General features: G+C 37.9%; 2 protein-coding genes across 2 annotated transcripts in view; both read right to left on the bottom strand.

Moving 5' to 3' along the window:
• The window catches only part of LOC121853802 (sterol regulatory element-binding protein cleavage-activating protein-like), a 34,152-nt gene extending 8,089 nt beyond the window's left edge, over window positions 1-26,063 (bottom strand). The window contains exons 1-13 of the mRNA XM_042348179.1: window positions 25,937-26,063; window positions 23,442-23,607; window positions 21,619-21,790; window positions 20,729-20,853; window positions 19,263-19,446; window positions 16,778-16,917; window positions 13,547-14,955; window positions 10,765-10,982; window positions 8,770-8,930; window positions 7,920-8,042; window positions 4,585-5,173; window positions 2,689-2,848; window positions 130-302 (exon numbers count right to left, since the gene is read on the bottom strand). Of these exons, the coding sequence (XP_042204113.1) occupies window positions 130-302; window positions 2,689-2,848; window positions 4,585-5,173; window positions 7,920-8,042; window positions 8,770-8,930; window positions 10,765-10,982; window positions 13,547-14,955; window positions 16,778-16,917; window positions 19,263-19,446; window positions 20,729-20,853; window positions 21,619-21,790; window positions 23,442-23,590 (3,603 nt within the window). The 5' untranslated portion in view covers window positions 23,591-23,607; window positions 25,937-26,063. The remainder of the gene's footprint in view (window positions 1-129; window positions 303-2,688; window positions 2,849-4,584; window positions 5,174-7,919; window positions 8,043-8,769; window positions 8,931-10,764; window positions 10,983-13,546; window positions 14,956-16,777; window positions 16,918-19,262; window positions 19,447-20,728; window positions 20,854-21,618; window positions 21,791-23,441; window positions 23,608-25,936) is intronic.
• Window positions 26,064-29,449: 3,386 nt separating this feature from the next.
• Window positions 29,450-61,826, bottom strand: LOC121853795 (integrator complex subunit 6-like). The gene is made up of 17 exons (XM_042348168.1): window positions 61,615-61,826; window positions 53,993-54,070; window positions 53,174-53,303; window positions 52,821-52,930; window positions 51,802-51,982; window positions 50,818-50,949; window positions 50,093-50,403; window positions 48,293-48,445; window positions 47,882-48,109; window positions 44,307-44,450; window positions 42,391-42,496; window positions 39,351-39,511; window positions 39,042-39,122; window positions 38,043-38,135; window positions 37,347-37,881; window positions 36,585-36,866; window positions 29,450-34,307 (listed from the first exon to the last, which is right to left on the bottom strand). Exons 1-17 carry the CDS (start codon window positions 61,729-61,731, stop codon window positions 34,099-34,101), a joined length of 3,051 nt encoding a protein of 1,016 aa, XP_042204102.1. The 5' UTR covers window positions 61,732-61,826; the 3' UTR covers window positions 29,450-34,098.
• Between the last annotated feature and the right edge of the window lie 10,263 nt (window positions 61,827-72,089).

Raw genomic sequence — 72,089 nt, 5'->3', positions numbered from 1 at the left:
ATATTATACATCAAATGAATAAGTAATTTTTCATATTTTCTATTTATAACTATTATAATACAGGTAAAAATAAATATTACAGTATATAAAGTATACTACATAATACTGTACAGTTATAAAATAACAAACCTTAAGTGTATGATCATGTGCACCAGTGATGAGTCTCGTGTGGTCACAGGTCATGACAGTGATGGGCTGCTGATGAGCACGCATACCAGCATATCTAACTAGTCTTATTGCCTCATCATATCCAAATGTCCATCCCCCATTACCATAATCTCTACTATTGCCTCGACTGTGACCTGAAAGTTTAAGGACAATATTCAAATGATATTCTTAAAAATTAATAACTCAAATAGTCCCAACTGATAATTTATTAAAATATTTAATTATTCAGATTCACCATTGCAATGCTAACTACAGAAGGAGTTTCTAATGAATGCATCTAGACCAATGAATCTTCAATTTACCTCTTACATTGTCATAACCTGTTAACTTTTCCGCTGAGGTAGGCTTACCACAAATTAAACTTTTGCTTACTGTCTCGAAGTTATTTCTATCTGATCCAAAACTGCATCTATAAAATCTGAGAGAAATTTTATCCACCTCAAAAGAAAGATTATTGTGTAATATCAATCATGTGGTGTTCTAAACTCTGGCAACAACTCATTTTAATTCACAGTGGCCACATTCTTTAAGGGTTTTTTGCCCTAATCTCAAGTGTAATTATTGTACGCTTCTTAGCCCCCCCCCCCCAATACTTAAAGGGACTCGCCCCTTTGTAGCTATGGGATAAAGTTTCACTATTTTTTTGTATTGTCCAGGCTTTTTTTTTTTGAAAGACAGACTAGTTGCTTGATTGAAATTGTGCAGGATACTCATATCCAGTACAGATACCCTTTGTTTAACAATTGTTCACCTAGCAATATAAATATTTTTACATCCTTTCTTATTCAACAATCGCCAATTTCCGGTTTAGCGATCTTCAACTCACTGGGAAAAATTCGGGAGAGAAGGAGGAAAACTGGGGATTCAGTGCTCCAAGTGCGCACCATTACAATACCCCTGTACTGTAATGTGACTTAGAATTAAAGAAATTGGTGTACTGTATACAGTAGCATATAGTACAGTACTTTATAGTACAGTATACAGTATGCAGTACTACAAAGCCATAAAACAAGAAAAATGAAGAGGATGGGTGTGTATGTGTGGGAAGTGAACGTATGTATTTAGGCAGTGAGCTGTAAATGTGGCCAGCCGCACTCTCCTTCCCCCTATGTGACATCACGGCATGCAGGCAGCAGCTACACACATCTCTTGAGGCAGCTTGGTAACTGTACCAGTAAATGTAAGGAATAAATAAAAACAATAATAATAAATAAAAAATAATAAAAAATACTGTGTTGGCATTTGGCAATCACTTTATGGGACATGAGACAGAGTATAGCTGAGAGATCCCCCACACCACTCCCCCTCCCTCTTCCCTGCTCTGAGCTAACTGCTGAGCAAATAAGAAATATTTATTATTTTTATGGTTTTAACCTTATATATATTTTTCTTTGTGTATTCTGTATGAATAATTATCTGATTGTAACAGGGAAAAAGAAAATGAAGAAAATTATGTATATCTACCCAACATTAAGAGTTGAACAGTAACATAGTTCACAGCTCAGCCTCACCAACTACTGGGCGTCGAGTCGGCAACTTGGCTACGCAATTACATGCCATCTCCACGAATAGTATTCCTCGTTATCCCTCGTTTAGGATATTATTTATCGTAATCCTTCGTTCAGGGATGATTTTGCCCAACAATCGGTTTTCAGGATGTTAAAAATTTAAAATAAAAAAATTGCTAAACCGAAAAATCACAAAGTGAACGATTGTTAAACAAGGGATACCTGTATCTGTAATATACCTGCACTTAAAAGCTGTAATAATATGTATACATTTATGTGAACAAAATGTGGGACTTATAACCCAAATTAAGATATAACGCAATGGCTTCAACACAACAACTACAATATGACAATGATCCTCTGTATTTACATATGAATAAAATAAATATCATTAAATTGGATAAATAAATGGCCTCTCCTAAAGCTATGAATTGTTTGTTTAGCAACTCAGTCCTCTTGACAGTACTGCAACTATTTCCTTTTTCTGGTAAATTCTGCAATACAATACCTGCTTGGCCCTAAGAGTGCCAGATTATCCATGTGCCAACCTACCAAGAGTGGAAATGTTCAGGGTTAGGAGTTCCAAATTTGAATGCTTTGAAATTACAGTAAATTTGAAATTCTTTCAACCATCATAAATTTTCTGAGCCAACTCAGTTGATCACAAGTCTGAATCCTAAAACTCCTGTCAGTTCCTGAACAACCAACAGCATCTGACTTGCTGCTATAAATGCTTAATAGACTAATGAATTACACATGTCTGAAAAATGTACAATTGCTATAACTATGTCTTTAGCTCAAGTAGCATTATATTTCCATTGATATAAATACTGATGACATAGCCCAGTGTTGTTATATTACAAGGTGCTTGGACAAATGTGGTGATCACCTGATTCTTAGCATTCATCAGTTAGTGGGTTATCCAACCATCTAGGCAGGATGTTAGTCCATTACTTCCACACATATAAACATTCAGTCAAGTTATTAAAAGAATAAAATAGTTTAACTTTACCTGGTTTAAATGTTTGAAATGTGTCAGATGTGTGCTGACAAAAACTAGTTGGCTCAAGCTGCAGCATATCAACAGCACCATTCAGTCTAGCAACCATGATACGGTTCCCTGACAGACGCATTGAAGTAACTCCTGCTCTAATACCTTCGTCATATATACACTGAAAAAAAGAAGATTGAGGTAAGAAATATATTTTCATAGCTGAGGGGAATATATGAGCAATCTATGATACCTCCACTGACCAGTTTGCCCTAAGTAAGGGGATAGCCATACTCCAGGAGCAAGTTACACAAACCCAGTCAGATCAGAGAGAGAGAGAGAGAGTGTGTAACTTCGCTAGGGTGGACAATTTGGGGGGAAGGAGTGTCCTGGATGAAAGGTTGTCCCCCTTAGAGCAAATTTTTCCAAAATGACCGCCATTTTAAACAAAAAACAACACCAACGTATCCAATTTCTAAGAAAGAAAAACATGTTTTTTAATTAAAATTCATTTAAAAAGTAAAATATACTGTACACCTACTTTTAGTTCACTGATAAGGTCTTAGACTTAACCTTCTCACCATCCTTACAGATACCAAACACTTTCTTAGGGGCCATGGCTATTGTTTAATTTGTCAATAGTAATGCAAAAAATATAAATGCTACTTCAGCCTACAGCTAATGTACTAAATATATAAAAAATTATAAAGAATGATACAAAAAAACACCAAAAAATACAGTCCCACATTTTATGGCAGGGAGAATTTAGGAAATTTTTTTTGGAAAGGAATTTTCTTCATGTCGCCATAGTTTTCTTAAAATAATATATACAGTACCAACGGTCATCAGGAGTGGACCGCACCAAATGTCGGGCCCGGCAAACTGTCTACTGGTCAGGAATCAAATGAGACATTGAGAATGTTGTCTCTAGTTGTTTCCAGGGTCATTTCATTCTCCCTAGAAGAGCAGAATGGACCGTTGTGGCAAGACCCTCCAAGTGGCATGTTTGAATATGTTGCAGCAGATTACTTCCATGTGGTGGCAATACCTATTTGGCATATGTTGACTGTAAGTCCAGATGGCCATCTGTGTCGTCATGCCCACAGATGGCAATGGCAGCTAATCTTGCCAGTGTCCTGTGGTCTGTCTTTGTGGACACTGGCGTGCCTGTTGTCATGAGAACCGATGGAAGACTGTAGTTCAAGTTATCTACATTACAGCACTTAATTGGCTCGGTGGGGGTGGAGCACTGGGTGACCTCGCCATGCAATTCTCGGGCCAATGAAAGTGCGGAAGCTGCAGTCCAAAAAATGAAGAAGTTAATACTGTTGACAACAATGAGGGGACACCTGGATGAGGACAACTTTGCCTGTGGATTGTGCGAGCTGAGGTAAGGTCACCAGCACAGGTTCTTTTTGCCACCCCATGAGGTCAGCAGTTTCTGCACATCATCGCTTGTTTGCTCCAAAGTGGCAATGTGCGGCTGATGAATGTGACTCCAGGGCCGACATGTGAAGGCGCGGCATGACACGACTCCACAGTGCAAGAGATTCCCTGGCTGCACTTCGGTGCCCATGTCGACATACAGGACCACAAGACTAGTGGTACAGTACTGTATATATACTTCTTGATCCATAACACAGAATGTGAAAGCAATAATGGATGGTTATGTCTGTGAGATATTACAAATGCACTGTGCATTGTTTAGAAGGTCAGTGTACAATACATGCAAACTATTAGCAAAACCTGTATACTGTATAAGAAAAAAAAAGAAAAATTATCTTAAATTAAAATACCTATGTATTTTCTTTGAAGCAACCAGAGTTCAAATATTTTTGAAAAGATAAGTAAGTCTGCTCATCACAAACCAATTTTTTTTGTGATCTGACATACAAGTAGAGTTAAGTAGCTACTTACCTTGAGTACACTGTTATAGAGATCCCATACTTCTATCCGCCCTGAACCACAGCCCACTATCACTAGTGCATCCTGACACTCAAGGCACCAAATAGGAGGAAGTTCCTCCTCTGTTGTACTCCCTCCTTCCCCATCTACAGATCCTTTAACAGCACTCCCACTGTGTCCAAAGAGAGCACCTACTGGAATGCTCCCTGCACTGAGGTTTCTACAATGTTTTTTTTGTTTGTAACCTGAAGAGGTTTCTGTGTAGGACGGCGACCTTATCATCATATTTTTGTTTACACTGCCAGTGGCCGAATGTTCAATGCAATCCGAAGTTTTTCTTCCCCGTCTCAGTCTATATTTTTCCTCATCTTTAAGTAATTTTTTGTGCTCTTCATAGTATTTTTCAAAATGACTAAAACAACCACTGCTGCGAGACTCTGCTGAACGGCTGTGAAAGTGGAGATCAATGGAAGGACTAAGATCTGGAAACACATGAAAGAGGTTCCCTGATGAACTGTTTTGCTGATGTCCCTTTGCAGAGTCTAACTGATCCACAGTCTCTGATTCATTATCCTTCTCTTCTTCATCTAGCCATGAATCACTGAAATAACATAAAATGTAACTAAATAAATATTGTACATGAAATTAAAAAAACACAAATCTTTCCTCAAGCAAAAAGGACTGACTGTATATGCTATTTGTAACATCCATTAGTTTCAGATAGAATGAAGTGTTCAATGGAAAATCAAGAGAAAAACAATAAAGTGAAAACCTGATGGGCTGCAAGGCTATGGCCTGATGTGTACAGTATTATTATATTCTTGTATGATCAGCCTCTTATGGTGTAAGTTTCTTCATAAATAATACAATCTATTAAATAATAGAAAAAAATACGATATATAATATGTAATATAACCTCAAAATAAAACAACAAGCAAACTCAAGTGTTGGTGGTGTGGCAGTACCAGAGCAGAACCCTACAGGCAACGTTAACAGGAGTTTAAATGCCACCACCAAACTCTCATCGCCACCTATTTTACGCCTCAACAATTCAAGGCAAATCCAGTGATGATGACCCTGCCACTCTGGAGATGGTGATGAAGCTGAAGTCGTTTTACAAATGTCTGCAGTTAATTTTGAAAGCTATAAAGCCAACTAGCCTTGAACCCCATTGTCTCCCAGAGCTTCCCACACCTCTGCTCTTTGGTGGAATATAGCATAATTAACTTCCTGGGCTTTCTTAAAATATTTATTTCATAATATAGATACAGTTTATGTGACATTATGAGACATTTTTTGAAGGTTACCCAAAGTCGTTCTAGAGTAAAGGTCTGGCGAGTACAGTACAATATAGCGATTTTAACACATGCTAAAGGGCATCGCTTATGCGGATTTCCTATAAGCGGACGTGTACCAGTACGATATATCTGCACAAAATGAGACCCCACTGTATATAGAAAACTATTGGGTGAAAGTTTCTGGCTGGGAAAGCATCCCCCTTATTTACATTAATTCTTATGGGGAAAATTGCCCTAAGATTCGTAAAGACCTTCAGGAATGCATCCCTTGCAATAATAACCAAGGTATTCCTGTATAGTTTTTCTAGTTACTTTTCCCTTTATAAACCCAATTTGGTTATCAGATAACTTACTGTCTATTCTTAATTTTATTCTACTTAAAATTATGTAAGTTGTGGCAAATAAGTAAATTGCAAATCAATAACTTACCACAATAATAACATTCTTGTGTCAAAGCACAGAAGATACCTACCGGTAACAATAGGAGATAAATATACTGTACACCCTGTAGAGTACAGTTGACATACACCCTAGTCTGCTCAGGTGTTACTTCATGAACATAATAAAACAATATCAATCATAGTTCAAACAGTGTTATTCTACATGAACAAGTTCAATGTGTGCTCAAACATTAATAGGATATTCTAAATTAATTAACTACATGAACCACTTACACATTTTTCTTCTTCAAAAGATACAAGACAACATCATCAATGATAGCAATTAAAGAAAAAGGGTACTTTTTGAGTCTCCTAATGTGCTACCTGGGTAATAGACCCATAACTATTGTCCTGCATGTAGGCTCTGACCATTAGTAGAGGTTGTAGCTTAAACATATGGAACTGAGTCAAAGAATAGAATTCTCCTACTGGCCTACCTATACTAACATTTACAACCAATTAGATTCCTTGAGGGGTTCTAATATATCCAAATAATGAATATTAAATGAGCATGCAATAAACCCTAACACGGGACTATTATGCGCAGGTCTGACTACTTGCAAGGCAGGATACCAATTGAACCCAAAACCACAATCCATGACTTAAAGCTGTTTTATTCAAATCTGTATCTCACTTGAGTAATCCAAACTTTGGGTTGGATACCTGCATCCAGCGAGAAAAAGTAAATAAAATAAAGTAAAAATATAATATAATAAAATTGGCCAAGCTATTCACCCTGGAATGTACAGGGTGTTGTGTTGATCAGTCACCATCACACCAACTGACCTCAAATTAGTTTGTAACCAGTGTAAAACATTTGCATCATTAAACAACAATGGAAAATTACTTTTATATTAATAACAATATTGTTGGCCTGAACAGCACCAGCTAATCACCTATTAAAATACTGTACTTATAAGAGGAGAGAAAAAGCAATTAGCACCCAACACAAGATGGAGGGAAGCAGGGAGGTGGTGGTTGAGGTTGGCAAAGTGAATTAAATAAATTGGGTGATCTTGAAATTCATCCAAAATGGTTGAACTTTAATGTAACAGCTAAAGGTGTAGATCCACCACACACACTAGTATACAGTAGTGTTACATCTCATTATTCTCCAGCTCCCTACTATCTATTAGGAAAACTTTTGCTTCTGCTCTCCCCCCACTATTGAGGTTTCCTGGTTCTTGAATCCTCCAGAACACATGGTGAACATATTATCTGAGTCACAAAAAGGAAGACATTTAGTCATAAAATATATGTCCCCTAACATTGTGATGCAAATATAACCAGTCACCAAGTGTAAACTCACGATCCACTAGGCTTTTACTGTCATTTGTTTATTTGAGTCGAGTGGTTACTGGGAATAATTTAAAATGTGACCCTCTGCATCACAAAATATCGCGGAGAAACAAAGTTGCTCATAACAGAATTTTCAAGAGTCTATTAACCTAAAACAAGGGTGACCAACAGTAAATTATTCCATACTGTACTGTACATTACCCCATGCTTCAAAAATATTTCCCATGTGAAAAAACATCCCGAGTCACACCAAGAAAGCATTGGGGGCATAATGCAGCCAAAAATTATTTGGGTCTCACTGATAGTTTACCTTGCATTTTTTCTGAAGAAGTTAATGTCTCCTGGCTGTGATCTTGGTGAACCAGACTCATAGTCAGAATGAAAGTCATCTGCAAGGTCTGGTGAACCCATTCGAAAGTCAGGTTTCTTGTGACTGGAAAAAAATTAAGGTATATATAGATATATATATACATAAAAAATTTTAAGTTCACTAGGTGTAATTCAAGATTATTTTATTTAAATCAACACTGCTAACTAAATTTCAGAATGACAAATAATTTTAACTTAAAAATGCAAAAATATTCAAGACAGCAACAAAATCGATGTTCACCCCACTGTAAACAAAGCCAAACTGATGCCTGGTGGGTGAGTCAAGCAGCTGATGGGTGCACAAAAAACTAGTTCCCTGTACTGCATATATAATCAATATGTTTACTAAATTTTAAAATGACTAATAATTTTAATATAAAAAATGAAAAAATATTAAAGAGCACAACTTTCTTGATATTTACTCCATTGGAAACGAATGTAAACATAGAACATATTACTGAATTGGCAGACTAGCCCATCAGCTGATGCTCACAACAAAACGTGTTTGTCGTAAGGATTTCGTTAATCAAAGTTTTGTTCGTTAACCAAATTGAAGATCCTTATGGGAGGTAATTTGTTAACCGAAATTTCGTTAATCGAACCGTTCGTTAACCGAGGGACCACTGTACTGTATATGTTAAATGAGATTTGTCAGTACAATGTATAGCGAGGACCCCCTGTACCCTGTCAAATGTCTTCACTAAGTCTACAAACACAAAGTAAAACTTTCTCTCCTTCCCTAAGTGTAGATAATTATCTTGTGATAAAAACAAAAAACATTACTAACTTACCTGTGTCTATTTATATTGGCAACACATTCCCCTGTACTAGGATCCCACACACGAATGATGCCCGCCAGACAGGAGGACACCAACAACACGCCATCGGTGCACATGCACTCCACATCATGAGGGTGGCCAGCAAGCACGAGAGGTAATGCATCTCCAATGATCTAGAGTCATATTGGATTAATTAGTAAATCTGTAATATTTCAAACCTGTACTGGGTACCTACAATGTACAGGATATTCATAATCTAGTGTGACAACATTCATTTAAACAACTTTTAATTAAGAGGAAATTAATAATAAGTGAGTCTGAATTTTTGCCAAGGATCAACCTTACTGGCATCAGGTTATATTATATAAACCTTTTCCAACATTCATAGGAAAGTGGCACAATTAGAGTCTACTTATCTTTATATCACCAAGGTAAATATTAAAGCTATTATCCCATAAAATAACATTTGAAACATCTATTGAAGAATTCAGCTCATTTGGCTATCAAAACAAAGTAGGATTTGCCTTGCTTTATATGTCAGTAAGAACATGTGAAATATTAGGGGCTCAGCCAAGCTTGTGGATTTGATCCCACTGGACTATACGGTACTCTAAAATCCCGTACAACCAGACAACAAGAGATAGGACTTCTCATGGCTTAACCACCACCCCTAAAATTGTGCGGTATCTCTGATGAACCAGCTGTCAAAAGCCGAGAGTTGTGAGTCTACGCTGCTATAATTTTAGCACATGCACTGTGTGACCAAAGCAGGCGATAAAACAGGCCCCAGGCTCAAATTACCTGTGTCCTGAGGCATCCTGATCCATGCTCACTATAAAATACGAGAAGTCCAGGGGTATGTAAAACGCTCTGGGGAACAACCACTGGATTTCGCAGACACATCGACGGGGTGATTAGCTGGACACTTAACTTGTACTGACAGTACGTTAGAGCTCACATTAGAATACTATGACACACAAATTAACTATACCTCGTCCATCATTGGCCGAGATTTTCATCCATTTGCACCAAATTTCTTGATACTTGATGACTGAGGATGAAAATGTTAAATCTCTACATTGCTTCTTAATACTTCATAGCAAATATTTACTTAAATCTTGTCACAATACAGCATTTAAGATAGGGAATGCCAAGTTAGTGGATGAAGTATTTAATAATCTGCTCATGGGCATGAGAAATGTTCTTGTTGATTAAGTGCCACAGTGCTGACATCTGTTGACATTTGAGAGTTGACGTCTGCTTACTTGTGTGTGTCGAGATGAGCGAAATTCCAGCCAAGTCCAGTGACTGTTACCCTGAGCATTTTACACTCCCCCCCTAGACCGCTCATATTTATATCAAGTTTTATCAGTTATATAAATGATTTGGGATACATCCAGCCATACAAACTGTAGTTCATTACCTACTGAACTAAATGTTTGGTATCATTTGTTTCTGCTTGCTTTATGTTTGGTACAAAACAAAGAAATAATGAAAAGATTTCATTCTGAAGCGAATTTCATCTTTGACTTAGACCTTTTATGATGAATATTTAAAAAAATAAACTTCCTCTCTGAAGTGCTAATGCCTTAAAATCATTTGTCTTTTAATAGTCCTCAAACTGAAGACTAGAAGTTTCTATTACCATGCATAACAATGCACTTGTGCAGTTCAGGTTTATCCATGCAGTTTAGACCTGCACACTTAAACCTGTGTGAAAAACTGAGCCTGTGTAGCAGGCCTAAGATAGAGAGACATGGTTAAGTGAGACATGCAGAACACCAGGCTGAGAGTGGAGGAAACAAAAAGCAGGGTAAGGTGGCAGAGGTGAATTTGAGAAGCTGACATCTAATCTTTGGAAATGGCTAAAGGAAGAAGGTATCAAATAAATGTTTCTATATGCTGAAAGAACAAGTAAATATCATAAGGGGTTTCTGTAACAATAAATATCAAAGACATCAAGTTAAAGCTTATGGATCATCAAATAAATAATAAAAACAAACTCACCTGTGATGTTTCATCTTTAGTCCCATCCTGACCCCACCAGGAGGCTCTCCATTCAGCATAATTACGAGAACAAATGCAATGATACAGTGCTACCATGGCATACACCAGGAAAAGCACAGCAGGAATCACCAGGACGGCTGTCAGCAACAGCTCTCCGGACGACGACGGTATGAAAGCCGATTCCTCTTGCCAATCTGTCTCCTCGGAATCTTCAGAGTCTATAGTAAGATATAATCTGCATGATAGCTGTGAGGTTATATACTACTTATAAAATACAATTTTCCCTGTTCAAGTTGTATATGGAAAAGTAAATCTAAATCAAACACTACTTGATTAAGCACCAGAAATTTTTAAAGATAACTTTGAGCAACAATCTCATCAGGAGAGTGAATGCAAATCCTAAGGAGAACTTTTTTTAGTGTTTACATGCATAGTGATAGTACTGATGTTTCATATTTGTAAATCTAAACAACTCTGTTGCCTTCATCTTTATATGATGGCTGTCAATGCTACAAAAATGAAATAACCAAGGCATATGGCATAGCTTGTTGAACAGCACAAGTCTGAGTCTGACCCATCCTGCTCTTTGCATAGTTCATCCTCAGTCTATATGACCAGGATTTCTGTATAGTGAATACATAAATAGATCTGTGCAATCTCAAGCTTAGAACTGGCAGTTCAGTAATACATGGCCTAAATACACAATGTTCTTTAGGGCTAAAAACAATTACAGGCATTCCTTGGTTTATAAAAGGGTTCTGTTCCTGAAAATCTTTAATTTTTAATTTTTCATAAACTGGAGTCCATATGTTGTTACCAAAAAGTCTTAAAACACCATAAAACATGTTATTAACTAAAAAAAATGGGTCCACACAATGATTATAAACCAATAATAAATATGGTTAGTGAAAAGAATTCAATAAAGTACAGTAGTAAGTTTATACCTGTACAGTACTTACAAGAAACCAAATGTGCAGTAGACGATATGATAAAGTCATTATCACGGAGGGTGATAAAGCTTTCTCTTATGAATCATATTATCCCACACATTCATGCTTAGTATACCGAGGGACAATACATTGGAGGATTCTGATACAGTGACCCCTCGTTTAACGAACACCTCGGTTAACGTAATTTCGATTAACGAACTGCCTTCCATAAGGATCTTCAATTCGGTTAACGAAAAAAAATTCGGTTAACGAAGTTCTTACGAACCAACCTCAACATGTTTTCGCTTGCACTGACCGGGCAACCAGCTTTAGTATCAGTCCGCCAATACATTAATCGGTTCTAGGGCTTAAATTCCTTACTATTTTAGTAAATATCAAGAAGTTTATACTATTCAAAAATTTTAAAAGTTTAATATTCAATTTTTTAGTCATTTTAACAATTATTGAACATAATTGAAGGTAAAGTGACTAGTTTAATGCGCGGCATCCAGCCTCTTAACACAGCAAACAGGAGTTAGTCTCTCTCTGTTTTCACTGGAGGTAACATCTTGCTTGAGACTCTCTTCAACTAAATGCTTTTTTTCTGTGTTTCCAAGCAAATTATTGGTCATTTTGAAATATATTTTACATATTGACAATATATAATGCAGTGCAGTGTTGATTTAAAGAAAATAATCTTGAATTACACTAAGAGAGCTAAAATTTTATGGGTGAAATGGCGCCATGGGGTGACTTCTCTTCCACCCCCATTCTAAATCCCATCATCATCATCATCATCATCATCATCCAGGAGCCTTCTACATACACACCTCAAAGTAAGTGAACTTTTCTACCATTTTTGTTGAATTTAGGAAATTTTCGGTGAGCTGGAACCAATTACCCAAAAACACAGTGAAACAATGGTTTCGGTTAACTAACTTTTCGGTTAACGAACGACCTTCTGGAACGGATTGAGTTCGTTAACGGAGGGGTCACTGTATTATCATTGTGAACCTCAGCCACCAAGACACTTTCCCTCAACTGTGACTTCTGTACTGTATTATAAAGAATATGTCATGATTATCTAATAATGATCTAACTTATTACGTCAAATAATGTAAAACATGATTCAGTAAAATGTTTTGTGAATTTATCAAACAAAACAGTGAAATCCTTTCCCAGTCCTTACTGAGAAATAGAAATATAACAGTTCAATTGCTGAACTGCTTGGGTGCTTGTTTGTGTTACGGGGCAATGGACTGACAACGACTCGCCGTCCAGTAGAGATAGGGACGAACTTTACACCCTCCACCTTGACTGTATCAAGAACTTTCATCTAGGACTGTACATAATTAGCATATGAAATCTAAAAATACAGATTAATTTTGTTTAAATGATTTGCCACATAGTACATGAGAGCAAATGGAGAGAAATTGGAAATTCAGGCAACTGGCTAAGTAACTGTGGTGGTGGTGGTGGTGAAGAGGCTACTTGTCCCCAGTGTGATTGAGGAGTAAGTTATGTGATGATTCTAGCAGTATGACAGCACACCGAAAGCTTATTTGCAGATTTAATAAAATTTCAAGTGTTAGAGACTAGTGTAATGGTGAAAAAAGTAAGCATACTGACCGTGAACAAAAAAATCATTATTAATTAATAATTAGGAAAATATTACAAAGATAGCAGAATAAATGTTTTTGTAATTTCAGATTTTTTTTTCATAAAATTAACCATGGGGCAAAATTTTCTCCATACAGTAACTTCAGAGTTTTGTAAACTGAACCTTCGAAAATCAGGGACTGCCCGTATGTTGGATTCACTAAAAAAGTATATACTGTACATAAATTACTCACCTTGAATCTGAGCATTGTCTGCTATCCAGGGAGCTGTGTTAGGATCACTGGGGTTGTGGACATTCAGAGCATCTTCTGGTTTTACTGGTAGAGACACCAGAATTGGTGGAAGTATACTGAGGTAATGTCCAGTCACACTGATGTTATAATAACTAAACAAGGTTGGCCAGTGTGTATGTGGCAGTTTACGCAAAAGAGATCTTGTGCGATGCTTCAGGAGTTTAATTTCATCATCTTTGGAAACAGTGGTATTTATGGCAGTTGATGGTTGAGTCGTTATGGCAGCTGAGTTAGGAGGTTGAGTCTGACCAACATTATGGGGAGGTGGTATAGATACCTCGGGTTGATATACATAACTGGAACGATTCGTCAAGGAGAATATAACAGAGGGTAAGTCCCTTGGTCTGTGTTGGTCACTCATTGGTTCAGAGAAATGCTCTATGAGTCCTGAACTGTAAATCATAAATGCAATCCACCCAACAAATACACACATGAACATCCTCTGAAACATTCGCTTTTTTGCAACAAAGTATGCTACACGTAATCTTTTAGGCATCATGTTTGAGTTCTGGGGTGTTGCTTGAGGGTGAGCAACTCGATCTCGCCCACTGCACTTAATGGACGATTCAGATGGTGCATTTCTGCGGTGAAGGTTAGGCACAGATGTCCCAGTCCTCTCAGAATTGCTGACAAGAATTCTGACATTTGGATTAGGGCTATGATGTTGATATCTGAACAGAGGATTTACAGAAAATGGTCCACTATTTGCTAATGATTGCTTTTTCTGTTCTTCTGAATCTTCATACCGACGGAGGTCAATAGACAGCACAGCAGTCAAAAAGATGAGCTGCATGTAGAGATCACACAGCAGCACAACACTGCCATAAATGCAGAATTCTTGAACAAGTGGAATGAAGAGGAAGAATGAGACTGTAACAATAGTGATTGTAGTCAAAAAATATTTGGTTATTGTCCACCCTTCCCGCGCTAAGCCTTGTGCAACACGAATTTTGATGTCCAAGTGTGAAGGAGTTGATAAAACTGATCTTATTAATGCCATACTGTTCTCAAAGCCAATCAAGCCAGCAAGGAATGGGTATACATACTTCCCTTTGCTGTGCAATGGTCTGAGACCAAAATATGCACAAAAGCCTACGGAGATGCAGAGTGAAGCTATCAATGTGGCCTGAATACTAATGGCCATACCCAACTTGCTCTTGAACATGTCCATCTTCAATATAGAAAAGTATATAGACCCAAATAAAAAACAGTAGAAAATCATTAGAAGAAATTCCCAGAGAGACATCCGTGAGGGGAAGTAGATATGAGTGATCTCCTCTCTTCCAGGTCGAACAGGTTGATGTACAGGGTAGCGAGTTGTTAACTCTTTTTCCAATCCACTAACAAATCTGCAAAATAACAAATTATATCATATTAAAAATAAGCATTTACATGCACAGTCAATCATTCAGTCTTAAATCATACAGGAGGGATTAATCCTGCAATCCAATTATGATGAGCATGGACTGGGTGCAGTTTGTACAGACCTTGGGGGAAAAAGAAGAAAAAAGAAGTTTTCAAGGATTTTTTGTTTTTCAAAAGCCTTATCTGAATGAATTATGGGTGAAACTGTACACTTATGAAGTACAGTAATCTCCCCATTAGTCAGAATCCCCGATCCCTGGAACTCTACAATAGCCAGAATGGAATAGGTACATTTTACTCAAAAAGGTCAACATAACTATGGCTATATTTGTTTAATGATCTTACATTACAGGCAACATTCAGTTAAATGATAACTATCTTTTGGGGATGTCTGAGATCCAAGACAGGTACCCCTTGTTTAGTGTTAATTAATTTAAACTTTAATTCAGTTCAATAATAAAAAACTGTTGACACCCTTTCTCACTTAAAGTAAGGTCAAAATTCGGTTTGATGACAGCTTGACTCACTGGGAGGGGAAAAAATTGGGGATGAAATGGCCTGTGAGATGGCTTGTTGCCATTGTTACATGTAATGAAACAATAGACGTTGTAGAAAAATCATTACAATACTCTAATGTGGCTTAGAAATAAAGAAAATTTAATATAAAACTATATATATATAAAACTATATATATATATATATATATATATATATATATATATATATATATATATATATATATATATATATATATATATATATATATATATATATATATATATATATATATATATATATAAAATAAAAATTAAGATCATGCGTGTATACTGTATGTGTGTGTAAATTGAACGTATTTATGCAAGCCGTGCTCCTTGACTCCCTACCTTAATGTTATATCATGGCATACACACAGCACAATGCAACAGAAGCCACACATCTCTGATTCAGCTGTTTGACTGCCTGGCTCAACTGTGTCATGTCACCCAGAAGATGGTTTGAATGTGGAAGGAGCTATTTTGTGTATATAAAAATGTGCTATTGTATTTTAAGATATATGCATCAATTTTATGTTTACCATAGCAATTGTTGTTCATTTTGACATATGCAATTTGAAATTTGTTCAAATTAGGTGAAAATTTTGCTCAGTAAGTCATTTAACTGTGAACCACATTGTTTATATATTAGGTTGGTGTTAATAAATCAACTTTAAACTGTTTCTAACAAACTCGTTTATTATTAATATTATTAGGAAGTAGCGTACTATTGTACTCCTTGTTGTTCGCCCTCCATGTTTTCTTGTTATCCCTTGTTTAGCATTTATTTCACTTGGTTTGGTTTTTCAGGAATACAACCCCATTGATATACAGTATGAGGGATACCTGTACATAACAATTGTTTATATAATACAGGAGCTCCTCTACTTAAGAACGTTCAACTTGCAAACCTTCAGAGATACAAACATCATCACTGAAGGGGGGTTACCTGCTAGAACAGGTGTTTAATATGGATGAGACTGGATTATTTTGAAGAAAATTCCAGATAGAACAAACATTACCTACGAGGAGAAGAGTGAGCCAGGTTTTAAGGCTGTATTAAAGGGTATAGCAGTACTAAATATCAATAATCTTTTCATTTTTTTACAATATGTTTGGTATCTACAAGAGTAAAGTTGGACTTACAAACAAGCCTTAGGAAAGTAACTCGTTCGTAAGTAGAGGAGCACCTGTATTCAGACAAACAAATACATAACTGGACTCAACATGATCACATTACAAGTTACATTATACACGAAATAATTCTACTTACTTTTCATTGTATCTCTTTAGTGCCAGAGTTACTGCATATGTGATGACACGCTGAGGATTCCTGCTACGCCGGAAGCCAATTTCACGAGAAGGTACTCCAAACAGAATATCTGCTACATTGGTCTGACCCTCATAACTTGCCTGAAAAACATTATGAATATCATGATCATTGATGCTAACACAGGTTTATTCATTATTTAAGCAAGCACCGATTAATTATATACTGTATACTGTACTATATTGAGTCCGACATATCCAAAAATGAGGAGTTTATCCTGATATACATTTATTAACAAAGCATGGACCACAGTATGGTCAACAAGTCTATGGGCTAACAACCTAAGGCTCCCAGGGTCCCTGACATTTGAGATTGTGACTAAATTCCAGAAATTAATCCATAAAATAGTCAAACTTTCATAAAATTACCCTCACTCTGTAAAAGGGAGCCTAGGGTATATATCTTGCTACTCACCATGAATGCTGAGCCTCTTTACAGTCATGCTATTGCCATTTAGCAATCATTTCACTAAGGACACGGGAGACAGGAGCACAATCACGGGCTAACTCCCGCTGACGTAGAAAATATTTATTCTCTTTATCTTTTCGACATTGTGATAATCTTTTCTTTTTTCACATTCTGTATGAACGATTGTGTGTGCATGTAACACACAGCTTGGCCTGATTGGGGGCTGTAGCTACAGGAAAAGTCTAAATTGGTGACCTGCCAAGTCCACACACAGACACACGTTCACTTCACGCATACACACCCATGCTCTTAATTTTTTTTATTTTATAGCTACATGCCAACTCCACACATATGTACACTAGTACTCCAACATTCACAAAGGATAAGTTCCTGGGACACCCATGAATGTAGAACTTTAAGAACAGCATTCTTTAATACCCTATCTTTAATATTATAGTGTACAATATCATAAATTAGGGACAAAAAATAAATAAAACCAGAAAAAAATTATTGATGCCCTCTACATACTACACAGGTATGTACAGTTACTTTATAAAGTTTTATTATGTGTTAATCAAAAGTAAATTAAATGAGAACCAAGTATATGTGGTGTGTTGCAGAGAAGGAAACTGGATTGCAATAGCGGCAACGCATCGTCTGCTGCCTGCCTCACAAGGCCTGTACTGTACCACCACCACCACTGCGTCAACACACACAGGAACACACGCCTGACATGCAATGCTGTGACTGTAACATACTGACTAACATGCCCTCTTTTCTTCCTGGGCGAGATATGTGTGGGCATCATCTTATAATATGCTATTACAGTATATGTATTTGACTCAAATTTAATTAAATGTACAATACAGGTATTGTTTAGTGAAGGAATGGGCAACTTAGTTTGACATTGACGAGTGTTATCCGCGCCCATGGAACCTAACCCCCTATTCCCATAAGCCTTTAGTAACGCCAACCGTGTATTTGCCAACCACAGGATTTTCAGGAACCCAACCCCTGTGGTTGGCAAGGGACCACTATACTGTATAAGAAAAAAATAAGTTGTTTTTTTAAATTCAGGGTGGTACCCCCCGACTTACGACCTACTCAACTTACGTCCACCCGCACTTACGACCTGCCTCAGTCGTACCAAAATTTGGTCAAATTATGTATTTTTGAGTCCCAAAGTCAGTACACAGACAAAATTTTCATCTGTAATTCACTTTAAAATGGCTGGCAAGCTTAAAAGTGAGAGTTTTGTGGTGCTGAGAAGAAAAAGAGACATCCATTTTCGATTTTCTATGTGTTATTGAAGCATTTCCGACTTACGACCATTTCGACTTACGACCTGGATGTCGGTCCCCTGTCGTAAGTCGGGGAGTACCTGTAAATGAGATAAATTTATACTAATACTATTACTTTGCTGCCACTCGGAATCGAGTATGACGATCATCCAGCTGTGATACAATGAAATGAGTGATTAAGGATGTCACCTTTGTTGGTGAGCTCTGAAGTGACTCGAGAGGCCGATATGGGATTGGCAGGGTCGTCCACAGATGTTGCACATACGGAGGGCTACATCTAGTGTGGAAGGGGCGGCGGCAGCATCTTTCTGGCGCAGGCGCTCGTCTGTCTTGGTTTGCAGTCGGGCTAACTTGAAAGTATTGACATCTTCTCGTGTGGTGCTCCTCCAAGCATTACAGTGTGGAGTGATCGTCTCCCAGATGAGGGGGTCGATCTGGCACTTTTTCAGGTTTGTCTCAAGACAATCCTTATACATTTTCTGTTGTCTGCTAGAATTACGTTTACCATTTGTTAGATGACAGCAAAGTAGCTGCTTTGGCAGTTTACTGTCGTTCATGCAGGTCACATGGCCAGTCCAATGTAGTTGTTTATGGATAATGGTAGCCTCGATGCTCCTACAGTTGGTGTCAGCAAGAATGCTGGCATTTATACACGAGTATATACAGTAACATATAACTTCATCAATCATACCAACCTTGTGTGATTAATATGAACTAACCATAAGCGAGTTAACAGTCAAGAGGACGTGAGGGTCCTGGAGAAAGGAGTACTGGTTCCGTGCCCACAGGTCAGCAGGAGACAGCATCAAACAGTTGTAATGAGGAAGGACCTGTCCAGCAGCTTGCATCTTCTTCACAACACCCTCAATAAGAAGACATTCTGTCCCTAAAGTAACACTTGTACTGAAACAGAAAGAATTACCATATATCTAGGCTTTACAGTACAGTATAACATCATGTAAGCATCATAACACACAAACCTATTAATAAACATATTCTAATGTTCAGTCCATGATATGTACTGTATGAGTTCTGACTCCAATTAGACTATGAATGTTGATACAGGATGAATGAGCTGTGTTTTTAAATGCAAGAATTAGCAGAAAATTAATAAGTTTGCTAAAAATAGTCATTGCTTATTTTTCAGATGCATTGTATATTAACAGGTTTGTTATAACAATAAGGAATAGTTCAACTACACCATTGCAAAAATACAGCATACAGTAAGAAGGGATGCCTTCAGACAGTTTTGAAACTGTTTACTGGTAAGCTATTACTGGCATAAATAATTAGTATGTATCAGACTTTTTATATCAATTTATTTGTTAGGTCTGGGTGCTAAGAAACACCAAACATATAAAAAAGCTATTAAGTGGTGCTTGAAGTCACCCAATGGATTGATTGATTGAGTGATCATGGCAATAACATCCCTGATGGCGTAACAGCTTAGATCATGTCTCGCTGAATTAAACTAAAGGCTAAGAAGGCTAAAAACAAATATGTAATGCATAAAAACAATTTAAATATTAATAGATAAAAATCAAATCTTCTGTCAAAGGCCAGCTTCCTCCATGAGGCAGAGGATGTCCCATCCACACTATCCACTCCCCCCTCCCCTGCACCGAAGTGGGACGGTACGACCCGTCTCCCCTCTGGCACACGGAGAGGCGCTTACGGTGAAGATCTCTAAGATTGGGGCACCCCACCAGGCTGTCATCACAATGGGGAGGGGCTCCCTCTCCATGAAAATCCATGAGTCTGCAGCATTTGGCCACAGCTAATAAATGGCATACCATTTGACAACACACGTGCACAACCTGACCACACTCATCGCTAATGTAGTCGCTACTTAGTAGCTGGCTTTCATTATGAGGCTTTATATTTCGTAATGACGACCTGACTGTTTTGAATTAGTTTCATACAGCACGTACAGGAAAGCCTCGAATAACGACCAGATAAGTGGGAGTGTGTGATATAAAAAAAGATATAATGCATTACTATAAAGTAAGCTAGTTATTTTATTCAAGAATTGATATATAAAATACAAAATAAAACAATATTTGACATAAGAGGTTCATTGTAGAGAACTATGCAGACACATGCTTTGAACATATAACTAGATAGGAACACATCACTTTGCCCATTCTTCTGTGTAGTAGAGGCATAAAAATTTATATCATCTCACTTGTGACTCAATTGGTAGTTGCTGATAGTCTGGGCAAGATGGAAGACGGAGGAGAGAGGACCACGGTAACCATCACTGACTGTTAAACCCTTCTGCCATGGAACCACGGCACTCTTAACTACAATCTGAAAGATGACAATGCCTTTATCAAGCATATCTATAATGTAGATTATAAGGGTAGTGAAGGAAAAAGCCACTGTCACAGAAAATTGTACTGATCAATTGTGAGAAGAATACATAATTTATTTTTCCCTATGGCTAATATCCAAAACAAATTATTTAGCAGAGAGAGACCCCTGTACATAGACCTCCAAATTATGGTGCAAGGTAATTGGAGAGACACTCTACACAGCTAGTTCACAAATACTGTATTGTTTATTCCATACGCAATATAGAGTATGACTTGCTCAGAATGTCAAAAAGGGTCATAATCTCTCCAGGGAAACTATCACAGACTGATGCTTTTAGTACTGTACTGTATACCAAATGAAAGAAGGACCAGACAAATGGCTGACCAGTGTTTGCTAAGGTAGTATGGACATATTGATAGAGTGCAGAGTGAATTATTGATACTGTAAGAAGACTGAAAAGGGAGATGGTGGGAGGGAGAGGTGGAGATGGAAGGATGAGGTGAAGGATGTACAGTACAGTACTGTATTTTAAATGAATGGGATAAACATACAGAAAACAACAATGCATGTGATTAGTAGAACATGACAACAAATGGTTTACCTGTAGCTATGTCATAGTAATATGTAATTAGAATGAATGGATGAAGGAGAAAAAAATCTGTTTCAACTCATGTTTCCAGCCACCCGAGAACATACCAGAAAAAAAATTGCTCCCAAAAATAAATGATAGTAAATTAATAGTACATTATTATATCTTACCTGTTGAATGTATGCACATGGTGGACCTTGATACCACAGTGGAGTGGGAGTTGGGGACGGATCTAGTCTTATCCCTCCCTCAGGAGCTGGGAGGGGAACACTATAGTTGAACAGAGATGTCACATACTCTTGTGGTAGGTATCCAGGTAGAGGTAAATGCCACAATGGTGTACTGCAAACATAAATTCCTCTGTCTGGAGTTTCAAAAATTCCATTGATATTACACAGTTTTCTACACATTAAAATCAGGACAGTTCAAGTCCAATATATGCTTAGTTGATGCCCTCATACCATGTTCCATTAATGAAGTGCACTAAACTCTCCACCATTTCACCCAGTAATTCATCTACTCCATAAATCTTACTGACCTTCAATTATTAATTTCTAGGGTCGCTAAAACCCCCACAAAATAATTCACTTTCATAATTATCAATGTTGAATGTTAATACTGAAAATATCACACAGCATTCAGTAAACTCATATAGAGTACAGGGTATTCCTTACTTCTCATTTCCAACCTCTTACTTAACTACATTGAAGGATCAAAGACAAAAGTCGTGTCGCCGTTTTGTCCGAAGATTAAATATAACTCGTAAACATTATGAGAGCCCCCTACCAAAAGGCAGAGCCCACCAAAAGTTTAGCCCTTCAGCATATGTTTTCGCCAAATTTCAAGACACGACTTTTGTCTTTCATTGTACCTGTACAGTAAAATGCATCTCTATACAATACTGTAAAAAAATAAAAAATACATAACCTGCTGCCCAGGCATTTACCCCCAGGCATAATTAGTAATACTGTACAGTACAGTATTGTTCTGTGTTGAAAAAGATCTTTATAATCTGAGGAAATACTTAAGATTTTGTATTACTGTATAAAAATTAGCTTAATCATGATGTTCACCACTTCGTGTTTAAATCAAGGCAGTTACACGAGCAACTGTACGTAGTTGTCTTTCCACCTGCATCCGACATACAGCCGTCAGTGTAAACAGGGATAGTCCCTCTGTGAGAAGAGGAATGTCTAAAAAACGAAAACAAAGCACACAGGGAATGAGTAAGTCCTTCCTTTCGTTAAAATACTGACAAACTTGAACTTAGGGAGAATCATGAGATATAAAGGTACTGTATAAGGTATAAAATATTTTAACTCATAATTTTAGGTAAATATACATAACTTTCCTTTTTGATTTTACTCAGTTACATACAGCACACACACACACACACACCATCCCACACACAAAAGTGCAAAAATAACTAAAATAAATACTTATCATAGGACATAAAATATTTTGTATGTTCCGATACTGTACTGTACAGCCTTCCACTGTGAAACTGTGTGGAGGACGGAGTGTCCGTGGCAGAGCACCGTTGCTAGGGATACTACTGGGTTGCTAGGCAAGCACCAGGGTCGAGTGCGACAGTTTGAACAATAACTTGTATCATTTTTGCTCTCAAGATGCTTTCATTAATGCTATTTATATGCTTTTGTTATTGATGTTTAGGTGTCTACAATTTTAAGTTTTAATGTTACAGTGTACTGTGCAGCTACAGCTACTTCTAGGGGTGAATCTAGTGATCTAAACAGTCTTTACAGGCTGTTACAGAGAGTCTACTGTACATTCTAGGCCTGGCACTCCAAATTTCAGGAAAAATAAACCTATCTGACAACCCCCAAGTCCCAAGCAAGCTGGACAAATGGTCCAATACCTGTATAGTAATCGTATATACGAATTACGGATAGCCTCCATGATTGGAAGCCATCCGTAACCCTGAAAGTGTCTCTATACAGTATATATGTTCTTGAAAAGATAAAAAACATACCACAAAATGAGGAAAGACGATATTGCTAGGAGAATAACTTTCTTGGGGTGAGTGGCAACAAGAAGTCCGTAGCGGTAGTAGCACTGAGCAACTAGATCAGGGAGGGCACCACCTGTCCCACCACCGCCACTGTCACCACCCTCAGCCATCTCACCAACACCTTATCCTTTAAACCAAATAAGTCAGTAATTACCTATTTCTTTAATAATGATTTCACTGAATTATATATATATATATATATATATATATATATATATATATATATATATATATATATATATATATATATATATATATATATATATATATATATATATATATATATATATATATATATATGAAATAACTGAGTGAAGAAAATGTGTACATAATAAATTCATGCACGAAAAGCTATGTTACTATTACCCGGGTAACAATAAAATAAAGTTTATAACTAGATATAAGACTTCTCTCGCCAACATTCAAATTAAAAGGCTAATAAATACTGTACATACAGTATACACTGTACTAGCAAATAAAAATTAAATAAAAAACTAACCTATCCTATTCTACTGTTATGAGTAGTAAACCCTTGACAACTCGGCATTCGATATCTCGGAATTTTGTATAATTCGGCACGTAGTATATGGTCTCAGAATTTATTGTAAAATAACTTGGGAAATAACGAGTTACATAAATATATTTGGCAAAATCTCGGCATATTTGGCCACGTGGGTAACACTCGCTGTGCTGCATTCCACGCTTGATCAGTCTGATGTTTGTTATTGTCGTGGTCATGTGCCGCTGGCTCACTCCACCCAGTACATGGAGGTGGGAATGGAGGGTGCTGTTGCACCCCCAATATTTTGGGTATAAAGTACGATACATTGCACCACAGAGTATCTTAGGCACCAGAATTAACATTCAGCACGCTCTGGTAACATTTGGTTCCTGTGGTACTAACCCAGTAACACCCAACAACCTACCCTATTCATGTCCGGCCAAGCCACAGTATGCAGAACGTCTCCACTATTATGGTAAATCCAATGTCAGAAAAACTGGGGATTCTGTGCTCCAAGTGCACATCATTACAATACTGTATAACCACCTGAAATTACAAGTTTAAAAATAACCATAACATAGGTCATAGCTTGGCCTGGAGTGGTAGGGGGAGGGTTAGGAGGATGTGGCTATAGTGACAAGTCTGGTGTTCCTTTTACAAATACAAACCTAATATAAAATAATGAAAAAAGAAGAAAAAAGAGAGGAATATTTTCACAGATGTAAAGTAATGGCCCACATGATAAGTAAGAAGGCTGGAGCAAACTCACAACTCCCTGCACCTCCTTTTCCAATACAGTATTCATAGGCTATACCACCTACCTTTCTGAGGCTACAGTAAACACCCATATGAATTATGAGATTGTATGAAATATGAAGGACATCTTCTCCCCAGCGAGAGAAAAAAACCCAGCACTTTTCCGTTATCTACCCCAATCAAAATTTAAACCTTTCCAAGTACAATTCCAGATTTCGAGTTAACAGACATAATGAGTCAAACACTGGGCAATGATGCAAAAAGCGTGTGTGGTAGACCATAGATGTGCACTCCAAAATTGACCAACGTGAACTGACAGTGACCGACACGTGTGATGTGTAAAGCACAGTACTGAGGATGGAATTTGCATCCCAGGCCTGCATGGCAACATGTGCATTATATATAGTATTCATAAATATCTCTAATAATCTGAAATTTTAACAAATGTTACAAAAATTTTAATATATAGACGGAAAGGTTCTGTTCCTGGACCCTATCTATATGCCGAATTTTCCATAAACCGAAAGTGACCCAGGAACTATATCCAACCTAAACTCCCTAAGATTCCCCGGATGAGCGAAACTAAATACAGCCTTGCTTCTCCTGCCCACGTCCTCTACCGAATCTTACCCAAGGTGGACACTGAAGCACCCAAAGAAAGTCTGAATGTTTGATAGGGTTACACGGGATAACATCTCTCACAGTTGTGTCCTGGGTTTGAATCCAGGAAACAACTGTGAGTAATATGTGTTACAGCTTGTATCACTAACACCACTGATGTAATAACCAACTCTTAAATTCAAAAATTAGTATTTAAACCCAGCTCCTAGGCTACTGTACAAATTAAAATGTTAGTTCATGGTAAAAGATCCACAAATTTATCACGTGCTATACATTAAGGATACCATCCACACATCACATAAACTAACAAACTAACATTTGTCCTTTATCTATCTGATCATGCCAAAATATTTTCACCCATGACACATGTATAGTTAACAATAATCATTTTACATCGCCCAGGAATAAAAATACACCCCTTTATTATATCTACCATTTAAAAGGAATTCAAAACCATCTGCTTGGTGATTCTTGCCTAAAGCAATGTGAAGCAAAGCAACCTATAGTAAGTGACGGCACAATTAAACAAAATAATCTACTAATTTCACTATATGTTTAAGACCTGTGTGATTCTTACAAATGCTTCATTGTTGGTATATGCAGCATCAAGTGAGAGTACTTCCTCTTGGACCACTATGAGAGGGTAGTAGCAGACGAGCTTTGTTTACGGGAGTAGATGGCGCCCCGGGCACTCACATGAACACCTCACTGCGTGTCTCCCCATTCATAAAAACTTGTTTCTTATTATTAATGGGGACTGTCAGCTTCTATATGGTGATTTGTGATGATTTGAAATAGTTATATAAAATACCCAAAATCATCTGATGGTTAATTATCTTTTTACTTTTATTAAATCCCAACATCTCGTTTTCTTAGCATTTGCCTGATGACAAGCTGCCCGTTTAAGTGTTAATCTCATAGCCAAGACTGTGTACGAGTTGGTCTTGGCATGAGTTGACACTGACGTATTTCGTGCTTCTCCAAGAAATGAAACATTAAAGATAAATTTAATACTCTTACAGGCGAAGATGAAATGGTACGCAGCAGCCACCTTCAATCTCTTCTGTAGACCATGTGGGAACGGGTAGAAATCCCCAAGATCTCAAACACACCATCATTGTCACTACCTATTAGAATAAGGGAGACCAGTCAAACTGTGGCAACTACTGCAGAGTTTTGCTGTTGTCTTAAACCGGCAAGATTCTCGCCCGAGTCCTCTTTAACGGAATTGTACTTTATGTGGAAAACTTCCTCCCAGTTTCGATGTGACTATCATCTCACGGCTCCACTGACATGATCTTTACAGCCCAGATACAGCATTAGTACAGAGAACATTACTGTGACCTGTACATGACCTTTTACTCAGTCAACAAGGAAGCCCATCACAATTCATTTCCATTGTCATCAAGTTATTGGAAGCTCCAACTTCTGACTCTTCAGGCTTCTACGCCCTTGACACTTCAGGCTTCTACGCCCTTAACTCATGAGACATAAAGGCAAGCATGAACTTAGCATGCTTCCCTGTTGGGCGCTGTAAACGCTTCTGCGCTTCACCTTACACAAGGATGTAGGGGAGTGCCCAATAAATGATAAAAAAAAAAAAAAATTCATTTCCATTGAGAGGCAACACCAAGAGGCTGCACCTGGGGCGTGCCAACGGTAAGGAGGCGTGTCGTGTGTCCCAACGGGATGAAGAAACTGCACTAGTTGAGACTGTATGTGATAAGGACCTAGGTGTGTATGTTGACAATGAGCTGAAGTTCTCGGGCCATTGTGAGAAGAATGTAAATCAGGCAAATAAATTATTGGGTCTTATAAGAAGGTCGTTCAGATATCTAGACGGTCCGTCTCTAGTAACGATCTTCAAGAGTGATTTATTTATTTATTTATTTATTTTTTTTATATATGGGATAGCCCACCCGGGCACAGGTCACTGACCCACAACGGGGCCTGGGGGGGCGAAAATGTAAGAATAATAATAATAATAATAATAATAATAATAATAATAATAATAATTCAGATAAGTAAAATTTATAATAAAAAATACAAAAATAAAAATAATATAATATTGATAATAATAATAATAATAATAACCATAAAGAAAAAAAAGATCAATAGTGAGAAACAATATATGTATGTTGTGTTGTCAATAGTAAGAGAAACAATTGAAACCCTGCAATTGTGTGTAAATGCGGCACAAAGTCATATCAGCAACCTGGTACTTGGTCACAATTTCTGTGAAGCCATATGGCAGCAGGGTCTACCATTAGGCAATACATTATGCTTCCAATATCTTCCCAGTTGATTGAAAATGTTCAAAGGAGGGCCACCAGACTGGTGCCTGCACTTCGGCACCTCAACTTCCCTGAGAGATTGGAGCGCCTGAACTTGCCTAGCTTATACTACAGACGGGCAAGGGGTGACCTAATTGAGGTATAGAAGCATCTCAAGGGGCACTACTCAGTCGAGTGTCCATATTTGGAGCTGGCGGACGCTCGCCCCACAAGGGGTCACAGCTCAAGATTGAAGAAGGCGCAGATCCAGAAAACTGTGAGGGCAAACTTTTAACTTTTCCGGAGTGAGAGTTGTGAACTCTTGGAACAATCTACCAGAAAGTGTTGTGACGGCACTGAGTGTGAGCTCTTTCAAGACAAGACTTGACCAACACTGGAGCAGGTTCAGGTACATTCAGGAGCCGGTGCATGCCCAGTACTTGCCAACAGTGCGTAACAGAGACGTGACCGATCGCCCGGGCGGCTAATGAGCCGATCAGTGGTGAAAAGGATAAAAGTAAAGTAGAGTGTCCTACATACAGGCATCCTCCCAATCCGAATAGGTTAAGTTCCTTAAAAACCATTTGAATATGGAATTTTTGGATTGCGAATAAAAGGGAAAAGTAAGGTTCAGTTCCCCAAGGGCGAGAAAACCCCAATATTATATGTAAAAAAATAATATCAGTTCACAAACAATATAAAACCATTATTGTATACCTAACAAATTAATTTTGTTAAAAAAAAACTGAAAATACACATTACTGTACTAGTACCTAACAAATAGCTAAACTAAATAAAATACAGCATACAGTTGGCACATTACCTTATGTGAGGGCTCACCACAAAGGGGTGAGAAGAGGTGTACTGAATAAAGGGCCTTCCTCTGGACCTCACCACTTTTTGTATACAGTACTGTAAATGAATATCACTTTCTGATACAGTAGTGAGAAAGGTGTAAGAAATGAATTTTCAAATAAGCAAATTTTCTTATAGTAAACATTCGTATGGTTAGCGATACCTGTAATGGCATCATCTGCAAACTTAACAATATGGCTCAATATATTTTCATCCAAGTAGACCACAAACAGGGTGTATCGTTGTTCAGAGCCTTTTTCCATTTTGAATGTACCGGTACTCCGTTTATGAACACCAATTGTTGCCTGACTTCAAGCTAGGCATACCTGTATTTGTGAAGTCATATGTCAAAATGTAATACACAATATTGAGGAAAAGGAAATAGAGGAAACATTATAATGGTTAGTAATCTGTTATGTTCCTTTAGTATGAATCTAGGACTATTAGTGTGTGTTACCTGGCATGCCAGGTGTATAGTTACCTGTACTACACTTTAAAATGAAGTAAAATCTCCAGTCACCAATACCTAGTGTATGGATTTGTGAAGAGGATAAAAGTTAAAGTATAGATTTACATTTAATTATTTCATTGGGTTGTAATTAAAACAAACTTATAAAGAATAATAGTTTTCTCATAAAATGTACTTGGAGAAAATATTACCGTAACTTACCTTAGCACGGTGTGGCTGTACAGATGTGCCTATAATGAACAAACCATTCTGGTCACCGATACAGTATGTACTGTGCTGTATAAACTTATTTAAATATCTAAATATTTTGTTGGTTTGAATTGAAAATAGGAATTTATGAAAAATATTAATACTGTAATTTTTAATGCACTCTATTTAGAGGAAATATTTCTGTGTATAGTATAAGTTACATAAACCTGGTGTAATTGTACCAATGGGATTAGTTACCCGGTAGTTGTTTGGCTTTCTAAGGGTGTCAAGTTAAAAAATAAAGAAAATAAAATTCTTCTAATTCATCAACAATGTACAGTATATACAAAAATATGTATAACATGGTAACATATGGCAAGGTATACTGTACCTGTAATTTAAACCTCACCATAACTTACAGGATGAACTACATAGTTGTGCCTTGGGAATTTTACCTTCCGAATATTCAACACAAACTTGGAAAATGGCCATAATATGGTAATAATAATGATGACATCAATGTACAGCACAATATCTGCTGTTGGTGGATAAAAAAAGACCAGCATCTTTTCGCCCAGTTCCTAACAAGTCAAAAATACCAGTTGTGAAAATGAGTACTGTACAGTATAGGCACTCCACAATATAGAAAGGTTCAGTTTACAATATAATGATCTGAAATTTTTTTTCCATAGCTTGATTATAAAAGAAAATTTGACATTTTTGTAATATTTTCTAAGTAATAATGAAAATGTGCTAGAATAATGAATTAAATATTTTTTACTAACAATATGCTCACTTATTTCACTTAATTCATGATTCTCTTAACACTCACAATGTTTTTAAGTCTACATACTGTACATACAATATAAGCTTTCAGTATGTCATTATTCTCCTACAATCATCAAATAATTTACTCATCAAACTCACTGGCGTGAACTAGGCTCGTCTCCACCAAGAGTCACTCAGTCAATTGCCTGATTGTCCAAGTTCTCGTCATTTGCTCCCAGGTGTTATATTGCATATGAAATAAAAGAAAATTATTCTGTATTCTTAAATTTCATACATTGTACGTACTAATTATGTAGCGTACAATATGGTGTAGAGCTATAAGATAACGTGTGGAATTTGGAGGTATAGGTATTGCTGCAACACATGACTGTAGCAGCAGCTGATTGACGGCAGTGTTCATGCCATGTAAGGAAAGTGACAGGAATTTGGGATGATACAATAATTCATCGAGGGTTGAACGTAAGATTTTTTCGTAGAGAATGTATTTACAATTACAGAATGGAAATCAATGCATTACTATAAAAATATATTCATCATACATGTTGGCTTAGCTTTTCCTACTGCTCACTTTGTTTAAAATCACATCCAATTTCTCACAAGTACAAATATAAAATTACTACAGTACTATGATGTAATACATGTACAGGTGCTCCTCTACTTGCAAACAACCAACTTACGAACTTTCAGACATATACGAACAAACCTTTCCAAATGTCTCATTGACTTTAAACCACAAATCCTAAGTATATCTGCTGTGTGGTTGATGGCAGTAGCTGTTTGGCATCACCCTTTGTTCCCGCCATGATCGTTAGTTTCTGCTGTTACCCCTTAACGTACCTGCAGCTCCCTAGTGTTATTTGTACAGTATTGTGTATGAACATTATTGACCCCCAACATGTCTCAAAAGCATAAGAATGGTGACAGTGGTGGTGGTGGTAGAAAGAAGCAGCACACTATTACGTTGGAAACTCACGTGAACATAATAAAATGTTGTGAGAGGCGAGAAAACGATAAATGTATTGCGTGATCTTGGGATGAATCGCTCAACTGTTGGGACAATATTAAAGGACAAGGAGCACATTATTCAACATGTGCCAGGTTCTGTGCCCATGCAGTCAATGGTTATCAGCAAGAGAAGAGGTGCAGTGACTGAAGAGATGGAAAACCAGCATCAATGTCACATCCCAGTAAGCCTTATCCTAATTCAATAGAAGGCCTCTCTCTTTGAAGATATAAAGGCTAAACACTGAGTGTGTTGCTGAAGAAACATTTACCGAGTCATGATTGGTTCCACCAGTTTAAGGCTCGTGCAAACATGCACAACATAAAAGTGAGCGGTGAGGAGGCCAGTGCTGACAAGGTAACACCCAAGGATTTTCTTAAGGTTCTGTGGGACATCATTGTTGAGGGGGGTTACCAGCCATAGTAGGTGTTTAGTGTGGATGAGACTGGAAATGCTGCTGGTGACTACAAACTGACACCATTGTTAATGTATCATTCAGAATAACTAAGGGTATTGAAAATGCTTCACTTCCTGTTATGTGGAAGGCTAACCTTAAGGGGTCTGAATGACCGAGGTCCTCTTCCAGGAATGATTTTTCCACCATTGTGTACCTGAAGTGGATAAGTACTGCAACAACAACAATAACAACCTGCCCTTCAGGATACTGTTCCATTATTCCTGGATGAATTCCATCAAGGTGGTATACTTGCCTCCCAATACCACCTCTATCCTGCAGCCTATGGACTGAAGTGTCATAGCCATTATTAAAGCATACCACCTGCAGAGAAATCTTAAAACAGGCTGTGAAGGTTACAGACGGAGAATGGAATGACACTGAAACAGTTCTGGAAGGACAATATCTACAAGGCATTCAAGAAAAGTGATGCCTCCTGATGTGAGATCAAGTCTTCTGACTTCCAACATGAATAGTGTGTGGAAGAATCTGCCCACAATTTCCCCATGACAAGATGATATATGAGGAAAAGAGAGCAACTGTGCAGACATATCTCGATAAGTTTTTCAAGAAAGTAGAAAAGGGACACAAGTACCAAGGGGCAATGGCATCTACATCTACAAGAACCAATGGTATCTACACCTACAGGAGGTTATACAACCTTTAAAGCCATTCCCAGACCTAGATGATCCTCCATCACCACCACTACTCTCTATTACGTCTGCAGAGCCGGATCAGCCACTCACCTCCATCCTTCAAGTAACTCCAACACCCTTGCAAACATCACTCCCAGCAAGCAAGGCAGCACCAGGAATAAAGAATGGAACCTTATAAATACCTCTATTTATTACTACAGTACACCTACATCTCAGCCCACACACTCAATAATTACTGTACTATCTACAAAACTAAAACAGTTTAAACTATTTCTACAATAAAATACTGTTAAAGGCTGGTAAGATATACTGTAGAGTTTTGTGCTGTATTTATTATTGGGATATATAGCTGTACCTGTACTGTATGGTACATCCTTTATTTATTTATTTTTTTTACAACATGTTCGGTATTTACAAGAGTAAAATAGGACTTACGAACAAATAAACTTACAAACATTGGACTTCCTAAAAAACCTCAGGAAGGTAATTGGTTCATACGTAGAGGAGCACCTATGGGAGTCAATGTATTGCTTGGGTAATGTAATTATTATAGATGACTTCGCATTACATACTGTTCACTTTGTTTCCACTATCATCCTGTTTCTCATAAGCACAGGTATAAAAATAATTACTGTATACTACTGTACTGCACATAGTTCATATCTTATGCTTATTATTGGCTTATAATCATTGTGTACACCAACAATTTTCATAAAAAAAATGTTTTGTAGCATTTGAAGATGTTTCTGGGATTTTTTTTTCCTTGGGAATGTATCTCAGCCTTTAAAATGGGAGTTTATAGGAAAATGTGCTTCAATTTACAAAAAAGCTATTTACAAAAGGTTTTACAGGAATGGAACCCTTTTGTAAATCAGGGGATGCCTGTATTATTACTTTTTTATGCTGGTATGAAGACAATTATTAATGGAGGTTCAACTGTATTTGCATATATAAAATATAAATATACACAATATTTACAAAACGATCATCACAAAGCAACTTTTCTTTTTCATGTCACATGACTTTCTGTACACATTCAACCAATCTCAAAGCAACTTTTCTTTTTCACGTCAAATAATTTTCTGTACACTGTCAACCACTTGTGAAACTAAACTTCTCAGATAAAAATTTATGTTACTACTTAGGGTCACTGAAAAGTCAGAAAATAAAACCCACAGCAGACAGGACATATTGAAATGATTCATTTATATAAAAAAGTCCCCAATTTATAACATTTCTGATACAGCTATTAATCAATGTATAATAATAAATTACATTATACAGTGCTGTATAGTATATAATTTTTGGGGGTAAAAATTTCACATCTATTAATGAACTTAATAAAATAACAATAAAGCTTTTATGAAAAGGATTAAAAGAACTCATTCATTTCTGAAAACTCAAATTCTTCCATCAAGGTCAGAGCCATCCCACCTGACTAATTCATCAGTATGACTCATTAAATAATTAGTTAATCACTTTGCCACACGAGCAACCATGATGACTAACTACAGGTATGTATATATGACAGAGAAAATAAGGGTAAAATAATCACGACTCAAATTATCACAAATGCAAATTCTACTGATCAGGTACACATTTTACTTGCCTTCAGCTTTGTAATGTTCACTTTCTTTACTTGTCCTTGCTTGTGGATTTTATAAAGGACTTCAGCTCATATATCTTTAGCTTGTTACATATTTCTTACTTTACCAAATTATATTCCTTCTACCATTGAAAGTACAATTGCATTGGAGTGTTTAATCCAATATAAAATCTATTATTTAAACAATTACAATTCCAGCAAGACCATTAAACAATCTGCCATTCACATCTAAACAATTCAACAAATTGCTGAGAAAAAATACTAGCGACTACTAACTTTCTATCTTTAGTAAATTCCTCCCCGATATATCACAAAATAATGTGCATATGACACATTAATTTCTTTAGACATTGTACTGTTTCATCATCTTTTATGCCTATCCCTACATTTAAAGTGGGGAAGAGCATATTACTATTATATTTTCATTAAAATAAGGTGAGCAGATCTATCTACTGTGACCATTGACTCTGACACTGGGACGGGTATTTGTCCCCTTCTCAGTATTCATCATGGAGTCCAAAAATTGTGATAACAACTTGACCAGGGAGTGACGCTTAAACCTACTGGCCTCATGTACCACGTCGTTCACCATTTTCAATCTTGACTCATAAGAGCCCTGCACAGTATTCAGCTGATCAAAGAGTTGTCTGAAGTCTGAAAAAGAAAAAAAAACTTTAATAGCCACCCCGGTACAGTTCATGGAAACAATATTCAATGTTGTAAAGTGTCCAATAAAATTACATCAAATTATTTCTCCTAATTTATATACAGTTTCACCTCTCTATGCCAAACTGCTCCTCAGATTCTGAATGAATTCAATATACATGTAGTATACCAAACCCTCTACTAAACCCCTCCTCAAATACTGTATTCAAATACAGTAAAATTCCCATAATTCAAAATAATAGGGGTTCTAGCCCTTACGAATTATGAGATTTTATGAAATATGTGTGTTTCCCGGGTGTGATTTAAAAAGTCTACCGTTGAGTTGGCAAATATTTATTACTTACAACCTCGATATTTATTCTTATGAAGTGATAAAGTGATTTGTACTGAAATATTTACAACTAAGTAGTGAAATATTTTTCAATTTATGAGAAGTTGGTGAAATGGCTACTCACAATACTGTACAGTCGCACATACCACACAAAAGCATGTTGTAATATAGGCCTAGCTTGGAAAAAAAGTGTTATTGAAATATAGTGCAGTAAAGCCATTGTCGTGCATATGCCGAGACCTACCTCATCTAAGTGGTAAGTGGAAATATTATTGCCAAAATTTCAGTTTTTATCACAGAAACTTCTAACTGATCTATTTCTCTTCCTTAGTACAGTAATAACCTGTCATAAAAAATACTTTAGAATAAAAAAAATAAAAAAATGTGTATAAACATTTCGACGACTGCGTGCCTAACTACCACTAATTTTTATTTTGTATTCTGTAACTATGTTACTTTTTACATTATATTTTTTCTGGTTACACCTTCATCTTCTTCATGATTTACTCTTTCTTGCCATGTGCATTTTATACCGACTGATACAATGATGTGGTGGGTACAGCATGAAGAGGAATCAACCGTAAACTCTCACATTTCACTTCTAGTTGTGAAAATGGCTTTTATTTATTATTTTATTTTATTTTTGAGGGTTTCACATGATTTCCCAGCCTCTTTTACATAGGTAGGCACCATTTGAATAAATATTTGACAATATCTCAGCCACGAATAGCGCTCGAGAAAAAAATATCTTCACATTTCAGGTCATTCTGTGGGCTCCAAACAGAGCGAGTGACAGGCAATTCCGAAAGTGTCAAGTTCCTGGTGATATATTTACATAGACAAACAGCTGACCGGCCAGCCAGCCAGGGAAGGAGCTATTTACGTAATAGAGAAAACACTTTTTGTACAATACTAACCAAGTGTTACTGTATTTTTTATGTACGTATTATGTACAATGTTTAGTGTTTATTAGTTTTGAGTTACCAAACTATATTTTCTATAACAAATTATCTGGACCGAAAACACAAAACTTTTACATATACATGTACTGTATATAGAACAAAGTTCAGTATTGGAGGAGTTTTGATTCATAAAAATAATATCCTCCCCCCCCCCCATAGAGCTATAGACAGTAGTAGAATCTCAATTATCAGATACCTACGGAGATTGAGAGATGCCGGATAAAGGGTTTTCCAGTTATATGAAACTCACTCTTAGGATCCCCCAATAAATCCTACAAAGTACAGTGAAAATTCCTCTCAGAAATATGTATTTCTTTAACACTTATTCCGCTCTACATAAACAACGTGGCTGAGAAATAAAGAAAATTTACTAAATTATAAAGTTATAACATAAGAAAAATAAAGAGCATCAGTGTGTGCGTGTTTGTGTGAGAAGTGCGTGGTCGTGCTCCCTTCCCGCTGTGATGTCACGGCATACACACAGCCAGCAAGGCAGTCACACATCTGTGAGTCAGCTGGTTGACTGCTTGAACTGACTCGTGTCGGCAGAGTATGGTTTTGTACATAAAATATGTGCAATTGTATGTATCGATTTTATTGTTTATCAGAGCAATAAATATGGCAGCTCATCCCTTACAATTCTGGCTGATTTTTTTTTTTTTTAATTTTGGTGCCTGTTAGTTGAATCTACCGTTTGCCTGGATTCTGGATAACTGGGATTCTAGTGTATATAGTAAAATACACCCATCCAACCATACCATTTTCAATGTTAGTGAAAGCTCTGGGGTAACTATGGAATACAGTACTTCAAAGATTCAAACCTGGTTTTTGGACACGCTGTTTTTGCAAAAAAAATCTGCAAAAACTGTATGCATTCTGGCATTTGATGTATGGCAACAGACGAGAAAATATAGAAGCGTCTACAAATATACTCCTTGCAGCATTTCCTACATGAAACCATTTCATCCTTACCTCTGCCTGGCTTTTTAACTAATTTGAAACAAGCCATTTTCAATTCCTTATTATAAGTCTTAGTAGCTTGTGTGTCTGCTGGGGTAATTGGTGTTGATGTTGCTCTTCTAGATTCACTGTTATTTACAATTCCATTCTTCTCTACACCATCATCATATATTATTTCTGGTGGTGGAGTGCGACTTGGTGCTGGTGGCAATATATCATAGTCCATTTCAAAGGCCTCTGAAACACTTTGGTTTACTTCCTCATCTCTCACTGAAGGAGGTGGTGGTGTCACATCTGAAATAATCAAATCGATAATTATTTTCACTGATCACTGCTTCCTGGTCATTTGATCAAGACAGGATATGAAAATGATGCATAAGGAGGCAGATGTCATAATTCCCGAACAATTTATAATTGAGGCAATAAAGAGGATCAAAATAACACTGACACTGTTGTGTTTATCCTGTTGTTTCATTACTCTGTTGAAAGGAAAGTATCGTAGTTCTAAAAGAACATTCATTAATACCATATAGGAGTTACTTTGGAGCAACACAAGGATATAATGCCATCACTTCTTGGTGTTCACACACACTTTTAGGATGTGAGCCCATATATAGCATATTGAGAAAAACTTGTTCCTATCCCAACCTGCCTGTATATAGCAGAGTAGTAAAATAGCTCTGTATATCTTAGACCAGAACTCATACACACCAAAATATGCACAGATTAATCTACTTCTCATAATTCACACCACAATCAAGGAAGTTGACTTACCTCCATTCAGCATAGGGTGAATATCAATAGGTAATGTGTTGGTTCTCTCCTCAGGTGGTGAAAGTGCTGCTGGTGAACCAGGAGGAGAGACACTCAGTCTACCAGGAGAGTATCCTGGCATTGGTGTTGCAGAATGATTTGTTGGCTGGAACACAGGTGGAGTGTCTGGCCGCTCTGGTCTAGATATTTCTTGTCGTATATCAGCTCGTTCTTCAACTCTCTGAGCTGCTGGAGAGTCAGGAGGACTAGGAGGTACACCAGGACTGGTAATGGGGGTAGTAGGTGAAGGACTTAGACTAGGACTAGGGCTTGGACAGGGACTCGTATTAGGGCTTGAACTAGGACTTTGGCTAGGACTTTTATTAATTCTTTGTATGGTAAAATCCAGGGGTAGAGGGCCACGTTTGCGCTTGTTTGGTCGACCAACTGTAGATTGGGACTCTGCTGGTCTCTTTGATCCACGATTACTAGTGTTAGCTCCACCACTTGTGCCCATAAGGTCTACATCTGCCTCGTCGACCATCATGGACATCTTCTGCGAATAAAGTAAATAAACAAAATCAAATTAAAATAAATGTGCATATATATATATGTGTGTGTGTGTGTGTGTGCATGTGTCATTGGCATAAATTCTTCTTAAAAAGTAATATACTGTACATTGTATCATACATAAAATGAATATAAGTTCCAACTAACCTTATCAATTTTGAATGGATTTCCAAACATGTGTTGTCTCACAGGTGTTGATTCTATTTCTCGTAATGGGGGAGTCATTTTCTTTAAGTAATCCTGGAATGAATGCAAATAATTATTAGATTAATTTCATCAGAATCATGAATATCTATCATCCACAAGTCCATCCTAACCAAACATGTAACAGATGTATACCATAGACTCGCAAACATTACAGTTGCAAACTAAGTCATTGGACCCTTGACAGGAGTGACTAGTGCTAAGCTAAAACGCAAGTCTAAACTGATAAGAAAATTCATAAAAAAAAAACTTAAATAAGTTGATCTTTCCTGATTTGACCTTAGACCAAGAAGGGAATGTTGCAAACCAACAGTTACCACTTAGACCCTTTGCTACAAGGATGCATGCTGTGGGGCAGCACTCACATCTGAAATAGAGTAATCTCCCCATTAGCCAGAATCCCTCATCCCTGGAACTCTCCAATAGCCTGAACTGAAATTGGCCCAGAAAAATTCTGAGATTGCATCATGTTCCAATGCATCCCCACATGCCAGGCACATGAGTGGCTTAGCTGCTTGGATTAGTGGTGATGTATGGTGACGTTGGGGGTGTTTGGGTGGTGTTGGGGGTGTGTGGGTGGTGTTGGGGGTGTGTGGGTGGTGTTGGGGGTGTGTGGGTGGTGTTGGGGGTGTGTGGGTGGTGTTGGGGGTGTGTGGGTGGTGTTGGGGGTGTGTGGGTGTGTGTGGGTGGTGTTGGGGGTGTGTGGGGTGGTGTTGGGGTGTGTGGTGGTGTGGTGTGGGTGGTGTTGTGGGTGGTGTTGGGGGTGTGTGGGTGGTGTTGGGGGTGTGTGGGTGGTGTTGGGGGTGAGTCAAGTTAGTGCTTAGCAAGGCACCAAACAGATGTACCTGTAAACCTCCATTAAAAATAAGCTTTTATGGTCTATATAATCTGAGCATCTATACGAGTAAAAATCTTATCAAAATAGTAATAAAGAACACTAACCTGGTAGTTGCCCATCTGACTGATAGGACGACAATGCAGTTGGTCACGGTCTCGGTCTGTTAACAGCAGCGTCAAGGATGACTGTGGAAAAGAAAAGCATTTTAGAATATGAAATCTAAGCTTATGAAGGTAAACATCTCTTTGTATTAATCCTCCCCAAGTGTAAAAAAAAAATATATTTTTCTTTTTGGGAAAGCATTATAAAAATTTATAATGTAGATATTACAGAATTAGGCAACCACTATGCAAGTGGGGAAAAACAGGGTGAGTAAACAAGGCACAAAAGTTGAAAATATTCAGCCACCATACCTGAAGGAAGTTTGCTCTCATCCGGGTCAACTGATCAAGAAGACAGGAGCGGGGAATATCAAATGGATTTCGGTACATTTGTGGATTCACTTCTCCTTCCCGAACTGCTAATACAAAGTTTGGGTAATCTGTGACTTGGTCACGAAGAGGTGCCAGCTTATCTGAAAAGTTAAAATCACATTAACTTCATATACGCATCTTAATTCTAGTAAGAATTTCAAATCTTTTATTATTCAAAGGACATCTATTTAAGAAGACAAAGAATTCAATAATATTATAACATAAGCAGGGTGAGCACCCATGTGGATACTATACAGTCATGGAAGTGATTCAATGCATTACAAACCAGTGCTATTTAGTCCTTGTTACACAGAGAACAAGTGCCATAACTTCTTGAACCATGAGATAGCAATCTGATAACATAACAGTTACAGATCTTTAGAACAAAGTGCAAGCCACTGAATATATGAATGATGCAATAAAATAATCCCCCACAAATTTTTTTACGGTTATTTTGAGATTCATTCTGGAAATGTGAGAAATGCCTTCAAAAGTATTTATAAAGTTTTACAAAGTTCCCACAGCCATTGCCTGCTCTTGAGAACTCCAGAAGTAATGAATATGATTGTTTCAGTGGCGATTACAAGATGAGAGAGGAAATAAGGGGTATTCACTGGCCTGACTCATTGTAAAATATGAATGTCAATACTATCTTGAATATCATAGACAGTAAAGTGAGCTATCGGATTGATAAATTCATAACATACCCAAGACCAAACCCACTGGCTTGAGGACAAATAGGAGACCAATAAATATGATGCAAACAGCAATAGACAAAGCTAAGAAAAATATAAATTTCAAGAAATGGGTTGTGACAAATGATGAGCAAGACAGAAGGATACGAACCAAGCCAAGTCAAAGTCTAGAAGAGCTGAAAACGAGTTTTGGAAGCAGATTGCAAATGAAGCAAAATCAAAACCAAAGGCCTTCTACCATTATGCAAAATTTAAATCAAAGACAATTGTGGGAGCATCAGATTTGAGACTTGAGGATGGTAATCATGCAGACTCAGATCAGGACAAGGCAGGGCAATAAATAATTTTTTTCTTAAGTATTCACAGAGAATGCACAATGCCTCTTTATGTTTGTGGATAAATGACTGAACACAGCACTAATGCACACCGACTACTCAGAAGACTGTATTACAAGCAGTGTCAAACCTTAAAAGTTCATAAGAATACCTGGCCTTGGCAGTGTGAACCCCGTGTTAAGAGAGTTGCTTGGTGAGCTTGTGAAGCCCCTTAAAATCCTATTCTGCATAAGCATGGATGAGCAAAAGGTCCCTAGCGACTAGAGAAAGACCTATGTGAGTCCAATATTAGAACAGGGTGATTGCCACGATATGAACAATTATAGGCTGGTGATTTTGACCAGCATAGTGTGTAAAGTACTGTACAAGAGAGCATTATATGTGATTCCATGATGGAACATCTACAACAAAATAACCTTGTGAAGCAATGCCTAGACACTCCTGCTCGACACAATTTACTTAAGGTGGTGGAAGGCTTTTGATAATGTACCTCAGAAAGTGTCTTCATGACTGCAAGTGTGTGGTGATCTGTTTAGTTCACACAACTGAATTAAGTAAAATGTCGCTGTCCTGACCTCTAATTCATTTACTTATTGATTTTAAAATCATAAACCAAGTTTTACTTTTATACCCTCAACCTACTGCCATCACTTGAGTTGGCAATTCATCTTCAACAATGTATAGTGTGCAAAATAGTGATGATGGCATGACCACAGAGCAAAACATGCCACTTTCACAACTGTTTGTACCTGTTTCAAACTTGCTTGACAAATAGTGATAGAGTAATCCCTAAATCGTCAGCTACAGGTTCACCAACCATCTGACTGCATTCCTCATCATAGAACTTCAGCTTGACTACCTAACTTGGTATGCCATGCCAAGCCAAACAGCAATGTCATAATTGTCATAATTTTCTAAGCATTAAATTATCTCCATATAAAGTTAGTTATGTTAACATCTTAATGGGTTCTGTACTTCTAGAATAACTTGAAGGATATCTTGGGGGAGCCATTGTAAGCGGTACAAATCACCAAATTAAGTCACCAAGTCAAATGGATATTCATAATTAACAAGCTCCAGGTGTGTTATGGTGAGCAAGATGTTTTGCCAGGAAACATTATACCTGTACACCATGTGGGAAAGACGACAAGCACACACTGGTGCTGTATATACAAATCTTAGCATGGCATAGAAAATTTGGGGCAATAAAAAGAACCATGGAACTGATAACTTGGTTCTTGCAAAAACAGTAAATGAAAACAACCTGTAATTCTCATCGTCCCCCATTACCACTACTTTATGGTAATTTACCATGCTTGTGTGGGCTAGCCGTCAATACTCGATGGCAGTCCCCAAAGATACACTAACTTCTCGTTGGGTTCTTATCTCTCCACACACCTGAACCATCTCACCAACCTCAATGCAATGCCATAAGTGCAGTAATTCTCTGTTGTTGTTGTTGTTGTTGTTATTGTTTTTTTTTACAAAATTACATTATACAATATCATGTAGGAGCAAAGCAAAAATCATTCAAAGTATTTAATACTTAAATCACAACAAAGGTTGCCTAGTAAGACACTTAGAGAGAGAGAGAGAGAGAGTGTGTAGTAGTCTCTTGTTCCTTTGCCATTTCTTAAGTAAAAACCAACACAATTTATTAAGTATTATTAAATGCTGGGGAAGGATTCCCTAATCCACCCCTACAAATGCAAAAACTGCATGCAACACACTGGCGTTAGTCACCGTCCCTCCTGTTTGAAGGTTAACAATCTTAACAATATGCATGGAAACCAATCTCTAGTGTAGAGATTTCCCGTAAGTTGCAGCGCTTAACAATACAGGGTTACACTCAACAGCAATGTAAATAGACTATCTGACATATAAGAAAGCTTACACTGAACATTAAATACCAATTGCCAAGAACACAAAATATTTATCCTTCTAACTGACCTTGAAGTGTGTGATTGGAGGTAAGGTGTTTGCATAATGGTCTACGAGGCTGCACTCTAATGCCCTCATGGACAACACAATTAGTTTGGGACAGTCTCTTCTCAACCTGTCAATAAAATACAGTATCAAAATAAGAATGGTAACTCAACTATATTGATCAAAAATAAGGAAAAGCAGAACAAAGGAGCATGAATTCTATACACCCAAGAATATTAATAATTAAATTTTAATATACACAATTAAATATAAAATTAATAATTAAGACATCACTGAAATAGCATATTCCCCATGACCTGTGATCCGACATTTACCTATAAATGTTTTGAGTGTTAAGTTGTACAGTAATGGAAAGCCTAAAGAAAACTGAAGATATTGTACTAATGTATAGTCCTCCAAAAAAGTATTGTTAGATTTTCCATTGCTACAATTTTAAACACTAGACAAAATGCTTTCATATGATCCCCAGTGCATCATCCTAAGTTAGTATGTCAGCTTGTCATATCAGCAACAGTTTAAGATGGGGGTAGGATTGGGGGAGAGTGTCATCCTTGTATGGCATACTACTGTAGATACTTCAATATAACAATAAATCCAAAAGGCTATATTAGTGTATGTATCATGTTGGGTGGAAGCAGGGCACATGTAAGCAAGCCACTGACTGATGATTACAAGAACACTGAAATATACATTAAATAGAAGTGTTTTGGAACATCATAACTGAGACTGAGACAGACCTCAAAATGGACACTACACCATAACATTGTTGTACTAATGAAGTCTCCTTCTTACTGAGTTTCACAATATGCCAACTCATGTTGTTCATGATGACTGATTTATGAAGAGTGACTCAGCAAATAGTACTTGATATCAGAGTGAACAGCTACAGCAATATATATAATACATAGGTCTCCATGGGATCTGCCAAGTTACTAATAAGTAAATGGCATTGGTTTAACACCGATATAAAGTTTAAAATTAAGGGACTTGCAGGCAACAGAACCCCACGTCCACCTAGAGCAAGACATTTGCGGTTAAGTTTCAGTGTGGCATCAGTTGTTTCAGGGAACCTACCCCATATTAATAATGTGGGTTCACTCTCCCCAGTTCGCCGCTCAATCTCAGCGTTACGTATACCCTCGTCATGATAGCGCCTATCACATCTGGTGATGTTTCCTTGATAATTCCTCGCCCCATTCGACGTAAGATCCAGTTGATGACTGGCATGGCATTGGAATTCGTTTACAACATCTACTCCGAGTCACGTAATATATGATCTGAAGCCTCGGAGGATTCGCATCATTCGAAAACGTATCTACTCATTCATGCTCAAAGAAAAGCAGATGTAGAACTACCAACAGTTCAGAAACAGGTCGAGTAACATTGCTCAGAAAGTTTTGAATCACATAGACCCCATGGCTTAGCATACACTGTACTTTTTGGGGGCACTAAACATGACATTTTGAACATCTGGCATCCGTATGAGCACCCAAGAGACATATGTCATTACAAGAAGCTGGAGACATTTTAAACAACTGTGCATTACCTTGGGTGAAAATGTGCAGGTTATTATTATAAGCCCTTGTGAATCAATTGGAATCAGTATGAACACCTGAGGGTCTTGAATTGTAAGTATCAGTGGTTATATTTTTCAGTGACAAAAAAGTGTGCCATATATGCTGTAAAATATGATAAGCAAGAGTACAAAGGGATAAACATGTGTACATTGGTGAAGCATTACTGATTTGCTGAGGAAGGAATTATTAGAAGGCATAAAGGAAATGTGAAACCCTTGATAAAGTTTGTTTTACTCAATAATAGATGAAAATTAATGCATATTTTAGAGTCTTCATCATCTTTGCCTGAGCCACCTCTTTTGGTAAGAAAAAAAGGAAATACATCAAAGTAAATTAAATTACCTCAAGACAGATGCGTTCATATTCTAGCTTGGCCTGGTTTTTTAGTCTCTTGAGCTGATTGGTAACTTGGAAGCTTAGGGAATTATCAAGGTTATCAGGAACGAGGTTAGGCGCCCCCATCCGTCCAAGAGCACGTTTCAGAGGCTGTTGAAAAACAATCTTAATTATTGAAGATCTTACCTTCACATGTAAAATAACGTTGCTAGCTCTGTCAAAAAATTTTATCAATAAAGAATGTACGATCTTCAAAAAATAGAGAAGCAAATACAATTCTGTTCTTAACAAAAAATATCACTGATGAATGAATTTCCATTTTATGACAAAGGGGAAGAAATGATCTGTTGAATCAATACCATAAATCACTGCCTGGCAGAGCATTTGCCAGCAGGACCTTAATGTTTAGCACCACGATGTACCCTCCTAAGTAAAATATTTTTTACAGCAAGTAACCTTCTCTCCAATCCAAACCTTGGTTTTAGATTCGTCCATGCTTGACCCAATCTGTGAGGCTTCAGGTTAGGTGTCAAAACAAACTGCATATTCACAGGGGGAGGCAGGAGTCAGCAGTGACCCACCGTCTCCCTCCCAGTAACTCAAATTGCACCACCTCACCTCACCACCTCACCCAACTCAGCACTCAACATCATTTCTGGTAAATAAAATTCAGTGTTTTGTTCATTTATTATCATGTTACATCATGAATGACTCATTGTATATGGTTAAAACCATCTGGCACAAACACATGATGACAAGGGACAAAGGCCAGGCACACACACACATATGAGCAATAATAAGGAGGTATCACCGACCGGCCTACCACAATGAGTACACCATACCCCCGTGACTCCCGAGCACACAGCAACAGCGACCTGGTAACAAGACATGACCCTGAACTCTCCAATAAAAGTGGGCCTACAGGGGAAGGGAGGGGTCAGTCTTAACTGCAAAGGGGCCAGCAACACTCGCTGTCCTGTCCCAACTGTCGCCCGCCCTGAGAGGTCAGCATGTTATATCACCAGCTGTACTGGAGAAGAAGACCAAGAATATTGCAAAAAAGTCTCAGCCCAGGCCATTGACGATGCACCAACTATTCATCATATCCACGCAAGTATTGGCTGTGTAGGTGGTGGAGTGGTGATCCTGAAATCCCCACGGTAGACAGTGTAAGTGCCCTATTAACGTTACGTTAGAACAAAAGAATAAACTGTGTCTATCTTGTAACAGCCTCCCATAAATCCCCCGTTGAACTAGTAAAATAAACCAGTAAAACACATTGGCTTTTATATACTACACTTGTACCGAGCCTGTGTTAATTTATATATATAATACAGTAATATCTCCATTGGCCGGAATCCCTCAAACCCAGAACTCTCCGATAGGCAGAAATTAAATTTTCTCTAAGAATTTTACGGAAAATTCCGGCTTTGGGAACGATTTTCCGAGGGGCACATATTCCGGAAAATTCTGAAAAAAAATCCGGGGATGGGGGAGTTTTTTCCGGGTTTGAAAGATGAAAATCAGGCACATTTTCTGGAAATTCCGAGAAAAACTTTCAGTTACCCGGAAAATTCCGGGGATGATGGTTTTTTTTAAGCTTCGAGAGATGATGTAATGGGCAATCTTTGGAACTTCCGAGAATATTTTTCCGTTTCCCAGAAAATTCCGGGGATGAAGGATTTTTTTCCCCGTCTTTGAGAGAGTCGTCTCATTCCCCGGAAATCTCTCATTCCTGGAAGTGCTCTGCACCAATCGTTCCGGATAACGGAGATATAAATAGCAGTTTTACAGCCTCAAGTCACGCTACCCTTTTCATCATTTGTGATTCTATTATTATAAATCCTTACTGTATCTACTGGATGAGTATGTCACACTAATTTATTATATTGTACAAGTAAAGTAAAAAACCACTCTAACAACTATAGACCTGCCTTGTGAAAACCAGATCTATTAATACAGTAAGTTCAAAATTGGGTTTATGACCTGTACTCATGCTTCAGAAATTCTCATTCCATAGATACTGTACTGTACTTGTTTACTTCACTGGAGAGAATATACAAAAGAGGAAATTAAAAAAGGTACGTAATTTGTGTGGAATGGTAATGCCAATCTCCAAAAAGACTTTGATACTATTAACATACTTTGCTGTGTAAATTAAATGCATTCATATTTGACAGGTAGAAAAAGTTGGTTAATGTGAATGGCAAAAAGTCAGAATCTGCTAAAATAATGTACGGGTGTGTTGCAAGGTGGTATACAAGGGCCTCTGCTCTTCTTATTGAATGTTAGTGAATTAAAAGTTGAAGTTAGTTATAAACTTTTGTTATATGCAAACCATTCTGTATCATTAGTATCAGGTAAGATGTTGTCTTCATCAAATTTATATTGAATAAGGAGTTAATTAATGTTAGTAACTGGTTGATAGATAAAGTGTCTCTCCATTTCTGTAAAACTGAATCCATTCAGTTTGGGTCTAAAGTTTAACTAAATAAATCTCCCAACTTGAATGTACAGCGTAATGGTTCAACTATCCAAGCGAAATCATCAGTAAAAATAACTTAGAGCAGTAATTGATCAGCCCATATAAGAACAAACAGCTCAAAGTTATTAAAAAAGTCTGCTCCAAAACAGAATTCTTGTCAAAGAAAACAAAATATCTAGATGGAGACAAAATTAAATTATTTTTGTCGGTTTTGGTACAGTGTACACTTGACTGTGCATGCTCAGCATGGTACAGCGGCTTAAATAAGAAAACTGAGTAAACTACAAATACTGTACATCAAAACAAACTCATCAGAATGGTACTGAAATTATTACCACATACACATTTGGAGTACTGTACAGTACTCTCATTTTAAGTTCTTACAGTAATTACCTGTTGAAACATGTGTTCATTTAAACTAGGTCATGTAGTGCTCCAAAGCATCAAATTATTTTACTCAGGTCACCATTATAAATGTATATAATATCAAAACAAGACAGTATACAGTAGAACCTAGATATAGAAGTGTGATAGGTAAAGTTTATTCAAGTAAATTGATGCAACAGAATTTAATAATTTACCTCTTGGTGCTCGGACTATTGTTGAAAACTGTAAAGTATTTCTTTTCAGCAAAGTATTAGAAAAAAAATATTATACATATAAATTTCTTACTTGGCAATTGTGTAATTACTCACTTGTTTTGAAATTGTTAATTTTTTGCCTTTCCAACTTTGGTCATGATACTCAATTATTTTTTTAGGACCAAAGTGTCTTTTGACTTCTTGTGTTATCCTCAAAACTCTATTACAGTACAGGTATTATATTGTATATTATTGTACATGTGATGAATTCCAATAAAATCAAAATTAGGTCTATGAAAAGAGACTACAAGTTGTGACATTACATCAGTTCACACTTTATTTCTCAATTTATGATCATATTTGCCTTGCGACCGGTGTTAAATATATTAACTGCATAGTGCAGTTTTCCTCCTACTTCAAAAATCTTCAAATTTTTCTCACCTCCCAAAATGCCTCTTGATCCACCCTATCAAATGGCTAGATTAAAAAATACAAAGGTAAAAACATTCACTTACATTGGCATAGTAAGGGGGCATCGTACGTAGATAATTATCAAACTGTATCCTCCATTCTTTGGTTGCTTTAAGACGATGTGTCTTGAATAGGTCATCCAACAGTGGTAGAAGAACTGGGTAGTTGTAAGGCATTACAAATAAGTTGACAGTCTGTAGGGTTGTACTAGCCTTCAGGTATCCGAATGGATGACCAACATCACTATTTTTGCTGCTGTTAGGAATGTACACCTATAATACAGATGTCAGTAATTAAAAACAAAATACATTTTACCAAGGCAGAAGGTATGTTACTTGAAAAATAAGTATTTCAATATACTGTAGTCTCTTTTATTCATAGTATTTAGAAATTACAGTACAAGCTACCTAATGGAGATGCATAATTGCAGTAACAATTAAAAAGTGAGCACTGACCTGCCAACAGACTGTTGGTTGTTTTCTTGAGAGGATGAATTGTGTTAGTGGGGAAGGTTCCAACTCATATTTATCAAAAGGTAAGTTATCAATTACCATGGGTTCTTGACTTGTGCATGTGAACTTCACATTGGGATGAGCACTTCTTGCAGGCTGAAAAAAATTGAATATTATAAATGCTTAGGTAAACAGTATGGACAGTAAATGCTTGCATATTGAAAGTGTTATGAATTTCAGCTATAGTAGTTGTCTTGAGCTTTCAAGGTACAGTAGTGATTCAAAAACCCAAATTCTTGCAAGCTTTAAAAAAAAAAAAAAAAGTACATCCAGTAGTGGACAGTGTATGCCCACTGTAGGCATCTGCTGGTGAGTAAAGTACAGTAAACCCTGTAGCTGTACTGTACAGTCATGGTCAAAAGTAATCATCCACCATCCTACTAACATACCCGCAACCTCAAGGCCTTTTCTACATGACATATCACAAGAGGGTGAGGGAAGTGAAGAGTGCTGTGGGTGGTGGACCCTGGTAAGTTAGGAGGGCGCAAATCAAGAGCCACATACGTAGTGAGAGTGTATGTGGTTTTAGAATTATTCTTAACATCTGAAGAAGGTGTTAAGTTGGTGGATGTAGCTTGACGTTGACAGGCTTAATGACCCTGGCAGTTAATAGGTCTAAAGCCCAACCAACCAAGAGGACAGGTACCCCAGGAGGTGAAGGGGAGCTTTTGGCAGGTAATGTGTCATTTGGGTTGCTAAGGCATCTATCTGGCTTCTGTGAAGGAAAGCCCATCATATAACAACATAAGAGAGAAGGGGGCATGGCTTGCTCACCACCAGTCACACTAAATAAGAATGAATTGTTGGATAGTCTGTGACTTGTCCACCCTGTAATAGCTTAATAACAGAGTCGTGAAAATAAATGATAGGTGATGAGGTGGTAGTGGCAATGGTGTTGGCCACTGCTCCACACCCAGCCCAGGATGGACGCTAAAGAATGTCAATTGGCGAGTAAATTATCAGTTTGCATGCGGCTGGCTACAAAGTGTCAGAAATTTCAAGGAAAGTAGATTCTGTATCACATGCGTAGGTAAATATTAAAAATAATTGTGATTTCCAACCTTGTATTCAATGTTTTTCCTCCTATCAACGTTATTATAAATATCTAAATTCCATTGCTTAATACTTGAACACAAAAACAATTGTAAATAAGGAAATGGGCAACACATTATAATCATAAAATAAGGGGCATCATCTATTACTCTTTCAAGTATGTAAACCTAAGATAATATAGTGAAAAATATTCAATCCATCCTTCCTTTCCTTCTTTCATGAATTTCCCTGTTTTCTTCAATTCCCTACCTCTCTGATGAAAAACTTGTACAGTATCACATACCACCCTCCCACCCCCCAACAAATGGCCCTCCCCATGTCGACCATTCCCCCCTCTTCATCCCATGTGACTTACCGTGCAGAAAGGACCCGGCCAGGCACATGGGTTAGGTGGTGGAATGAATGATTACTTTTGACCGTAACTGTACATCCTTCTTTTTTCCCCCCCCAATATGTTTGGTATCTACAGGAGTAAAGTTGGAATTACAAACAAGCTTTGGGAACATAACTTGCCCATAAGTAAAGGAGTTCTGTACTATATTACACACACAAGAGAAATCCAAAAATAATTGTGCAGACATTGGCATCTAAGACTATGCAAAGCAAGACAGGTCCACCATCTAACTTCGAGACTGACATATGAATGAGATAATATTTTTAGCAATCCACTGACAAATAAGCTTTACTTACCAGTGATAATGTGTTTGTATCAGGCCAAAAGGACTCTGGTATGGGCCAAAAGCCTGATGGACTTCCTCGCTGAGCTGGTCGAGGCACATATATCATTTTTCGGCAATTATGCCATGCATTACTTGGAGGATTTGGAAGGGGGAGAGGCATCGAGTTTGGAGTGTGAGGACGGCCACCATTCTGTAACATATGACCTAGCATGCCTCCTCCTCCAAGACCCCCACCTCCCAATCCTCCATTTCCTCCATTAGTTTCTACATTATTTTGCTGGTTTTCTTTGTCAACTTCTATGACATCAGGTGTTTCTTTACCTATCAAGAGAAAATCTGCATCAATACAATTTTAAATAGCTACTGTACAGACAAACTATTACTCAGAATAAACTCTGACCATTATTACCCAGTAAGACCCTTACTGGAAGCCTGTAGATAATAACAATAAGGAATGCATAGTGGAAAGACAAAGTGGGGAAATATGCAAGCAAGGTTGGTGCCAATTTGAATGATAAACCTTCGATAAACAACACTGCAATTACATTACAAGAACACACTTTTTGAACTACTCTCCTGTACATTTCAACTAAAAATAGTTACGAGTGAGATGTTTAGACCCTAGATAAATACAGCATTTCACAAGAGATAAATATTTGGAGTGACATAAATACTGTATACCTTACACTAATGTTAACACACAAAGTGCTCATATTGTAAAGTTAAAATAATTACCATCAGGGTTGATGGGTGGTGGGTCAGGGCCAATTTTTTCAAAATTTATTACAACACCACTCTGAACTTTCTGCACCAGGCTGTCTATACACTGTTGAAACATTCTGTGTGAACGCACAGCATATGATCGACCTGTTAAAGAAATCCAATCTTAGATACATTATATAAAAAACATTTACTCCTAAAAGATTAAATTTAATGGTGCACTATACTGTATATAACTTTTAAGGAGGTCAAATTACTTAAGAGAAAGAAAGAAAAAGGGGATCTCTCTCTCTCTTACACACACAAATGTTTTTCAAAAGCAGCCAGGAGCTCCAAGCCTATAAATGGACTTAACATAAATACATGTAAGTGAGAAGGTTGAATAAAAATATATTAAAACAATGAAACAGGGAAATGCTGATCATGCTGAAAAATCATCCACTGTCATGTATGATACGTTCTAATTCCATGACACAAGATTCTAATTTTCCTGTTTGCTTTTACTACACTATCTTATCAAGTAAATCTCATATAGACTGTATTGCAAAATTCATTATGAGGACCCATTAATTTCATACAAATTTCTTAATGAGAGAAATTTATAAAATTAAAAGACAAATTGGTCCATCAGATTTGATATCCTGTTTTGTGAACATTCGATGCTGTAGCTTTAACATGCATTATAGATCAAATACACTGGGGACCACATTCTCTTAAAATTCCACTTGTCTGATTGTTTTTTTTTTCCATTTTTCTATTTGAATAATGATCCAAAATTGGGTCCTCAGGAAGCACTCCCAAACTTAAGTGCTGCTGATAAAGGACTTCACCTCAGGGCTCATTTATTACCTTAAGGCTTTACTTTCATGGGCAATTACTATCAATTTATTACTAATAATCAGATTCAGTAACAGACACAATAAATACACTACAATAATAATGTTTCTTATACTATAAAACAAAATTTAGCAATGATTAATACTAAATACTTTCTATTACCTCCTGTCTGCTCACACAATTTATCTAGTGGTGAATTATCACTAGGAACCAGTCCCATTGGATCCGGCGCAGGGGTACCAGTTAATCGAAGAACTAGTCCAAATAACCGCTGGTCCCAACGGAAGATTTCTTTGGTAAGTTCAGCACCAGGGATGGGGTTCACTTTGGGCAGCGGGAAGATCTATAACAAAGGAAAGAATGTAATTGATGCCTGACATTATCATAAAAAAATAAAAAACCCCATTCATTTCTCAATATTCTAACACAAATATAAAGACAGGTTTGCCTTAAAAATTAATTAACAAAGTAACTGTCCATTTTTAACACATACTGTCCAGTGCAAACCAACTATAGCTAGTACTAATCCTGTCATAGCAGCCATTTCATAAAGGGACATTAATTCTTTCAACCATTGCACTTTATTTGTTATTATTTTTACATGAGTGAGATTATCCACTATGTAGAGCAAGAAGTAACTAAGTTTTCATTGTACAACTACAACAGTATGAGACCTGACCACATAAAGCTTACATCACTGTCATATGTTATTACACCAGGTTTTCATACCAAGGTAAATTTTCAGAGGTATATTTTATCTGTTTTTGTTTATAGTTTTATCCTTATATTAAATTCCAGACCAAAATAAGAGTATTGTAAAAGCTCCCCTCAAAAATAAGGATACAGAATGCTGTTGGATCCAAGTGATATTTTTCCCATTTAACCATAAAGTATCTGATGCATTATTGATATTTAAAATAGGGTACAGGAACTTAATCCTGTGACCAAGCCATTCTACTATGATGTAGCTATACAGTTAATACAAACAGAAAATCAAGAGTGTTATGCCTAAAATTGTCATCAATAAGACACTTGCTGTAGCTGTAACCAACTGCAAAAGTAATGCAAATGATAGTACAGTACAGTACCTATAGCAATACAGACTACTGTATATTACAAGAGGTATCTGAAAAAACTTAATGTCCTTAAGTATCATTTAATCATATCATTCAAATACTCACATCATCCTGGACCCCTTGCTGAGAGGAGAGCTTCCCTCCATCTGTTATGATGATGATTACAGATGGCTCCAGGAAAAACGGACTTCGCCCCGTGCCATAAGTGTCAATACCTGGTGAAAAAATTCTTAAAATACAAATGCTGTACCTGTACCATAACTGATTTACAAAACATATCTCATTCAGCTTCAGCAATGCTGTATCAAGATTACATTTCTCAGAACTAACAAAGTGGACTCCAATAAACATAGATGATTTTTAAAAGAGAACCTTCATATAACACAGACAAAAATTAAATATGCAAGGGAGGGAAGGAAGAAGGATGCATTACTTTTAAGTTCAAGAATATACAATACCTGACTGCATGCGATTTATATTAAGAACATCAAAAACATTCTTGATGGCAGGACCAAGTGTAGATAATCCTGTTGCCTTTATATTCTTCAATTCATTCATAAAGGTGGCCAAGTTTTCCTTCCAACCAGCCTGTGAAACAAGTAGTAGAAAAATCACATTTAAAAGAAATGTACATTTGGAGAAACATTAAAATATAAACTACAACTAATGACAACCTTGTACAGAAAGTCCCCTACTGGAAATATGCATCTGATGGCTTTGTCAGCTATCCTTGGTCAAGATGCCTTACTGCTCACTATCGTTGTATATCTTGTCTTGATACATTGGAAACGGTAAACTGTACCTCCACTGTCTTTGTACAGTGTGTACATACCTGCATTGCCTATGCACATGCTGGAAACTGCCATAGTCTATATTAAGTGATATCCCTGATAGCCAGAATCATTGGTGCAGAGTTCTTCCGGGAGTGAGATTTCCGGAAATTGAGACGAAAGACGTATTCAAGGAGTTCATAGATACCAGTAGCTACTTAGTGAAAATAGTAACTGTAGTAATTACAACTACAGTACACTTACAAGATAACTAATCAAGCTATCTTCTGCTTGGTTTTGGCCCTCATCAATTTCAAGGATGTTTAGCTTTGATGCTGTTCCCACAATAATATAGTACCGTACTGTAATGCTCTATTCTCCTTTTCTGTATGTTTCATGGTGGCATCTTCTAAGAAAACATGCAAGTACAGTATCTCAAAAATTTTATCCAGCATTAAAGAACTTAGTTCCTCTTTAATCTATACATCCTCACTTTGAATTTCTCACCTTGATGTGCATTGGTGGCTCCTCAAAGGTGAAAAGCATGTAACGATCTCCACGGCTTTCTGGACTCCGTTGCCGTAACTGTAAAATGTGAAGTTTTACATGTGTGTAATACTACTACTAATAAAAACATTTTATTTCATGTCGCAGTCAAAAGCCAAGAATGTACAGAAGACATGCATGGTACATACAGTAGCTACACAACAGTCTCACCAAGAATGCCAAGAAGACTATGCTAGTCTGCTGGACAAATGTACAGTACAGTACAGTAAAGTACGAGAGGGGAGGTTGTTCAACATAAGCTTTAGCACAAATTTGGTACAAGAAGTTTTTTCACAATGAGAGAGTACAATACTGTATATCTTCATGTATGAACTGGCATCTGTAGCACATTTATTAGGATAAGAATATTTTAAAAGTTTTACAGTACGGCTGAAAATTACATACATATGCCATTGTATCACACGGTAAAATGTATTGGGCAATATAAATTAAGTTTTGAAGAATGAAAAACATCTACTTAATTCATATTTGGTGTAGCGTGTTGGCTACCCTGAGGACAAGAGTTTTTCTTAACGCAACTAAAGACCCTCTCGTCATTGCTCATCCCTGCAACTCTTACTCCCTTAATGGATGCAGAGTGACCAGAGCAGCACACCTGATTTTATCAGACAGGTGAAGCATCAATATGAAGGATGTACTCTTCAACACACAGGGGTGGAACATGATGCTTCTACCTTCAGTCTGCCAGATAAATCAAAATGAGAGCTTATCCTCATAAAAGAGAGTAGGTTTGAGCTACACTTTTTATCAATATGTCTCCAATGAGACTTTTACTTATAAAATGTGTCAATTTAGTAATTCATTAGCAATTAATATATCTGATTTCTCTTGGACGGCATCACACAAATAGGCCAACAAAATACTATAGTCAGTGGTGGTCATTGTTTAAAGGTGACAGGTAGTTAATCAGCAGAATCCCTTTGGTAGCTATCCCAGAAAATTAAGGCTGATACCACCAATAGAAGGTTCACTGCTGAATGTCTTGGAGATGAGAGGATCCATGTGCTTATATTGCATGGAGTCTATCTTTGATTCTAGGTACTAATGATGAAACCAGGTCTCAAAGGTAGTAGGCAGTTATCAAACAAGGAGGTACTACTGCCTGTTAAGATATTGGAAGCATACAGTAATGTGTTATTTAATGGTAGACCCTACTGCCATCAAGATTTTTTTTAACAAAGTCTCAGGTTGCTGATTTGACTTTCTGCCTCATTTACACACAATTGCAAGGCTTCAATTATTTTATTTTTTATTTATTTTAAATACAATTATTATTGTATTTTTTGGCCCACCAGGCCCTGATGTGGGTCATTGACCTGTGCCCAGGCAGGTTAATCCCTGTAAAAAAAAAAATAAAAAAAATAAATAAAAGTCTCATCTAATGGGAAAAATACTTGGCTGAACTGGCTTCCAACAGTTCAGGGAACTCATGACCTGAGGTCATCCTCTGCTGTCAGTCTCCTGAGTACTAAAGTTTTGCAGAACCCATCTTGCTAAAATCTGATAATAGTGGGTCCTACTAACAGGACAGTGTGAATACAGCACACTATAATACTGTACTAAACGTTTGGTACACAACGGGGCTGTGTGACCAGCATTGCACCTGACCACCTTTGCTTCTTTCCAAATGCATAGTTAAGTACCCAATTACAGATGGGTGGACTGGGAGTAAACTGAGAATGAACCAGTAACCATGAGGCAAGCACTGTATTCACTCAGCTGCCATACACAGCAGAATTTGTAGACATCAATAAACATTCATGGATGGCGGTTAGTTTGGTTACACACTACCAGTGAAATGCAAAGTTTTGTGTTTATTTCATCAACTCTGATACACCAGACAATCATAAACAAGCTCTCAAATTTAGCTACAGTTACATCAGGGACAACTGGAGGCTGCCCTGACCAGAGGTTATCTGCAATGTTCTTGTATCCACGTTTTAGCTCCGTGGCCAATGTACTTCACCATGTGTTAATGAACTTTGTTGTGGAACATTTTTTATTCTTCAGGAATTGTAAGCCAATGTAGTAGTGCTTAATTTTGCCAACATATGTAATTTTTTCAGACATCACGGTTTAAGTTCTCACTCTAAAAAACAGTGGTTCTCAAAGTGTAGTCTGTGGACCCTGGGAGTCCGGGGAATGTTCCAGGGGGTCAGCCTAAAATCTGACAGATGCAATTTTTCTACTTAAACCACTTTGCTTCCCACCTCTTGCATTTAAAATAATCTTACAGTAAACATGATTTACCTTATATATTCTTCAATACTCTAGGGCAGGGGTGGGCAAAGTGCGGCCCGCGGGCCACATTTGGCCCGCCAAATTATTTCTGTGGCCCGCCACTGCATTTGGCAATCAGAAAAAAAAATTCTTATTAATTACAGAACGGACAATTTTGGAAGTTGGGAGGACATAGCAGCAATACTGGCCCGTCGCTGTTAACCTGTGGCCCGCGAAGTGTGCCACCATTCATGAAGTGGCCCTCCATCAAAAATAATTGCCCACCCCTACTCTAGGGTTTGGTAATGCTTGGTTTAGTCAACTACAGTAGCACTGGAGACAACACTGAGTAGATTTCAGCAATGACATTCCCTCAGAACCACTGACACCACCATGTACTTCAGGAAATTTTTACAGTAAAAGTAACCATGATTTTGTTTGGGTTCTTTTGAATATTGTTGCTAAAAACTAGACAGAGATTAGTGTAACCACACAAGTTTGTGGGATAAAAGTTAAAGATGTGTTGGAGACAGTGGCAGCCAGGTCACCTTACTGGACAAACCAGCTGCTCTATAGATTCAACCTGCATTTATCTCTGCTCAGGTAACTTATGGCTGCTGTTATAGAGTTCATTGCAGTTATGGTTATAGATGTGGGTTTGATATACCTGTACAGGCTTGGGCCCATTGTGTAAACACACAAAATAGTAAAAAAGAGTAAATGTACATTTGTATAAAATTCTCAGTTTCTTCACAACTGGATTTAACATGGTGAACCTGTACATAAACATACAGATTTTAACAATCCTAAATTACTGACAAAGTTTATTAAAGTACAGTACAATATCTTTATATTTTATCCAAGATACCCAGAATATACCCATATACTGTACCTGTACCATCATCATACTCTTAATACTGCTGGGACTTTTTTTTAGATAAAGGAACCTCAACCTGTACAGATATCCTCAACATAAGCAGGGGTTTTGCTCCTGGAAATTCATTCTTTAAGTGAAAAAAGCACAGATCGAATGGTAGTACTGTAGTACCTGTGTGTGATGGGGGGGAAATGTTAAGTCAACTGGGAGGTTTTCACACAAAGTTCACTACTACATGTCCTGTAAAAATAATAGTACTGTAATTAATATATACCTTGTAAACAATGAGCATGTTACAGGTATAGTACAGTCGAGCATCCTGGGTAACCATATAAACTGCTTGACAGCTTAAAGTTCACATTATCCAAAGAAGAAATGTGTAAAATGTGTTTGCTATTTGCTAAAACATATACAGCAGTTGCTTTCACGTATAAAAAAAAGTTTCAAATGTGACCTTAGTTACAACGTTGTCGTTTATTGGGGGTACCTGTGCTTTATTTCATGAAGCCCAATGTTGGAGGTTAACTACTGTATAGACTCAGAGGTATCATTACCCTATCAGTAGTGTTCACATTAATAGCTTTATAATTTTGTAATAAATGACATGCTTGAGAATGCTTTCACACAAAAAGCAATTTTCTCAACACCAAATGCACTAGAAATTCCTCTCTAGTGCAGCCTGGCAATTTGATGGGGGCAAAGTAAGGTAGGGGAAATTGTTCCTTGTAACACATTACCGCATTTCCATTAACAAGGCACATTCAATAGCACACTATCATAAAATCCAACAACAATCTTTTTAGAATTTCTTTTAAACATTTAATTTTCATGATGTATTCAATCATTAGGTTTGCCTAAGAGAAAACTCTGCAAATAACCCAGGACTATACTACCGTACTGTAGTCAACAATTCTGACTTAGTCAATAAACTCAACCAGTTTGATAAATCACAATTTAAAAAGGGACTTATGAATAATACTCCTTATTGTGAGGCAGAACTACAATAATTTACCTACAAACTGATAACAATAAGGTCATACAGCTCTAATAGATATGTAGCCAGGAGTTTTTTTAAAGAGCTTAAAATGTCAGTCTTATTAATACAGTATCACAAATACAAACAAAAAAATTTATGCCTTCCTGTACATGCAAGTCAAAACTTAGGCTGCAAGTAGCACTTAAGTAGCTGCTATACTGAACTGTAATATAATACTGTATTTAGATATTGTACAGTACAGTATACTCTTTCATATCCAACCCATAGCATAAAGGAATTCCCAAGAAACCAGAACTTTCAATAAGACACTGTAATCTAAACTAATTGTATCAGGCATATCAAGCGATGGTCTAGCTTTCTGTGATTGTTTCTTTATGTGGTAAAAGGAGCCTGGTTACAGACTTCTGTGATCTTGTCTGAAAAAATGGCACTTCAAATATTCAAAACTATATATTCTACAGTCTGCCATGGCTTGAAACAGTGAAGAAAAAATATAGACATTCCTACCAACAGAGGAAGAAAGTAAAAGGTTATCTGTTAATATTATACAGGATAGTAGAGTACTGTACTGTAGACATTACTGTAGTAAGGTTGAATATATTCAGAACCAAGTGTTTGGATGAACAAATTCAATATCACTTTGTCAAATACAAAGGTTAAAAAGAACTAATTAAGTTTTTGGAAGTACTTACACCCAATGCTGTAGATACCAAGAGCATTATTTGCACCTCACTGGGAATGTACCAAGTGCATTATTTGTCATTGACTAATATGTACCTGTAGTAGGCAGTTATCAAACAGATAGACACTGGGAAGATATTGGAAGCATAATGTGTTGTCTAATGGTAGACCCAGCTGCCATATGTGACCAAGTCCCAGGTTGCTGATTTGACTGTTCTGCCTCATTGACACACAATTGCAGGGTTTCAATTGTTTCTCTTACTATTGACAAATAACATACATATATTGTTTCTCACTATTGATTTTTTTTTTTTATGGTCATTTAATATTATTATTTTATTTTTATTAAATACTTTTTCTAATTATTTTTATTAATTACTATTATTATTAAATTTCGTCCCCCAGGCCCTGATGTGGGTCACTGACCTGTGCCCTGGTGAGCTAATCCAGTAAAAAAAAAAAAAAATAAATAAATAAAAAAACAGTCCAACTATGAGTATTTCTAACTATGGTAAAGATTCAATTTTGGTTGAGCATGGAAAAAAATTAATTATATATATATATATATATATATATATATATATATATATATATATATATATATATATATATATATATATATATATATATATATATATATATATATATATATATATATATATATATATATATATATATATATACTGTATATGGAAAGAGAGAGAGAGAGAAAAAAAAAACGTATGTTTCTGGCACAAATTTATATTTTTTTAAATATTTTAATCGATATGACCTCCCCAATTACCAACAATATTGGTTGTTCAAAGTGGGCAGGGATTTGAAGTACACTACGTATAGAAAAAATATGGGGTAAAATACTGTACTAAAAAGAACACCAAACAAACCTTTGAAAGCCTTACCTAATCTTCCCCAACCAATAAAAAGATAAAAAAATCGCTTTAGAGTCTATGGGTCCCTTCCTCATCTGAACACTGGAAACTAAGCCATCACATATTAAACACTGAAAACATATATAAAGTAGGCTTTTTATAGGTTAGGTTAGGTTGTTGGAGGTTTGCGTGGTGTTCTTTTGGTAAGTTTTCATTTGTTGCTACCATACAAAATCAGAGTTGAGATAAGTTTCCCCCTCCCATCTCAGAATCTAGAGATCTGCTATATAAATCAAGGTAAAAAGTGTTCAGAACACAAAAAAACACTAACAGGGGAGCTCCACAGTCACTCAATGTTCTGGCTCTGTACCGCCACATACAAACATACATAATAAAATGTTAAATATCTCGCTTAAAAGTAATTTGCGCCAGAAATGCCATTTAAGAAAATTGTCTTAGAATTGTCAAAATTAATGATTGCAACTTTAAAATTCCCAATATTCATTTAGTGCCAACAAGTGAAATACTACCTTTCGTTTCAGTATTTTACCCCATATTTTTCCCTATATGTACTGCACTTCAAAGCCCTGCCCACATTGAACAACCAGTATTGTTAGTAATTGTTCAGGTCTTATTGGTTAAAATACTAAAAATATATAAATTTGCACTGATAACATGCATAATAGAAAAAAGTATGTATTTTTTGCCCTTTCTCCCTATATAAAGAGAAATATGAGATTCCATGCTCGACCTAAAACTAATCTTTACCCTAACTACTGTATTTTCCAGTTGAACTTTATGACATGTTTGGGTAAATAAACAGCTGTCTACTCATTCTACTTTCAGCAGAAGGTTAGGTTAGGTTTTGGATGCAAATATCATGCACCGCTATGATTAGGTTATGTTTCAGGTACTAAAACCACATACAGTTAAGTTTAGTTTCTGGTGTAAATTTATAGGGGATAAAACAAAGTACTGTAATAGTAATGCTAGACAGTTGAAACAATGTGTATAGCACCAATTCTCTTAACAAAAATTACAAAGGGCAAAGTGTATGACGATGTAAACTAAGACTGTGGCCATAGTGTTTGGGGAACTTTTTCACTCACGTCCAACATGTTCACTGTGAGGGGCAAATTTGCATGCAAGAAGTTACTTACTGCAAAATACAAACTTAATTCATGAGGAGGTAACATACACACCAGTTTGTAAGTGTACTAAACGGGTGCAAGATAACAAATGGCTTGATATGTTATGAGAAATTAAAAAAAAAACTTCTATACTAGTCCCTAGATACTATGATGTCTTGTTAATATACAGTAAGAATGAATTTACAGTAAATATGGAGCAAATTGATAGAACTTAAACCACTTTTAAGTAATAACACAATTTAAAACATCTATTAAAATCATGAAAAGTCTATCTCTTCAAATGAACAAATACAATTATTTTCTTTCCATATGAAGTTAAAATGAATGTTTCAATATGCTGTATAATCCTGCCTCTTTGAAGTAAGGCATATTAACACACTGATAACTAAGTGAGTTAATTTTTCTCCTGCTTCCATACTTAACATGAGATAATATAAGGTAGTAATTATTAGCTAGTTTTTATGAAGGTTTATCCTGGAAACTTGAGTGTTGTTCCCATCCTAGAGACATATAGCAGTAGAGTGAAGGATGAGTGATGACATTACCACCTAGCCATCAGCCACGTTCACATATTCGAACACGGTCCCTTTGAACTGCCTCCTTAATGCAGCATGTATTTAACTGATTTACCTCTATAAGGACATATTATTTTTTCTCACCAAACCTTGTGCACCACCCTCTCTCACTATATTTTGTCCACATCCTTCTAAGTTTCCAAATAACGACGTACGGGACCACAGTATAATCACCATCACGGCTGTCCTCACCTTCACGAATGTCTCCACGGCGCCTTTCGCTATATCCAGCATTGTTGGTCTGGCCCCTATGAAAGTTCTTTGGTTCATAGAGGCCGAAGTATCGATAAGGAACACTATGATTGTCATTCTGGAACCAGTTAATTAAGTTGTCACATGTGTAGGTGAGGAAGAATTAGTGGTTCATGACAGCACGCAGCGCCCCCCCTCTGCTCGGCTCGACGGCTGGGCCACGACTGACTCAGGACTTCTCCCTCACCTCAACAAGCCCTCACAGCTGCCAACATAACACACCCTCATATAATATATTGAACATAAACAAATAAATTCTAAACAATTTATACATACTCATTTACTCTGTTTATATCATAATAAGTCATCCAATATAAGTAATGAGTAGCAATAAGGGTATTTTTTAACGTTTGGTACACGCTTCACGAATCCTGCGAAAATTAATTACGCCAATAATTTTTCTGTCTCAAAATTAAAGTAAAATAATCCATGTTGCATTAGGCTATACTCAGATGTCACATATGAACATTTTAAAATAAATTATCACAACATTTCTAGGTTAATATTGTTCACCTTAAACGCCATAAATAAGTCTGGCGAAGTGATACATTGCATCTGTAAGGTTGGCACCACCGTTCACAATATGTGCCCGGTCTCATCATACAGGTATTTGTAGACTATCTTTCTTAACTTTTTTCCTTACCTATACGCAAATATTATTATTTTTTTAAATCATATAAAGTATGTGGAAACACAGATGGATATTAAGTTACTATTTTCTAGTGTTGCTGGGATTGCAACTCGTGAGTTTGTTCTCTATACTGTACCTCATAAAGAAATTAGCACCTCAAGCATTAATATTCTCTATCAGTCATTATAAATACATCACCAAATGGCTAACACGCATCCACATTATTTTATTTTAGCTAAACACAAATTAAGAATGGAGCTATTATTGAAAAATGTAAAAAAAAAATGCTTCCGATTAACGTTTTATATCTGTATATTAATGAATATCATTAACATAAAAATTCTTGTGTAATAGATAGATTAAAGATAAATATAGTATATTTAATGTTGATATCAAATTATATGCAAGGACAATATCAATATTATCAGATATATTTTCATCAGATATCATTCCTAGGTCATTTTCCTTAATCTATGCTTTGCTAAGCTTTGATTATAGCTTAATAAATGTTTTCCTTAACTGACTCAACCAATCAATGGATTTTTCTCCAATCTCCTAATGTTAATTCCACCCTACCCAGGGGCGGATCCAGGAATATCAAAGGGGGGCGTCAAAGAAGTTGTGGGTGGTGGACCACAGAGAGCCCACCCAGCTGTTTTAATTATTTTTTAACAGGAAGGGGGGGTGGGGGGGGGGGGTAAGTTCCCCCGTAAAATTTGTGAAATTTGACCAATATCATGGGCATTAGGCCATTTTGAGGCTATGTGCACTTGATATTAGGAGATATTCTAAGGTCGATAAAAATTACTTTTTACTATGCAAAACACCTGAGTACTATATTGCATTAAAGAAAAGTATTAATTTTTTCTGCTGAAAAGCATGGTCCGGACCCCCTGGATCCACCCCTGCTACCCCTACCCTATCATACTGCTCTCACCGTGTCCTCTTACCCAAGGACTATAAAGAGTATTATATCCTTGCTCTTACTCCCTTCTATTTTTTTTTTTTACTTTTATCTTCGTCGCCACTGATCGGCTCGTTAGCCGCTTGGGCGGTCGGTCACGTCTCTGCACTGTTGGCAAGTACGAGGCATGCACTGGCTCCTGGATGTATCTGAACCTGCTACAGTGTTGGTCAAGTCTGGTCTTGAAACAGCTCATACTTGGTGCCGTCACAGCACTCTCTGGCAGGCTGTTCCAAGAGCTCACAATTTTCACTCCGAAAATGTTTCCCCTCACAGTTTTCTGGACTTGCGGGTTCTTCAACCTTGAGCGGTGACCCCTTGTGGGGCGGACGTCCACTATCTCCCACTATCCTCCTCTTGTATATAACCCATGTACGTCCGTCTCCGTTCCTCATCGAATCCTTCCTCTTTTGCATCAATTACCGTAGGAGATTTTTTGTGCTGTTCCCTCTGCATTACCGTGTGATTTGGCCCAAATCATTTGGGTGTATGAATATATTCTGCAATGCACCACTCCTTGCTAAGTTTTTACCTGCCGAATAACTGCCCTTTCTTATCCTCACTCACTAGTGTGACCCTGAGGGGGGCTCTCATTTCAGAGCCTCTGTACAAATACTCTCAAACTGCAACTTATCGTGTGTTTTCCTATTCTCAGCATCCTCCGATTGGCTCTCAGCGACTCCACACACTATTATGCTGTTCCTGTGCTCGAAACGTTCCCGTTGTTCCTCCTCTTCCCTATCAGTAGGTCTGCTAGTTGCCATCTCTTCAACACACTTTTTCCGAGTCATTAGCAGCTGAAGGACCTGATCGGATCTTTCATTACTCTCCGTCACCTTCTGTGGCCTGCTAAAGCCTGAGCATTACTCTTCTTCACTACTCCCTCCATTTTATCAACTACTTCCTCAGTCTTAACGAGGATCTCTATCCCAACCAGCATGGCTCCAGCTTAATCTATTTTCTTCTCTAAGTCTGCTGCCAGTCCGGGCCAACCGCCCTACCTGCTACTCCACATCTCACGACCGTAAGGTTTATAACGCATTAGTCTGTTCTCCCCACTGGCGATGTGAGTGACCCACATCACAGCCGGAGAGCAACTATTGTGCGATATTCCAAACGTGGTTTGAGCTCTTTTGCCTACTCTCCTATTTTTCTTTTGCTTTTTTAGTTCTGGCCTAAGGACCTGCACCCTAAAAAGTGTATTCTTTCCAAGTCCCCCCTGCAACTGTTTACCTCCCTCCCAGGAGATTGTGAACACGCAAGGGGATCGGAACAAGCACCCATCCCTCATCCTTCCCTAAAAGGTTTGACGCACTCCCGCAAGAATGGACGGACGGATCTCTCTACCGACCTTCAACCACAACGTCGAGGACTGGTTAGTGCATGTGGCAGCAGCCCTCATCAGCTCACAAACTACTGACGAGCAAAAGTACGGCTCCCTGCTCTGTGCCTTGCCCACGGAAGTCGCCACGCAGGTCTCACAGACCATTTCCAACCCTCCAGATGACGATAAATTCGCTACCCTGCGGGATGCCTTAAAGACGCGTTATCAACGGACCAGCCCCAATCTCCTGCAAGACCTACCCTCTATCTCCCTCGGAAACTCTACCCCGGGACGTCTCTGGGAGATGTGTCGGCTGAACTCCCGTCATACAGACAGACTCCCCGACTCTATTCTGCACCAGCTTCACGCACAAAAGCTCCCCACACAGGTACGCATCCACGCACAAAAGCTCCCCACACAGGTACGCATCCACGCACAAAAGCTCCCCACACAGGTACGCATCCACGCACAAAAGCTCCCCACACAGGTACGCATCACCCTGTCCACAGTAGATTACTCTACGACACCAGAACTCTACGTAACCTCGGCAGACAGAATATTCAATGACTGCGCTGCTGCGAACCTTGCCGCTGCGAACAACCCAACGACCGCACCAGTACCTACCCCCGAACTTGTAAGCCGGGCCATCACCCCTCAGCCAAGCAGAACCTCACAAGATATCAGGGACCGGTTGCAAACTTTGAACCGCAGGATGGACACCATTGAACAGCTCTGCTTCTCCAGGCCTGCTGCTGGGCCTGTTCCTGACTCACGCACAGCGCCCTACAATCCCCGACGCGCCTTTCCTGCCCTGGAAACCGCCGCCAGCCCCCAGCACAACAGATTTACCCTATGCTGGTACCACAGACGTTTTGGCTCCAACGCTCAACACTGTGAGCCCCACTGCACCAACTCGGAAAACGGCAACAACTGGGATTGGTAGACGCCTCAGCCCCCGTTCCTTTAGGCGTCTCACTACTGCACATCACCGACTGCACTTCCGACACGAAATTCCTCGTCGACACAGGTTCATCGGTCAGCATCCTCCCCCCCTCACTACAAGACACGTCAAAACAACCCTTATGACCTGTTTGCTGCCAACGGTACCCCCCATCGCCTCCTACAGCGCACGCACCCTCGCCTTAGACCTCGATCTTCCCAAGACTCTGTGCTGGTCATTCGTGGTTGCAGACGTGTCTCAACCCATCCTTGGCTTCGACTTCCTCACCTTCCACAAGCTCGGCGTCGACCCAAGCCATCTACGCCTCATCCATGAGCCTACAGCACGCAAGATCCAGGGTTCTCGTGCCAAACACACCGACACTATCACCTGCCTCTCGCCTTCCAACGAGTTCTCCCCCCTGCTCGACGAATTCAAGGAGCTTTTCTCACTCCGAGTCTCTCCACCCCCACCACCTACGTTGGGAGTTTTCCACCACATTGAAACCAAAGGACCTCCAGTCTTCTCACGCCCTCACCGCCTGCGCCCTGAGCTCCTAAACACAGCCAAAGCAGAATTCAACAGACTATTGCAAGACGGCATCATTCGTCCTTCAAAGAGTCCCTGGGCATCGCCTCTTCACATGGTTCCTAAGTCATCACCCGGCGACTGGAGGGTGTGTGGTGACTACAGAGCCCTGAACCTCGTCACAAAACCTGACAGGTACCCTATTCCGCATGTCCAGGACTTCCACCACAAACTTCATGGCAAGACAATCTTCTCGAAGATCGACTTGGAGAGTGCCTTCTACCAGATCCCTGTAGCACCTGTAGATACCCAGAAGACAGCCATCACCACTCCGTTCGGACTCTTCGAGTATACTTTCATGAGTTTTGGCCTACGCAATGCAGCACAGACTTTCCAGAGGTACATGGACCATATGCTTCGCGACCTCGATTTTGTCACTGTCTACATTGACGACATCCTCGTCGCATCTTCGATGCCTGCCGAGCACCATCACCACCTACAACTCCTTCTCCAACGCCTGCAGAACAACAACATGAAAGTTCATCCTGCTAAGTGTGTCTTTGGAGCCTCCTCCATTGACTTCCTCGGTCACAGAGTCTCGCCTAGTGGCAGCCAACCCCTACCACAGAAGATAACTGCCATTAGGGAGTTCCCCAAACCTGAAACAGCGAAGAAACTCTGAGAATTCCTGGGTTTAGTCAACTATTACCACCGCTTCATTGCCAACGCTGCCACTGTCCTAGTCCCCCTCTACAACCTTCTCAAGGGACTCCCAAAGACGTCTCACAAGCCTCTCGTGTGGACTCAAGAGGCTGTTACGGCATTCACCACTATCAAACGGCACATCACACGCCTTACCCTCCTGGCCCACCCCGCACCTAACGCCCGGACCACTCTCACAACAGACGCTTCTTCTACTGCAGTGGGCGCCGTCTTACAGCAGGAGATCAACGGAATTCTCATGCCCGTTGCATTCTTCTCACAACGGCTTCAACCACCACACCTCAAGTACAGCGCCTTTGATCGAGAACTCCTGGCCATATACCTGGCTGTCAAACATTTCCAGCACTTCCTCGAGGCCCGTCAGTTCACCATCTTCACTGATCACAAGCCCCTCGTCCACGCCTTTGCTTCAGCATCCTAGTCACATACACCTCGTACCCTGCGCCACTTGGCTTACGTCTCGGAGTTTTCCAGCGACGTCCAACACATTAAGGGCAGCCACAACGAGATCGCCGATGCCGTCTCTCATTGTATATCCAACATTCTTCCCTCATCTCCACCCATTGATTACTGGCAGCTCGCTGCGGCTCAAGAGAATGACGAAGACATCTCCCTCAGGCGGACACTCCAAGAACTACCTGTTCCCGGCACGAACATCAAGTTGCGGTGCGACGTATCCTGTGGGCAGCCTAGACCGTTCGTGCCTCATTTTCACCGCCGCGTTGTTTTCGACTGCATCCATGGTCTCAGCCACCCGGGTGTGCCGGCCTCCCAGCGCCTCCTCATGCAACGTGTCGTCTGGCCCAGCATCAAGACTGATACTAAGAAATGGGCTGCCCAGTGCCTGGCCTGCCAGTCCCCCAAAATACATTGTCACACACGGGCCCCCTTAGAAACCTTCCCTATCCAAAGCCCAGCATCAAGACTACACCTACTAAGAAATGGGCTGCCCAGTGCCTGGCCTGCCAGTCCCCCAAAATACATTGTCACACACGGGCCCCCTTAGAAACCTTCCCTATACCCAAAGGACGTTTTCAAGTAGTACACCTCGACATCGTGGGACCTCTTCCATCATCCTACGGTAGCGCCTACATCTTCACCTGCATCGACCGTTTCACCAGGTGGACAGAAGCCATCTCCATGCCCAATGCTACAGCAGAGTCTGCCATCCGCGCCTTCATGTCCGGTTGGGTTTCCCGTTTCGACCACCCTGCAACCGTCATCACTGACCGAGAAGCCCAGTTTGAGTCACAACTCTGGCAGAGCCTCCTACAGTTCCTCGGTACTTCTAGGCAACGCACTACCGCATACCACCCTCTATCCAACGGTATGGTAGAGCGGTTTCAACGGCAGCTGAAGGACGCACTCAAGGCACAGCACGACCCAAAATTATGTTATTGTCGATAAACACGAGGAAAATGATAAATAAAAGTAAATGTGCTAAGTAAACCATCCCTTCATAAGGTATTTGTAGCTATTCCTTTTCTTATACAGTACTGTACTAGATGAAGAATGTGCAAGTAAATTTGATCTTGTCTGTTTAAGATCAGTGCCATTAATTTCTGCTACGTAGACTATTCATTTGCAATGTGTACCCGAAGCTATTAATTAAGGGGGGACAACATTTTACTTGTCACCGAGTTGTTTAGATCAGTCTACAAAGTTATGGAATTGAACACTACTTTAGTTGAGGCAGTATCACACCTGGCAACTTACATTAGTGTTGGTAATTCTCCTGACTTGTTCAAGTTTCCTTCAAGTGAATTATTAAAATTTTCTTAAAAAAGTTATTTGCTTTGAAGCGGCAATGATAAACAGTACTATAAGTTATAACTAAATAATTGGATGATAGGCACAGTGTTAAAAAACATTTAAGGTAAAAAAGAACTTTATTGATTGTAGCCATTGTCAAAATAATCAAGAAGAACAATGGAAGGATCCTACACAGGCCACTGGTCCTTCCCTTGGCATGGTCACCTCAAGTGGGTGACCATTAGGTAAATAAGGAAAGGTTTTGAGAGAAACAGTCCACCAGTTATAGCTAAAGAAGTTAGAACAGTACTGGGGTTCAATAATGTACAGTCCTTGACAAGAGCATCAAGAACTGTGGAGGTACTGTACCTGCACAGGTCACTATCCTTCCGTGTCTTGGCCACCTCTAGGTGGGGTGGCTATGAGGTAAATATTGTAGGAGAACTATTAAAATGTGGGAAAATACTCTTCATTTCTCTCATAACCTCTAATCCAAAACTGTACATATGTTACTTCTGTTGTTTAGTATGAACCATATGGCTTAAATGTTCACAGCCTGCCTTTGACTATGCTATAAAAATGTTAAAATGTTCAAGACACTTCATATTGAGGTATTCAGTACAGTACTCCTTTACTAAACCTTCAAATTTTTAAACAGTAGCAAAAACAAAATATTAACAGTATTTAACTGCTCAGTGGTTCCTTATGTCCATGCTAAGGTGCCTGATAGAATACTGCCTTCAATTATCCACATGCATATTACAAGACTGAAATTTGTGTTTAAAATATGACCAATTTAACACGAAAATCATATTGGGATCTTGACGTCTATGCTATGCTGTACTGTACGGGGGTATTTTACTATTTTGTTAATACTGTAGTCATTCTCTACAGTAGATTGTTCACTTACCAAGGTTACCAATTGTAGGTAATTGTATATTATATATACTGTACAATACACACAGTACAGCACAGGTATTAAAATTTCCACAGAACACCATATTGAAGTTTAAAGCATATAGTTGTACACCGTTACAACATAATATGCATTTCATCAAACCATCACCAGGAACAATTTTATATGATTAACTTCCTGCTGTTAATTCATTAATCAAGTAGAGTATTATCCTACTGCTAATACATTAATCTACACTAATATACTTCCCCAGTATACATACTGTATATACAGTATACATACTGTACTATGTTTGAACAACATGTAATTGTATAAATTACATGTTGGTATGAACTCGATTTTTTTTTTAGATGTTTAGAACATTCTTGTGTGTGAACTGGAACCCCTAACCTATTTCATCCATTTACAATACTGTACAACTTCATGTTAAAAACCACATCAAATATGTGACTACATTAGAAGGATGCCTTTGGAGGAGTTATCTGATTCCTATTTCACTATATTTAAACCTAATTTTAAAGATTAAATGCTCAACTTTTTGTTTCCTACAACTACAGTTGTTGAGTAAAACCAGAAAGGGATGTTCTCCCCTCTTCACCAATGCAAACCCAAGGAACCAGCTCAGAAAATGCAGCAGATATCAGGGAATGGGCACAGCTCTGGTGACCCAGTTGCCATTAGGAATGTTAAAGCAGTTTTACTGTTGAATGTCCTTCCTAACACCAACCCACAGGGTGGGAATAAACATATGGTATGAGTAGTTGGACTTTGCTATAATGAAGTTTTAAATGACACAACATTGTAAGGTATATAAGTATAGTACAGTATTACATGAACCACTAGCATGGGAGGCCGCTAAATGAAACAAATTTATGTTTCTAGATTAATCACAATTCATAATTTACCCCAAAATACTAGTACCACTTGTAGCAATGCTGTATGAGGTGAAACTGTTCAAACAGTAAACGATTTTGGCAAAACTCTGTCAGTAATATATGATTTTCCTAATACTGTACAGTACGGTATTCACACCTGGGTGATGTTGGCTAAGTTTCCCTTGTATACGTATATTATATACCCTGTACTTTATCTTCATCACCATTCACTAGCTTATTAGCTGGTCATGTGGATGGTTAGTTCTCGGTTTGTACTGTAGGTGTGTATTGGGCATGTACATGTGCCAGTGTTGGTCAAGACTAAAGCAAATGGAGCTCTCACTTGGTGCTACAGCAACATTCTCTGGCAGGTGATTCCAAGAGTTCACAAATCTTACTCCAAAGAAGTAGCTACCACTCTAGTACAGTCATCAGAAAAGAGCAAGTACTGTATGGTAATAATAGAATGATAAGTCTTGGTACATACATAAATGGAAGTTGAAAGAATGAAGCAGCTTACATGCATCAAGTACAGCCATTAAAGTGTACAAGTATCAGATGGTTAGTATACTGACAGTACCATAGATGAAAAAGACAGTAAGGATGGAGGATATGGAAAAGAAACAGCAACCTGTACAATGCAGTACATTATGATATTTATTTATGTTTTGACGACTTTGAGCTGCAGTGTAAATGTAGCCTTAGAATGAAAACTACAGTATAAGAAAAGAAAAACTTTCATTATTTTTCCATTGAAATGTACCCATAGAATCAATCTACTACCTTGTATGAATAACAAGACTGAACACCATTCTACACCAAACTCAGTTGTTATTTGGCGACAGTTGACTAGACAAGCACTGGACAGACTCGATACATAAACTCTATTAAAAATAAAAATAAAATCCAAGTGAAGTATTGTCTAGTCCTTGTATTTTCCTTCACAGACATTTGGGAAAGTGTTTTTCATTGGAATGTATCTCTAATTTTATATTGGGAGTCTGGGAAAATTTTCATTTTACAAAATATTGATTTATACAATTTTGTATTTTTTTTTAAAGAATGGAACCCTTTTATAAATCAGAGTATGCCTATAATTTCATCTCCAGGAAATATTTTAAGTGGGAGACCAGACTTAACTCTTAGCTAAACATTTCATCCTTTGACAAACAGCAAAAAATTTCTGGCACTATCTTCACTCTCAAATGTTAACCCTTCACTACTTTTACAACTGGATTCTTGATGTCAGTAGATATAACAGGAATAAGCAAGTTTGTAGTGATAGAAATGATGCAGCTACTATATGTCCATGCTTTAATACAGTGTTCTACATGAAATGTTTAACTCATACTTTTAATTTCTGGCCTAAAACCTCCACTCAACAGTTGTCGATGCATATTACGATGGCTATATATATTACTATGATTCTACTCCCCTTTGTCTCTAAGCACACAGACAGCTTCCTCCTCCACAATTAAAAAAAATTCTCTACAACATCCAACTCCAGCTATAAAAGTGTTGTCATTGAGGTGTGTAATGTATCGGTACTTTCTTTACACAAATTAAATAATGTAATGAAGTCTTTTCATAAAGGTAAGGAGCAATGAATCAGTGCATGGTGAGAGTGACCTTGATAATGATGATTAATATACAATGGCAATACTGTATTAGTAGAGAATTAAAATTTAAGTGATGTAAATATGAGAAAATTTAAAGAGATTTAATTTTACCGAATTACCAGTACAGTACAGTACAGTATTTT

This window comes from Homarus americanus, unplaced genomic scaffold (genome assembly GCF_018991925.1).
Source record: "Homarus americanus isolate GMGI-L3 unplaced genomic scaffold, GMGI_Hamer_2.0 scaffold50564, whole genome shotgun sequence".
In the NCBI taxonomy this organism is placed as follows: domain Eukaryota; kingdom Metazoa; phylum Arthropoda; class Malacostraca; order Decapoda; family Nephropidae; genus Homarus; species Homarus americanus.
This window is presented reverse-complemented; position numbering and strand designations above follow the sequence as displayed.

Coding starts and splice junctions, on each gene's coding strand:
- LOC121853795 (XM_042348168.1), bottom strand. CDS start 61,731: ATGACAATCATAGTGTTCCTTATCGATACTTCGGCCTCTATGAACCAA. Junction 50,404..50,817: donor ACCACCCATCAACCCTGATG/GTAATTATTTTA, acceptor TTCTCTTGATAG/GTAAAGAAACACCTGATGTC. Junction 44,451..47,881: donor TGCCCCCTTACTATGCCAAT/GTAAGTGAATGT, acceptor GTTTTTCAACAG/CCTCTGAAACGTGCTCTTGG.